Raw genomic sequence first — 72089 nt, 5'->3', positions numbered from 1 at the left:
GTCCAGGCTTCTTCAAGGTGTAGTCATGAGAGTTACCACCTAGTCTCACCAAGGCAGAGATCAGACCACCACTCTACAACAGCAACCATTATGTCTGCGGGCTCGATGGTACGTTTGGGTGTGGTGTTTAGGGAATGGGGGAGTAGTGCATTCGGAGGGGGTAAGGGTCGAGGAGAAGTGAGGATTCCTGATGTTGAGGCGGTTGATGTCTGCTCGGCAATTAGTGATGAGAAGATCCAGATCAGGCAGAGAATCAATGCGCTGTGTCAGAGAAGAGGAGGAGGGCTGGAGACGCGCTGTGTCAGAGAAGAGGAGGAGGGCTGGAGACAGGAGAATGCACTGTCAGTGCTGGGTGGTGAATTGTCGCCGAAAAAGTGGGCTCGGAGACGGAGATGAATGTGAAATAAACTTCACCTTCCCAGCAGCAGCTCATCCCGGAGGTCTGAGAAGCTGTAGCGAATTGTTTACGGAAGTGTTTGCAGAAATACTTCACACACCAGACACATAATATTATATGTTGCGTACAACGAACACGTGGCGTTACATTTTACACTAGGGTAGTGTACTCCGATTAATCCCCATGCGAAATTGAGACATCCATGCTGAGAGTGAAAGACAGAATGGAAAGAAAACCGCCAGTTTGTCAAAACGACCGTGGCAGGACTCGAACCTGCAATCTTCTGATGACTTCTAATCAAGCACCGAAGTCAGACGCCTTATCCATTAGGCCACACGGCCGTGTCCTCTAAGATAGGCCAAGGAACGAAAATGGGAAATGCTGACTGCTGCAAGGAGTTTCCATGTATAGAATGTTTTCCTGACCGAGTTAAAAGTACTGGCACACAGTGATTTCATCCCAGGTGAACATTCAACCTTTGTTGTTAATATCTTCCTAATAATTCCTACTTTGGGCTGTTCATTTAAATTCAATATTCTGTCACGCAGAAAGGAATTCTCCAAGGCACAAGTCACGGTCTTTTGTAGCGGCGTTATATTCTGGGATTGGAATCTGTGAAAATGGTCCACCATATTCAATACATTATTCATAGAGTGAGCTCGAATACTTTTTAGATATATCAGCCGTTCGATTGGTATTCCAGAGCCAGGCAGCCATGTGTATGTGTCGGGTAAGCTTTCGGGTGATCGGATCTGCGGTTGTGCACAGCCGGGCCTGCCGTCATCGTGTCCGTAATGTGGTAGCTTTCAGGTTATTGCATTTGTCGAATACACGGAAAGTCGTTATTCTCGAACCAGATGGCAAATTTCTATAATATCTGTTTACTTGAAATCGAGCAATATGACAAGAATTTAATTTAACATAAATTTATCTCATTGTACAACTTGTAATGGGATCCTGAATTACCCCTATGAACTGTTGTTTTGAAAAGAGAGAGAGAGAGCGTTATTTAACACCGACTTGTTTGTAAAAGAGAGAGTGAGACGAAGACTAACGGTGGGACTGTCACTTTAAGGAACAAGAAAGAACTGCTTAACTGTTGGATTTCTGCTGAAGTGGAGATAGCACCGAGCAGCTCGTATGTTGCTATAGTGACCGAAGGCGGTGTTATTTAATAGACACTTGATCTAATGATTTTCGGCAGGTTGTTGACACTTCCTGCAAGGATTTTTGTCTGCTTACATTTCTTTCACAGAGAGAGGAAGGAGAGATTTTTGAATGGCAGGTGGTACCCAGTACGGTGAGATAAATAGGAGGTCAGATGATAAAGACATCAAGCACATGTTCTGGACAGTGAATGAGCACTGTTGTGCCCGGAGGAAAAGTGGGTTTTAGCGGATCAATTAGACGGATCGATCTGTCGTTTTTGCAGTGGAAAGAGAAAAAGGGTTGACTGGTGGGGTGTTGTCGATGTGTCCACCCTCGCCTGGGGGATAGCTCACCACAGAAAAGCGGTCCCCTTTGTAACAGTCAAAGTCTGTGACTGTTATATATAAAGTCATTGCTAACCTGTTTGATTGTCTACATTTATATTACTGTATTGCGTAGTTACTAATAAATATTATTAGTTTATAGCAATACCGGACTCCAAAGTGTTGGTTCTTTATTCCCGTCACTGGGTTCGTGACAAACTTAAAACACTCACAGGTTCTAGAGTTACAGAGAACGGAATCGATCCTTTTGCCACAGTACGTCCATAGCGTCTAAGGCGCCTACATTAGCTATTCCCATGTTTCCTGTGATTAGCACCAATCTCTCTGAACTCAGCTTTTCACGTCCTTGAATTCTGGTAAGCACGGCGAGCAAAATAAATCGACGTAGAATCTGAACATAAATGTGTGTACCATAAGCAGAGTCTGTAAGTGTTCTGAAGAAATTCAAGACTTCCAGTCACAAGAGTGAGCAGAGCAGACGAGGTGGCCGAGAGGTTAAGGCGATGGACTGCTAATCCATTGTGCTCTGCATGCGTGGGTTCGAATCCCACCCTCGTCGCGAGGTGTTTGTCTGCGAGACCATCTTCGAATTGATCACTTTAAAAGTTCCGAGCCTTCACCTTTTGTCACAGGGACGCCGACAGGTTGGTGTGTTAGTCATGAAAAAACCATATTCACCATTAGTTCGTCACCAAATTTGGCCACAACACCACAAAATATAGGAACTGAATTCGGCTATTCGGCTCATCGATGTTTCTCCGCCAACCCATCATGGCTAATCTCAACCCAATTCTCCTGGCTTCTCCTCGTCACCTTGGTCAACCTTACTAATCGAGAAGCTGTCAACCTCCGCTTTAAATAAACCCCATAAGATGGGCTCCACAGTGAGCAAAAAATCCACAGATCCTTATCTTCCGCTGCAGGAGGTCCTCCTTATCCCTGTTTCAAAGGGACGCTCTTATCTGAGCCCTCTGGCCCCAGACTCTGCCACTTCAGGAAACACTCTCTCCATGTCCTTATATCTCAGCCATTCAATATTCGATAGATGTCACTGAGATCCGAGGCTCGTCCATCTAAATTCAAGCGAGCTCAGGCCCAGAGTTGGAAAACGTTCCTCAAGTGTGACCTTTTCAGTCCCGGGATCATTCTAGATATCAGCCTCCGATGTCAGCACATCCGTTTTAGATAAGGGACCGAAATGTTTACCATACTCCAGAGGCGGTCTCACTAAAACCTTGTAAAGGGTTAGCATTACATTCTTCCTTTTTGTTTTCCAGCTCTCTCGAAATGAATACTGACATTACATTTGTCTTCCTTACTATCGCCTCAAACTGTATGTAAACATGTCGGGAACCGTGCACGAGATCTCTGAACTCCCTTTACACATCTTTTTGTCTAAATTTATCCCCATTTAGATAATAGACTTTCTCCTCTTTGCGTCTACAAAGTACAATTCCATACATTTCCCGACAGTATAATTCATTGCCTATTCTTCTCATCTGTCCAAGTTCTTCTGCAAACTTTCTGCTTCCTCGGGACTACCTATCCTTTAAGCTAGATTTGGATTGTCCTCTAATTTGGCCGCAAAGCCACCAGTTTCATTATCAGGATTCATTGACATATGAGGTGAAAGTTTGCGATCGGAATACAGATTCGTCACCGGCAGGCAAACAGAAAATGTCCCCTTCATTATCAATGTTTTTCTCCACCCAGTCAGTCATTCGTCTCTCCATGGCGGTATATATGCTGCATTATCATTTTTAGCAGGCCCATATACTGCACTTTGTCAACAACGTTCCGAAAATCCAACTAAGCAATATCCAGTGACTTCACTCTGTTTATTCTGCCTGTTATTTCCTCGAGGAATTCCAAGCAATTTGTCAGGATAGATTACCCCCTGAGGAAACAATGCTGACTTTGGCCTATTTTATTGTGTGCCACGAAGTGCAGCGAAACTTCCTCCTTAATAATGGACTGCAACATCGTCGCAAACGCTGTGGTCGGGCTAACAGGCTGATATTCTCTTTTTTGCTTCACTCCCTTCTGAAAGAGAGAATGACGTTTCCAATTTCAAAACTATTCAAAAATACAGTGATTCTTGAAGGATCATTACAACTGCCTCCACAATATTTTGGGACAAGAAGATTGGCGTGAATGTCGGCAAAACCTGCGATGACGATTAGTTTCGCTTTTTGCCTCTCTCAGCGTCTGTCCCTTAATTTATTATCAAAGTGTACAGACTTTAAACAACCTTGAGATTCGTCTCCGTACAGGCAGCTACGAAGCGAAGAAACACAATAAAACTCATTAAAACAAAAGAAGACAGTCAGACATCCAGTGTACAGAGAGAGAAAAATATCGCACAAAAACAAAAGCACGAAAACAGTGTTCAGACAAAAGGTCACAAAGCCAGGCATCTCTGCAGCCGGACAAGAGGTCCACTAGTTGTCGGCCATAGTCTCAGGCCAGCACAGACACAAGCGAATCCCGCAGGGCAGCAAGCTGTGCCGAACAATCCCTTGCCTCCGGCTCCGAAAACAAGCCATTTCTATCTGACCTGTTTCTTAAATCGTCAAAACCCTGTGTCATTCCTCGCTCTCTGTTACTTCGATACGCCCTCGGGCTCGGGTTTCGTCGCTTCGATTCGGCCAGTACCTGACACAGACGTCGTCTGTATTTCCACTCGCAAGCATGACTTAGAGTGTGTTTCGAAGTTTGGTGTTAACTGGAAGGGAGGTGAGAGGGCGGGTGCAATGCGTAGATTTGGACTTGCGTACTGATAGACAGAAAGAGTAAATGAAAAGTCGGCACGTGGAGGTTAATGATGGAAAATGTGAGGGAAGAGGAATCAAGTAGAGTACATTACATGTAAGTGAAATTCAAAGGGAGTGAGATGTTCCTGCATGTGAGATTTAGAATAGTTAGTATGATGGTGCAAACAAGGCAGCAAATGGCGCAATGGTATTTATTACAACAGGGCTGGAGTTCGGAAACACAATTGTGCAGAGTATTAGCACAGCCACACCTCGACCACTATGGACGGCTCTGAATCCCCTATTTAAGAGGGAATACGTTCATGTTGACAGTCCAGAAGATATTACCTCAGATAATTCCTGGGTCAAAGGCGTTGTCCTATCACTAATGGCTGAAGATTATAGAACGAGGATTTGAACCAGACAGAACTCCAGAGGACACAGCAGGGTGGATGTTGACAGGGAGGCAGAGCGATAAATAGCATAGAAATAGGCTCTTCAACCCATCGACTCCATGTAGCCATCAAGGACTATTTAAAACTAAATATGCCCCAGCCCTTTATATTCCCTTTGCATTCCCCTTGCTCTCATCCACATTCTACCGCTCACCTGCATTTAAAGGGACACATAAAATAAACCAAAATCACACATACATGTGAGATGTTGAGGAAACTGGAACATTCAGGTTAAATACCTGTGATCACGGGGATTTGGTGTAATCTCCACTTAGCCAGCACCCAAGGCATATGTTTCCATTTGCAACAGAGCTTTCAACAAGGGGACATAATGGGCTGATTTACCACTGAGGTACATCGCAATTTCTTCCCATAGAAAAGAGTGACTGTCTGGAATTCTCTACCTTAGAGGTTTGCTGAGATTAGATCACTGGCTGTACATAATAAAGAAGGGGATACATTTTTAAAGACTGGGAAATTTAGAACCATGTGGACCTGGAACAGGAGAGAAGTTGTGAGATGGTAAAGATCCATAGATAGCATCGGTTGTCAGGACAGCTTTTTGTTTAGATTATGAGAACACTCTGTCCTCTTTTATTGTCATTTAGAAATGCATACATGCATTAAGATATGATACAATGTTTCTCCGGAGTGATATCACAGAAAACAAGATAAACCAAAGACTAACACTGACAGAACCACATAATTATCACATATAGTTACAGCAGTGCAAAGCAATACCATAATTTGATGAAGAACAAACCATGGGCACGGTAAAAAAAAAGGTCTCAAAGTCCCCGAGTCAATCGACTCCCGAGGTCCCGATAGCAGGCGGCAAAAGGGAGAAACACCCTGCCATAAACCTCCAGGCACCGTTAACTTGCTGATGCCGTGGAAGCTGCCGACCACAGCCGACACTGAGTCCGTCCGTCCGAAAACATCGAGCCTCCGACCAGCCCCTCCGATACAGCCTCCCGAGAGCCATCCTCTGCCGAGCACCTTCGACCTATCCCCAGCCGCTGAAACAAGCAAACCGAGGATTCGGGGCCTTCCGCTCAGGAGATTCTGTAACCACACAGTAGCAGCGGCAGCGAAGCGGGCATTTCAGAAGTTTTCGATATGTTCCTCCGCACTCTCACGTCTGTCTCCATCAAATCAGAATTGTGCACGGTCCCCTACTTGACAGATTATAGATTATCATTCACCAGAGAGGTCGCGCGCGCTGCCATCCCGCCGACATCTTCTCCTCCTTTTTTTGAGGGACTAAATAGAGTTCTTTGAGCCTGATAGAGTTCTTTGAGGAGGTGACCAGGCATATAGATGAGGGTAGTGCAGTGGATGTGATCTACATGGATTTTATTAAGGTATTTGACAAGGGTCCACACGGTAGGCTTATTCAGAAAGTCAGAAGCCATGGGATGCAGGGAAGTTTGGCCAGGTGGATTCAGAATTGGCTTGCCTGCAGAAGGCGGAGGGTCGTGCTGGAGCGAGTACATTCAGATTGGAGGGTTGTGACTAGTGGTGTCCCACAACGATCTGTTCTGGGACCTCTACCTTTCGTGATTTTTATTAACGTCCTGAATGTGGGGATAAAAGGGTGGGTTGGCAAGTTTGCAGACGACACAAATGTTGGTGGTGTTATAGATAGTGTAGAGGATTGTCGAAGATTGCAGAGAGACATTGATAGGATGCAGAAGTGGGCTGAGAAGAGGCAGATGGAGTTCAACACGGAGCAGTATGAGGTGGTACACTTTGGAAGGACAAACTCCAAGGCAGAATACAAAGTAAATGGCAGGATACTTCGTAGTGTGGAGGAGCAGATGGATCTTGGGGTACATGTCCACAGATCCCTGAAAGTTCCCTCACGGGTGGATAGGGTAGTTAAGAAAGCTTACGGGGTGTAATCTTCCATAAGTCGAGAGATAGAGTTTAAGAGTCACGATGTAATGATGCAGCTCTATAAAACTCTAGTTAGGCCACACTTGGAGTACTGTGTCCAGTTCTGATCGCCTCACTATAGGAAGGATGTGGAAGCATTGGAAAGGGTACAGAGGAGATTTACCAGGATGCTGCCTGGTTTAGAGAATATGGATTATGATCAGAGATTATGGGAGCTAGTGCATTACTCTTTGGAGAGAAGGAGGATGAGAGGAGACATGATAAAGGTGTACAACATATTAAGAGGAATAGATAGAGTGGACAGGGCACCATTGCTCAATACAAGAGGACATGGCTTTAAGGTAAGGGGTGGGAGGTTCAAGGGGGACATTAGAGGAAGGTTTTTTACTCAGAGAGTGGTTGTGCGTGGAATGCACTCCCTGAGTCAGTGGTGGAGGCAGATACACTAGTGAAGCTTAAGAGACTACTAGACAGGTATATGGAGGAATTTAATGTGGGTGTTATATGGGAGGCAGGGTTTGAGGGTCGGCACAACATTATGGGCCGAAGGGCTTGTAATGTGCTGTACTATTCTTTGATTCCATGATAGCCGGCAGATGCACCTATTTCATTGTGTTCCTATCTGAGGTGAAAGAGGGATCTCGGGTGGTACCCTCAGAACACGGGGACTTGGAGGGAAGGGTCGGAAGATTTACCTTCAGGATGATAAAGTGAACGGGGCTGGACAGCGATATCCAAAGGGAATTCACGGCTTCCTCAGCCCATTGACCCACTTTCACTTCAGTCTCATTTGTACTGGTTGTTCAAAGCCTAATGAAATGGCTTCTCTGTAATGTTCACTACTGAAGTAACGGTTTCTCTGTAGCAGCAATGTTTGGGTTACGGCTGGAGATGACAGGAATGTGAGATACATGTTAGACAATCAGGATTTTGTTGCCCTGTGTTGTGAATGTGGAAGCAGTTAATTTCGCGGGCTTTTGAGAGAGAGAGAGAGAGAGAGAGAGAGAGAGAGAGAGAGAGAGAGAGAGAGAGAGAGAGAGAGAGGGAGAGAGAGAGAGAGAGAGAGAGAGAAGGAGAGAGAGAGAGTGAGAAGAAGAAGCGAATGGAGAGATTTAGTAGACCGCCGGACGGGGTGGACTCGGAGCGAGGGTCCGAAGCCAGCGACGTTCGGAGGAGGTCGATAGTGAACGATGGGCCTATGAGTGAGGTTCAACTTTGTGCACAGACTGTTCAATAAGATTCGGCCCTTGTTTTTCTTTGATTTCGTTTCTCTATTAACCCTATAGTCAAAGTCAGAATTATAAAGCTCAATCGTTTAATCGCATATTGTGTACTGTTTGTTATTTCGGGGTACTGATTTGTAACAGAGGGCATATCGGGTAGCATCCACCCAAACGAAAATTCTTACGTTTGGCCGGGCCAGGGGTTATCACCCCCTAGATTAAGCCACTAGGCGAAGCGAGAGTTACAAATGTAACCACGCAGTAACAGCCCATTCAAACCAAGCTGACCCAGCCTGTGTTTGTGAACCGCCCCCCTTTCAAGAGATCATCACATTACCTGTTCGCATCTCTCCTTATGCACCTACCCAGCGTCCCTTTGAATGTATTGAGCTGAATTTAAAGGAACACTCTCCCTGTGTAAAGAAGGTCCACGACGGCTTCAGATAACAGCTGCGTACCCAGGCATAGAATGGCAACATTCTCATGTGCAAAATGATGGTGCACAGCATAAACTTCCCGACATCAGCAGAGTGTCCGTGTTGGACACTGGGATGTGCATACGGGAATATAATAGATATAAAGGGAGTGGGGGCATACATACCCAGGTCAAAACCCATCCTATAATGTTGAATCCAGTGTGTGGTGTGCTCCCACTCGTGACCATTTTCACCACTACAACGGCCCCTCACAATACGCCTCTCTCATTCTGACCATCCTCCTCACTACCTGCAGCGTGAGCGTATTGTCACTCTGTTCTTGGAATAAAATGATTGAACTGGACGTAGTGCAGACAGGTTTTGTGAGGATATTACTTGGTCTGGAGGGTCCAAAACGAATGGCACAGGTTTAGACCGAGAGGGCAAAGATTTAGAAGGTGCTGAGTATCTTGAATGAGCTGCCAGTGAAAGTGGTCGCGGCTGCTTCAGTGGGATCAGTTAACAAGCGCTTCGATCCGGGCATGGGTTACGTTTAAGTATTGATGTTAGAATGTCAGGGGCAAAGCTAAAGTCAAATTTGTTTTGTCAAAAAGTCATGTTTGCTGTTGTGTGCTGGGGCAGCAGGCTGAGGGTAGCAGACACCAACAGAATCAACAAACTCATTCGTAAGGCCAGTGATGTTGTGGGGATGGAACTGAACTCTCTGACGGTGTTGTCTGAAAATAGGCTGCTGTCCAAGTTGCATGCCATCTTGGACAATGTCTCCCATCCACTACATAATGTACTGGGTGGGCACAGGAGTACATTCAGCCAGAGACTCATTCCACCGAGATGCAGCACAGAGCGTCATAGGAAGTCATTCCTGCCTGTGGCCATCAAACTTTACAACTCCTCCCTTGGAGGGTCAGACACCCTGAGCCAATAGGCTGGTTCTGAACATATTTCCCGGCATAAGTTACATATTACTATTTAATTACTTATGGTGCAACTGTAACAAAAAACAATTTCCCCCGGAATCAATGAAGTATGACTATGACTATGACTATGACTATTTAGTATTGTAATTAGCACAAGAATATTTATGCACAGTTACCATGTTAAAAGTCGGCATCACGCATGAGGTTTCTGTATCTCCCGCCTCACCTGGGATGATTGTTAGGGGCCATGAATGGTAATGAGGGAGGAGGTGTAGGGGCAGGTGAGGCACTTGTTCCGCTTGCAAGCTTAAGTGCCCGGAGGGAGATCAGTTCGGAGGGGCGAATGGACAAGGATGTCGAGTCGAGAGCGATCCCTGTGATAGCACAAAAGTGGGGGGAAGGGAAGGGAAGATGTGCCTGGTGGTTTGTTCCCGTTCGGGATGCCATGAGTGGGGAGGGATGGAGAGATGATATATGAATGTAAGCACGCCACTAGCATCCACAATTATACCATTTTTTACGGATCACTACACCAGATATAAGTAAGCTTTTCCTACCAAGGATCAGAGGTCGTACACAGCGGTCAAAATATTAGAAACAGAGAAACATAGAAAACCTACAGCACTATACAGGCCCTTTGGCCCACAAAGTTGTGCCGAACATCTCCCTACCTTAGAACTACCCAGGTTTTACCCATAGCCCTCTATTTTTCTAAGCTCCATGTACCTCTCCAGGAGTCTCTTAAAGGACCCTATCGTTTCCACGTCCATCAGCGCCGCCGGCAGCCTATTCCACGCACTCACCACTCTCTCCTTAAAAACTATACCCCTGACATCTCCTCTGTACCTGCTTCCAAGCACCTTAAAACTATGCCCTCTCGTGCTAGCCATTTGCGCCCTGGGGAAAAGCCTCTGACTATACACACGATTAAATCCTCTCATTATCTTGGACACCTCTATCAGGTCATATTATGGGAGAAGTGTTTTATTTATTACGGTACCTGGTGATCAGGGTTGCGAATTCCAGTGTCGGCTCATACATGAGTTACTGCGCATGCTTGTAACCGAGAAGCCGAGGACTATGTCTTATCGCCCGCCGGGTGATCCCCAGCCCGAGAGGTTTAACCGGACCTTGCCAGACATGCTCGGAACCTTGGAGATCAGCAAAAAGAACATATTTCTGTCAACATGTTGGGCATCAGGTCCACTGCTATAACTGTACAAGAAATGAAGCTACCGGGTACTCACCATACTCTCTGATGTTTGGGCGCGAGGCGAGGTTGCCCTTTGACCTCTGTTTAGGGACTGGTGATGGTGACCTGCCATGAACACTTATTTGAAGTGTGTGTCTAACATGAGAAAGGAGCTGACAAAGGCTTATGAATTAGCGGAAGTCGCGGCTGCTAAGCAGAATCAAGAGAAGGCATGATCAGAAAATTAGGTTCTCCCAACTCATGCCTGGAGACCGAATCCCCATAAGGAATTTGGGGCTACCTGGGAGACATAAGTTGGCTAACCGCTAGGGGGCTACGACCGATGTAGTGGGCAGCCAGATGCCATACGGACCAGTTTTCCGGTTGAAACCAGAAGGTGGGAATGGGCCTGTCGAGATACTCCATCGGAACCACCTTCTGCCTCTGGGACAAGAGGTGCACGTTGATCCAAAACTTGACCTGGACCCGGCTCCTAGTGACGTGGTGCGGTGACGTGGAGAGACTGACGGACCAGCAGCAGGAAAGATTCGGCCGGCCCACGCCCCTGGATGGGATACGAATCTGGAGGATGAGGAAATGGGGGTGTGGGAAATGCTGCCACATGGGGAGAGTGTAGTGTCCTGTTCATATTTTTACTGTTGTGTTGTCTGTATTTCATTTTCATTTTCATATTCATAGTCATAGTCATACTTTATTGATCCCGGGGGAAATTGGTTTTCGTTACAGTTGCAAACTGTAGCTTGTGTAGCTTGTTTTCAGCTTGTTTGTGTTACTGCTGAAGAAAAGTGATGATGTGGAATGTGTGGTATCCGGTTCGCCGGAGGTTTTCTTGATGAGGGGCAATAAGGTTGGTCTTCGACTTTTGTTCGGGGGAGACGAAGTGAGAAGATGTTGAGGAGAGCCGATTGAACATACGATCCGCTGGGAGACCCGTTTGTTCGAGGTGGATTCCGAGCGATGTTCGGAAGGTGCTGTGGACTTTCACGCTGAGGAGGGCCCAGCTCGTCAGTGACAGGTAAGTTCAAGATAAACTCCAACCTGGGCATATTTACTGTTTCATTAGGACGGGCCTTTTTCTTTTTGTTTTTCTTTACTAACACTTTAGTTAAGCTAAGTTTCCTAAATATAATTCCCTTAATCGTATGCAGTGACAGTCTGTTATTTGTAACAGGGTAGCAAATTACACAGCACCCACACAAACTGGGGTTTGCGGTGGGAGAGCGGCTCTGTCCCACGTGTTTTGAGGGGTCCGAGGCTGTCCTCCCTGGACTTACTCAGCCAAGGAAACCAGGGTGTTTCACTTGGAACAAAGGTGTTGTCCTATCACGAATGGCTAAAGGTTATAGAATGAGGGGTGATCTATTTAAACCAGACAAAAGCTGAGGATACACAGCAGGGGAGATGTTGAAAGGGAAGCAGAGAAATAAACAGGGTGGAAATAGGTTCTTCAACGAATTAACTCCTTGCCATCCATCAAGGACTATTTTAAACAAAATATGCCCCTGTCATTTATATTCTCCTTGCTTTCCCACTTGCTCTCATCCGCATTCCACCACTCACCTACATTTAAAGGAGCATTAAAATGAACCAAAATCACACACATATATTGGGATGTTGTAGGAAACTGGAACATCCGGGTTAAGCACCTGTCATCACGCGGGTTCCATGTAATCTCCACTGACCCCCACCCAAGGGATATGTTTCCATTTGCAATAGAGCTTTCAGCAATGGACATCATGGGGCTGACTTACAACTGAGGTAGATCGCAATTTCTTCCCGTAGAGAAGAGTGAATGGCTGGAATTCCCCACCTTAGAGGTTTGCTGAGATTAGATCACTGGCTGTACATAATGAGGAAGGGGATACATTTTCAAAGACTGGGGAATTTAGAACAATGAGGCCCTGGAACAGGAGAGAAGCTGTGAGATAGTAAAAATTCATGGATAGTATCGACTGGCAGTACTGGTTTGAGGGGCTGAATAGCCTACGGCTGCAACTATTTTATTGTGTTCCTGTCTAAAGTAAAAGAGGGATCACGGGTCGTAACCTCAGAACACAGGGACTTGGATGGTAGGGTTGGAATATTTACCTTCAGGATGATAAAGTGAACATGGAATTCACGCCTCCCCCAGCCCATCGTCCTGTATAACCTCAGTCCCTTTTGTATTGGTTGTTCAAAGCATTGGGGAAAAGCCTGGACACAATATTTTCATGTTGATTCCCGTCCAAACACAGTAGTTTCCTGATCCGCTGAGTTGCTGCATGCGGCAATTTTATTTTTGTTTGTTATTTTTGTTTTTATTACTTGTTATTTTTGATCCAGTTTTGCGCATCTGCAGACTCTCGTGTCTCTATGGTGCTCAATATTCTTGAGACTTTTCACCAGATGTTGGAAATATAGAAACATGGAAATCCTACATCACGATATAGGCCCTTCGGCCCACCAACTGGTGCCGAACATGTCTTTTCCTTAGAACTACCTCGGCTTACCCATAACTCTCTATTTTGCTAACCTCCCTGTATTCATGCTGTCGCTGTCCTTTCCATCTTTCTCGGTCTGACAGCTTCCTGTACTGAAAACACCACATCAGTAAATACTGCTGGCGCAAGACAAATAATTTCACGGCAGACAGGTCAGTGACAATATCTGATTATGATTGGGAAATGACCTATGGAAACTGTAATAGGCAGCAAGAAGTTCAAATTGCTCGAAGCAAGATCACAGGTGGATCAACTGTGGCAATGGACTGCTTCGTGGGGAAGGAATTTATAATCAGTTTTAATACATGTAACCAAGCAGACCCGGCCTGTGTTTGCGATCTGTACCAGCTCGTTTAACCACCCCCTTTCAAGTGACCGTCACATTATCTATTCCCATCTCTCCTGATGCAATTACCCAGCCACCCTTTGAATTAGTATTGAGCTGAATTTATAGGGACCATCTCCATGTGTAAAGAGGACCCACGACAGCTTCAGATAACAGCTGCGTACCCAGGAATAGAAAGGCAACATTTCCCTGTGGAAAATGACAGTGCACAGGATGAACTCCCCCACATATACAAAATGTCGGAGCTGGACACTGGAATGTGCATACAGGAATATAATAGATATTGAGGGAGCGGAGAGCATACACACCCAGAATCAAACCCCATACCATAATGCTGAGCCCATTGTGCGGAGTGCTCCCACCCGTCACCATTTCCAGCCCTACAACGGCCCCTCACCATCAGACCTCTCTCATTCTGACCATCCTCCTCAGTACCTGGAGCACGAGAGCATTGTCACTCTGGGTGGAAGACGGGACCTCAATTGGACGGAACAGGAAATGCTACAGAGTGAGTAATGCACCGCCAGAGGGCAGCAGAGCACGGTTTAAAGTAATTCTGCGATTTTCCTAAGTGTGGTTTTCCACATCAAATGATCAATGTAAAAGATAGAGTCCTCCAATCGCCAGACAAGAGGTATTGTTTCTTTCCCCCCTCATGATAAACGGTAATTACAGCCGCCTCGTTTTCATTCGGCTTTCCAGTATCATTTTTTTTTCATAAATCGATTGCACTGCCAGATCGAATGCAGTTAGTTCCACGGATAGAAAAACAAAATAAAATACGCTTTGCTGTTGTTTTGGTTCGTTAAAGTTCAACGTACATTTACTATCAACTTAAATATATGCTCCTACAGAGGGCAATGAGATTTGTTTTGTTCAGAACGGGACCGGGCGTGTGGACCGAAAGGAAGTAGTAAGGAAACAGATTGTCACGGGGCCTTGGAATTTCAGCGGAGAAATGAAGGGACAAAGAGAGAGAAGTCCGGGGATGGAGAGAGTGTTGAAAAAGAAAACAAAACACATACGGCTCCGCTGTGTGAAGGTCCGATAATGATTTCTCATGCTGCAACTCACCAGTCTAAATGTGTGTACTGGCGAGAGAGAAGGCATAAGCGGGGGGGTTTACGGTGGAATCGAGGGGATCGGGAGCGAAATTGGGAGTAAAACAACGTGAGCGTCACTAAATGGAGAAATGAGAAACAGCGAAGAGGATGGGGAAAAGGGAGCGGATCCATTCTGACTAGACAAGCCCGGAGTAAAACACCGTGAGCATCACTAAATGGAGAAATAAGAAACAGCGGAGAGGATGGGGAAAAGGGAGCGGATCCATTCTGACTAGACAAGCCCGGAGTAAAACACCGCGACCATCACTAAATGGAGAAATGAGAAACGGCGGAGAGGATGGGGAAAAGGGAGCGGATCCATTCTGACTGGACAAGCCCGGAGTGAAACACCGCGAACATCAACAGGTAGAAGAATGAGACCGAGCGGAGAGAATGAAAATAAAACGGGCGGGCATGAGTGAACCGTCCCCGACCGTTCCCGTGTTCCACAGAGCGTCCATCGGGGTGAATTGATCCTTACATATTACATATCTGACGAAGGATAAATGTCACCTGTACAGGGTAGACCGGAGTGAAATATATCACCACTGAATGCATGCGTATTTCAGAGCGCTCAATTGTTAACCGTGGTTCTACATATCGGCAAGCAGATTGCTCATGGAGGAAAATGGCGAATGAATTTATTCCACTGCAGAAACCAAAGGTCTCTCTATGACTTAACGAATTTTGGTAACAGTTTCAGCGGGTATTTCACCGCGTTCTTCAGCTGCTGTCTGAACTTGCTCTGAGTCACGGCGTAAATACACGTGTTGCTGCAGGAGCTGAGGATCTGCAGCATCGTCGCCGCGGACTCTGCGATGTAAATCGGATCAATGTCCGAATAAACGGTAATGTTTGCAATCCGTCGGTAGATATCAAATACCAGCCGCGTTAACCATAGGAATATAAAACTACCGGTTATACTGAATAGTAAAACGACCGATTTCCTGCGGTTCTCCATCTCCGGGTCCTTGTCTTTCTTTCCGTTGCTGCGGCCCCGGAGCCCCCTCCGGACTTTACTGGCGGAAACAATCCGTCTAACTGTCAGAGCATTGAACAACTAAATCAGAATAAACGGCAGACAAGGCATGAAAATACGATGAATCATCTGAAGTGCGGACCACGAGGGGGACGTATAGAAGCTCAATTTGGTCACACACCCATAGGAAACTCCATTAATTATCATCGAAGGCTCTAATGTAAAGTAGAAAGGGATACTTTCTGAACAGCCCAGCACACTGACTGTCCCGATAACCACAGCCGCCGTTCCTTCGGTGCAATATTTTGTTTTCAGCTTTTCACAACAAATGGCCACAAATCTGTCAAAGGTGAACACGATTGTCAGCCAGACAGAGATCCTGGTGCTGGCTATAAGAAGGCAAGTAAGCACCCTGCAAACGGGAGTTCGATGGAGGAAGGAAGTCTTAAAATATAGGAAAACAGTCCCCTTCAGCAGAGGGTCAGAGATAACGACCAGGAGATCGGCCGCTGCCATTCCCAGCAGGTAGCGAGTGATACACTTGGAGAGACCGCACTTTCCTCGGGACAGGATCACAATCGCCACCAGGTTAACTGCAAGAGAGAGGGAGGGAAACAGAGATATTATTGACTCGTCACGGAAATAGAGCAGCAGTGTGATAGACTCAGATTAGATCTTGTGCTTTTTTTCTGCCTCAAAGGGTGAATACCGGACCAGGGACATATGAAGCGACTGAATGTGTGCATTATCGGCGCGACAGAGAATTTGACGTGAGTTTTGTAAATGGGTTAAAGCTGGGTGAAATGATCAAAACCGCCGAGATGACAGCTGTCTAAATGCCCCCTTGGCCGCAGTCGGGGATGGACATTAAATACCAGCATCACTGGCTCTGAACAGCACAGCAATGAAATGAAATCCATACCGGCAGTTCCCTCTGATCACATTTCTACAATAAATTAGCCATTCGGGCTGTTCTATCACCCAGTCACGCAATTCACAGTCGATTCATACGGACAGAACAGAAGGACGGCTGGTTCCCACAGGTGCAGTGTAGCCCGGTGTCCTCCTGTGCAGACATTTCAATTCACAATTATTCCATGACATCGAGACAGCGGAGAGGATTTCAGTCACAGGAAGCATCTCGGCTCCAATATGGAACGCTGCCTGCTACGAAAGCAATGGGATTAATATTGTCATCGCCTTCCGCCCATGACTGAAATGCGGGGTCTGGACAGGTGTCTGTGGAAACAAATAGAGAGAGAAACACTTCAGAACATCGGAATTAACTCTCAGTTCCTGCCGTTTGCAGGTGTGACAGCGGCTTACCAGGAATTCCAACGGCTGAAATAACCGGGTAGTAAATGTCTTCAATCCGCCAGATTACTGGATATCCCATTTGAGTGAGGCAGTGAACGCTATTACTCTGAATTCCACAGCTCGGCAAGACACTCTGGGCTGACGTACTGCAACAGGTTCTGATTTATACCGGATATCAATCTCCAGTGACAAGGTCCCACCTCTTTACATCACCTGCCGTGTCTCAGGTGTAAATGTTGTGGACATGTAACACGAACACGTCAGTATCATTGGCATTACCACATTCAGATCCCTCTGTGTAATTCGACCAGAATGTGCAATGGGAACAATAAGTGAGCAATGAGGATCTCTATTTACAACATCCCACAGTTGTACTGGCAGAGGTCACGACTGTTCCCACCTTCCCACCTGAAACTTTCACTGTGGTTCTCTTTCCACAAGCATTCCGGAATCGATGTTTCCAGAATTTTCTGCACTTCGCACTGTCACGCCTGTTGTTTCATCTACAAATAGATCCTGTTTTCCCTCAGTGTGCTCTGGATCCGGGGACACATGAAAACCCCTCCCAGTCTCCTCCTGCAGACTTTCATTTCATTTTTACTCAGCAGCTCCACTTTGGCCGCTCAGGCACCAAACCCACCCCATCCTGTCCCACTTTGTGCTCTCAGATATAACGCATACCCGCTGTGTACACAGACACAGACACTATCAAACCTGGAGGACAACGAGGTTTACGTCATTCTGATCAGCTTTTCCATGATGATGTTTATTTCCGATATTTTCAAGTCCAGAGCTCTCCATGGTACCCCCCAGCCCACCGCCCCCATCTCTTAAACCGTCTTCTCTGTTGAATCTACCAGAGGAACAGTTGGATGCTGAAATACAGTGGCGTTCAATTAGCCGTAGGAATATAATGGGCTGATAAGACCATTCAGTGCCCTGTGGGTCACGAGAGCAACTATCAACACGTTTGTCTCTGGTGTAAATACCAGCATGATTTAACAGAATATTTTCTGCCAAGTATAGATTCCACTCGGTACACAGAGGTCTTCATCCGCTGCTTTAACATAACAATACCCGAGTCCGTACATTCCCTACGAGGTGCCCTTGTAGATATAAATGCAGGACCGCCAAGTGAGGTCACATCATCAACTAAGGTCATATTGAAACCATTATAATCACATAGACACACACAGACACATACACTTCTTCTTCGGTAGTCTCTCGAAATCCGATGACGACGTTCACTCCATTAACGGTGAGATCTTTGATGACTATACAGTCCTATCCTGGACCCACAAGCTCTACTGCAGGTGGGACGTGTATATGTGGTAGGGGAGGCAACCATGGCTGCATTTCTCCCGGCTCTCTTCTGCTGTCTTCTGCTTGTTCTTTCCATCTCCAGAATACATGCCCCGTCCCATAACAGGGGTCGCCACGTGTTACGGTCAGCAGCAACATCCTCCAGGTCCTCGGGTCTGATCTTGCACTTCCTTAAAGCATTCTACATCTCATCCTTGTAGCGCTTCTTCGGCCCTCCAGCTGAGCGTCGACCATGATGTAGCTGGCCGTATAACACTCTGCGGGGTAGCCGACATGGGGGCATCCTTATCACGTACCCCAGCCACTGCAGCTGATGCTGGGTGATCATGGCCTCGATTCTCCTGCAGTTGGTCTTTACAAGTATTTCAGTGTGAGGCACCCGCTCACGCTAGGAAATCCCCAGGATGCACTGGAGGCAGCTTATGTGGAAGCGCTCCAAGGACTTGATGTGACGGCTGTAGGTTACCCAAGCTTCACGGCTATAAAGGAGGGTGGTGACACAGACCGCTTGGTATACGGCGACCTTTGTGGAGGGACGAAGGCTCCTGTTCTACGCGGAAGTCTCCCAAAGGCAGCTGACACACACACACACACACACACACACACACACACACAGAGGCAAATAAATGTCAATGCATGCATTAAATTATTTCCCTGTCCGTTCCTTCCTCTTCCCTCACTGAACCCGTTAAACAGGGTATTTTACGGCCGATCGGACCGTCGATAAAGGGACAGAAGGAACAGAAGAGATATTTAAACAGCCACAGTACCATGTTGCAGAAACTAGAGGAAGAAAATGAATCGTGAGTTAGGACAATATAGTGTAGTTGCTCAGCCTGCCGGAGAGCAAAGTATTTATTATGCAGCAAGCTGAAAATGAAGAGAGAGTTTATATGCATTTCACATGAAGTGAAGATCCAGAGAGAGAACGACAGCAGTGTAGAGACAATCAACCAACGGGAGACATTCAGTCCGATAATAGGAGACTGTTGGTTGAAATTTCTACTTGATTGTCGCCGGTAAAATGTTGAAGGGTGGCTCATTTTTCACCCACCTGTCTCTGGGGCAATGTGAGAGTGTCGGGTTCATGTTGTAGACATCAGTCCCTGGTTCAGATTGAGAGTGTGGGCTTCTGTATGTGGCACTCTCTGGTTCAGTCTGAGATCATGTATTTCATTCTCTATATGTCAGTCTCTGCTACAATGTGAGAGGTGTGGGTTTCTGTCTGTATCTGTCAGTCTCTGCTACAGTGTGAGATTTTGGGGGTCATTCTTTATCTGTCAGTCTCTGCCTGTGTCGTCTCGGTCCTGTACCCTTGAACCTCTGATTCAGTGTGACGGAGTCTATTTTCCTCCTTCTTTCCCGCTGTTCCTCAAATTCAGTAAATACTCCTAAAATAGTTTCTTTATTCCCTGAACTATTTTTAGAACAAGAGTCTCCTGCAGTTGGTTTATGTTAAAATTGTGAGAGAGACAGTGCACTGATGAATGATGACGGTTGTATGGAGCAGTACATCCTGTGTAATAGAGTCATATGGTAAACAGTCCATTCGGCCCGGCATCATTCTGCATGCGATTCCTTGCTAAACCACATAGAATCAATCGAACAGAACCTGATCCCTAAATTTCTACGCTTTGGCAAAACAATCTCTGAAACGTTGAAATAAAATAAGGAAAATAAATATTTTAGTTCATTTAATTAAATGCATAACAATTTAGCATAACTAAATTAATAAATTTATCAAAATGAAGCGCACAGAGGCAGCGAGTTTCATGTTCGAGCGGCATTTCTCTCAACAGTTCTGAATTGCGCCCTTCACCGTGTATTCCGCACTCTTTGCTGATTCTGTCACGTATTCCTCAATGTGCACCAGACCATGAATTAACTGAAGTTATTTCCCACTCATAAATAATATAACATTTATTTCGATTTTCTTATGACAGCTTCAGACTGCTCTGCAATATGCCATGCATTTTTCATTGATAAAACTGTGACAGCCTTCTCCTGTGCAGCACAGAAAGAGTTTGTGAGCGGGAATGCGAGGGAGGCTCAAGTTTCACATTTGGGATCATCCAGAGCTGCACACTGCAGCACGCGCTTGACCGAAGAATCCTGAGAGTGTGACGTCACTGATTACGTCACTGCACAGCTGGGAGTGTTCCCCTCGTCAGGGACAGGGTGTGCGGAAGTGTTGCTCCTGTGCTACAGGATGCAGGGTGCTATATTACACCCATCAGTGCAGAAGAACGAGATCAATGGGGGTGAATGGACAGAAGATGATGAATGGACTCATATTACAATGTGAATACAATACCTGGACATGTTGGGATCGTGGGAATACTGGAGTACAGGAACAAGCCCTTTGACTCATTACTTCTGCTCTCAACAGGATACCTAATGAGACTAAACTCTGTTGACTGTACATGATCCATCTCCATTCATTCACTGCATGCTCATGTGCGAAGCCAACAACATCGTAAACAACAATGTATTACCGACTGACACACTTCAAGTCAAGTCTTTTTTATTGTAATTTCAACCATGACTGCTGGTACAGAACATAGTAAAAATAAGACAACGTTTTCCAGGGCCATGGTGCTACATGAAATAATATAAAAACTGCACTGAACTAAGTAAGAAAAAAAACACAAAAACTAGACTAGACTGCAGACCTATCCAGGACTGCATAAAGCGCACAAAACAGTGCAGAAACTACAATAAATAATAATACATAATAAACAAGACACTTGACAGATTATCGGTACAGTTTATAACTCTATTTGGACTCTGCAGTTCCAGTGCTCCGAGAAATAGGTCTGAGAAAATAACTTATTTACTCCGACCACCCAGCAGCAGCTGGATAATTTATAGAATTAGGACTGAAGATGGAAGCAAATTGCTGAGCGATTCCCTGCGCCAGCGCGTTTTCTAAACCGACCTGTCATTTACATATTACAGGGGAAATGCTACAATGATTTCAAAGCATCTTTTCCAATGCAGCCCTGCAACTTAAAACCAGCATTTCAAAGTGTTCAGCAGCAGCTTCTGCTGCTCGTTAAAAGAACCAGCCTTCCAAAATGCCAATTCCAAATTCCCAGTTCAAGCACGCACCAATTTATCCTAATGCCAATTTACCTCTGAATCGTGGTTTTATTGGATCGGGTGTAGATACGATCATATTTCGATCCCTTTGACCCTGAATCCACATGGCCAGTGTGGAATCCGTGTCTTCTTCTGAAATCAATAATAAATGAAACATACAAAACTACACAGACTAAAAACGCAGCGCAGGCAAAGCAAATATCCGCGCTCACACTTGTCTTCTTTCAAAACCATCGCAGGCAATTGGAGAATACAGAATAAACAATTTCCAAAGCTTCCATCTTCGCATGGTATAACCATCCATTTCACTCAGTCTCCATGCTTCAGTGTGTGCAAGGACAGAGGGATAGAACAGCATCAACGACTTTCGAGATTGGCCGGTGCTGCGAGACACTAAAGTTCTAACCCAGACATACAGTCAGACAGCCACAGGAGACCACTGCACAGAAGTAGTGACTTCAGGTCGGTGATGAATTATTTAAACTGCCTACTCCCATCGACTGTACCCGGACCGAGGCCATCCATATCCCAGTACTTTCCCAATCATCTCTTAAACGTTGACATCTAGATCTCCATTACCATTTGCGTTGGCAGCACTGTCTACACTCTGAAGACCCTCTGGGTGAAGAAGTTTCCCATCATGTTTCTCTTAAACATTTCACAATTCACCATTCGGCCATGATCCACAGTTTGTATTCTCACCCATCATCACTGGAGAAATCCTGATTGCATTTACACTCTCTATACGCCTCATAATGTTGTATACTTCTATCAAATCTCCCTCAGTCTTCTACTCGCTCGGGAATAAAGTGCTGACATATGTAATGTTTCCTTTTAATTCAAAACATACAGTCCTGGCAATAGCCGTGTAATTTCTTTTTTCTCTGAATTCTTTCAAACTTAGTCAAATCTGTACTGCAGGTAGTCATCGCACCAGCGATGTAAATTGGGTTGTGCGGTCCGCTACTCCTTATGAAGTCAACAACCAATTCCTTCGTCTTGCTGACGTTGAGGGATAAGTTATTGTCTTCGCACCATGCCACCAGGTTCTTAATTTCCTCTCTGTACTCAAACTCATCATTACCCGAGATACGGCCTACAATTGTTGTGTCATCAGCAAACTTATATATTGAGTTTGATGGAAACTTGGCTACACAATCATGGGTGTACAGTGAGTACAGCAGGGGGATGGGTGCACAGCCTTGTGGGGCACCGGTGCTCAGAGTGATTGTAGAGGAGAGTTTGTCCCCTATTTTTACAGCCTGGGTCCTGTCTGTGAGGAAGTTGAACCAGCTGCAGATCTGAGTGCTAAGGCCCAGGTTACGGAGCTTAGGAATCAGTTTATTTGGAACGATGGTATTAAAGGCAGAGCTGTAGTCAATGAAAAGGAGCCTTACGTATGCATCTTTATTCTCCAGGTATTCTAAGGAGGAATGTAGGGCCAGACAGATGGCATCTGCCATTAACCTGTTGCTCCGGTAGGCGAATTGCAAAGCGTCGAGGTTGACCGGTAGGCTGTGGTTGATATGTGCCATAACCAATCTCTGGAAGTACTTCATAGCAATTGATGTCAGAGCCACAGGTCGATAGTCATTTAGGCATACCACCTAGCTCTTCTTCGGCACTAGGATTATAGTTCCCTTCTTAAAACACGAGGGGATCTTAGACTGTAACAAGGAGCAGTTGAAGATGTCAGCAAACACTCCAGCTAATTCGCCTGCACAGGCCCGGAGAACTCGTCCTGGGACACCATCATATTTAGCGAGATAGTTGATAAGGTTAACCACGGTTGTTTCCTCAGTAGCCATGGGCTTCTGGGAATGGAGCTTCTGGACTCATAATTAGTTTTTGCCCACAGAATGCAGAGAATAATTATGCACAGAGCATCATCTTCCTGGAGGTTGGTGGCCAGTCGTGTTTTGCACAGATCTGTTCTGGGACACTCTTTTTTGTGCTATATACAAATAATTTGAACAAGGAAGTGGAAGGGTGGAATTAGTAAGTTGGCAGCTGATACGGGTATTGGTGGAATTACAGAAGATTATCGTAGGTTACAACAGGACATTGACAGGATGCAGTACGGGGCTAAGAAGTGGTGGATGGAGTTCAACCCGGAAAGATGTGAACTGATCCACTTTGGAAGGACACATTTGAAGGCAGAATACAGGGTTAATGTCAGGATTGCTAGCAGTGTAGTAGAAGAGAGGGATGAATGGGTCCACATCCAAAGATCCCTCAAAGCGTTTTTGCAAGTTGATAGGGTGGTTGAGAAGGCGTATTGTGTGTTGCATTCATTAGTCAGGGGCTTGAGTACAGGAGCCGCAAAGTAGTTTACTAATTCTAAAATCCTGGTAAGATCACACTTGGAATATTGTGTTCAGTTTTGAGCGCCTCATTCTGGAAATGATATGGAAAATTCATCGAGTGTGCAGAGGATGTTAGCTATGATGCTGCCTGGATAAAACATTCTGTATATTCTCTTTGGAGCAAAGGAGCTTCAGAGCTGACTTGATAGATTGGTGCAAGATACGTCTCTGCCGAAGGAAGTATAAGGCGTGACTTCCTTTCACTAGCCTGCACGCCGCCCTAGGGCGAGAGGTAGCAAATGCATTTCCAACCCAGAAATCGGGGTCACGTGAAACCATGGGACCAGGTGGTTAATGGTCGTATAAGCAGCCGATGTCGGTCACGTGCTGTGCTTATTTGACCACTGACACCAGGCAGACACCGCTGAGGAGTATTGATAATGGCTGTAGTCAGCTGTCTTGTAAAGACACTGTCTGGGAGAAGGCAATGGAAAAGCACTTCTGTAGAAAAAGTTGCCGAACAATCATGGCCATTGGAAGATCATGATCACCTATATCATGCGACCCGGCACAGAGCGAACAAAGGAATATTACCTGGGACCTTTTCAGTGCAAATGGTTTAGCTGGGATATCCAGGTGGGTTTCTTAAATTAATATGTATATTGTACAAAAAGAGCAGAAGCTGTACTGGATCTGGCGTTGGGTAATGAACCTGGCCAGCGGACCGTCATTTCAGACCAGACAGTTACCACAACTGCTTAAGTTTGACGATAGCTACAGAGAAGGGCAAAAATGGAGCTTGTGAAAGAGTATTAAAGTGGAGCAGGTTACATTACGAGAGTATCATGCAGGAACTAGAGGGAGATAATTAAGAACAGCTACTATTGGGCAAGTCGACATCCGCCATGTGAAAAGTGCCTAAGTTTTAACTACACAGAGCACAGGGCAGGTATGTTCCAGTCAGAAGGAAGGACAAAGAGAACTGTGGATGTCGAGGGAGGTCATGTTGTAGTCCTGAATAAAAAGGAAAAATAGATGAAGCTTTGGAAGATAGAATCAGACGGGGTCTTGGAGGATTATAAAGAGCCAGAAAATAATTTAGGAGGGGAATTAAGAAAGCCAGGAGGGGCCACGAAAAACCCTTGGTAAGTAGGATTAAAGAGAGCCCCAAGGCATCCTGTACATACATCAGGGGCAAGAGGATAACAAGGTGAGGGTGGGGCCACACAACGATAAAGATCGGGGGGGGGGAAGCATGTGCCTCGATGCGAAGGATGCGGGGGCAGTCCATAACGAGTACTTTGCATCAATGTTTAGCAAGGAGAAAGACGTGGAAGGTGTGGAGATCAGGTACAGGAGTATTAATATGCTCAGGCATTTTGAAGTGTAGGAGGAGGTAGTGCCGGGTATCTTAAATAGGAATAAGCTGGATAAGTACCTCGTGCCTGATGAGATATACCCCAGGTAATTGAGAGAATGGAGAAGAGATTGCTGGGGCTTTGACCAATAACTTTGTGTCCCCCATAGGCACAGGCGAGGTCCTGGAGGACTGGTGAGAAGCTCACGTTGCTCCATTGTTCAAGAAGGAAACCAGTGATAATCCTAGAAACCAGAATCCGGCGAGTCTCACGTCAGCAGTACAGAAGGTACTGAGGAGAATGCTGAGAGACAGGATTTATTAGCATTTGGAAAATCATAGCCTAATTAGGGAGAGCCAGCATAGTGGGGTAAATTGTGCCTTAGTACAGTGATTGATTTTGTTAATAACGTGACGAGGATGATTGATGGAGGCAGAGCTGTGGTTGTCATTTCAACACGTTTCAGAAAGGCATTTCACAATGTCCCGCATGTGAGTCTCATCCAGAAGATTAGGATCAATGGTGAATTGTCTGTTTGAATAGTTCGGGCCGCCGAGAATGAATGCTTGGCATGATGGTGGAAGTGGATACAATGGGACTATGTGGAGACACTTAGATAGGCACATGAATCTGAGGGAAACAGACGGATAAGGATGTTTTGAATGCATAATGGTTTTATATATAGATAGCCGTATAATTACTAATCTAATTGTTTTCCAGGGAGCTGTGATCATTGTGGGCCGCAGGGCCTGACCCTGTGCTATACTAATCTATCTTCTGCGTCAATGTTCTATAATATTGTTTCACCTACAATCTTTCAATGCGATTTTCGGATCAGAGTGTTGTTTTACCATACCGAGTTCCAGAACTTCTTTCAGCATTTTTTTCAACTCTGCCAACCCATTCCTCATTTCCACAAAGGATTTCCACATCACCCCCTGGGACTAGGAGTCTTTCCCCATCTCCAGGCTGAGGTAGAGAAGGGAATCCTCTGTCATAGTTCCCTTTTCTGTGAGTTCTGTGATTTCCTGTAAACAATGAAACTGTTGAGTGACAGATTGGGTGAAAGAGAATGGAGAAGATAATATCTGCTTAATGATAGGACGTCCCAGTGATTTTCTGCACAGGACTGGTCACTAGGCATCCTCCTCACCCATTCTGTACATTGCTGGGTTCAGTCATTAACAGTAAAGTACTGTCTGTGAAAATTACAAATCAGAATATTATTAGAGCCATAGAGCCCAGCAGCACTGAAACAGCGGGGAGAACGAAGACGGGGCAAAGAAGGGAGGCAGGCAGGGGAGTGGTGGTCGAGTGAGGAGAGGCAAACAGAGGGGCCTATTTATACTTTCCATCAAAAAAAAAGTAATTGTTTGAACTTACTTGGTGCAAACTTATTAACCAACCCTATATATTCTCAACGTCCGATCTCCACTCTACTCGCAACATCTCCCGTCCGACCAGTCACCCCATACCTATACTTCCACCTATATCCGCTACCCACACACACAATGACATTTCCCCTACGCCCCAAACTGCAACCCCGCTTGGGGAAACACAATTAACTGATCCCACTGACCGGGTTCGGATGCAAAGCTAAAAATGGGGCTGCGGGACCGGAGAGCCCGGAACCTCCAGCAGACCCATGGCCCGGCCCTTTCCCGATGTAATCGACCCCCGATTTACCAAACCTTGGATCAGTCGCTACTCACCGCCATCCGAAAACGAGAAACACCGGCGAGAGCTGCGTTCAGCACCGCACCTGCGTTTCGCAGGAGTTTCGCCGCAGCGGCAGCGCCACCGGTGGTCGGAGGTCTGAACATCGCCGTCGGTGACCGAAATTCCACGCAGCGCCAGCAGTGGCCGGAGGCTGAAGCTACAACAAAGAGGTAAATCACAAACACCGCAATGCTGCAGATGCTGGATACCCAAAGCAACAGACACAAATTGCTGGCGGATCTTAGCGGGTCAGGCAGAATCTATCGAAGTTGAAGTTTTGGTTTGAGACTCTTCTTCAGAACTGAGAAGGAAGGGGGAAATATCCGAATAAAAACGGGGCGGGTGAGGAAAGGGCCAGCTGGAAGGTGATAGGTTAAGCCAGGACGGTGGGAAAGCTATATAGAGCTGGAGAAAAAAACAATCTAATACCTTCTGAAATGTCTGCTTTGCTACCGCTGCTACTGTGTGGTAACCGGAATTTCCGGACCTGAAGGCCTCGAAATCCTCGGCTTTGCGTGTTTCAGCGGCCGGGAAGAGGTCGAAGGCGCTCGGCAGAGGATGGCGCTCGGGAGGCTGCGCGGAACCTCGGGGTTTTCGGACGGATGGACTCAGGGTCGGCTGTGTTCGGCTGCTTCCAAGGTATCAGCAAGTTCATGGTGCCTGGAAATTTATGGCAGGGAGTTTCTCCCTTTTGCCGCCGCTATCGGGGACTCGGGAGTCGACCGACTCGGGGACTTTGAGATTTTTTCTTTTACTGTGCCTATGGACTGCTCTTCATCAAATTATGGTATTACTTTACAGTGCTCTAACTATATGGTATAGTTATGTGCTTTTGTCAGTGTTAGTCTTTGGTCTGTCTTGTGTTCTGTGATATCACGCCGGAGAAACATTGTATCATTTCTTACTGCATGTATGCATTTCTAAATGACAGTAAAAGAGGACTCAGTGTTTTCATACTCTAATAGGAGAGGAGAGTGGCGAATAGGAGAAAGGAATAGAGGAGTGGACCCAGAGAGAAGTGATAAGTAGGTGAGAGGAAGTCAAAGCTCAGAGAGGAGCTTCTGTCACCCACGCACTGCTGTGCTCGAACTTGGTCGATTTAACGGCTGAGCTACTAATCACGTGACCACCCCTCTCTCTCTCTCCCCCCCCCTCCCCCCCCCTCCACACACACACACACACACACACACACACACACACACACACACACACACACACACATACACACTCCGCTCTCAACAGAGGATTCCGGAGCTGGGCTATCCTATTGGTGCGAAGTGATGTCAACCACTGGTTCCAGCCAATAGAGGACGGAGATCATCCCAGAGAGTGGTAGCCCCAACTCGGGGCCGAACTCCCCGTCAGAACGGAGCAAACCTCAAAGTAAATGTCCCGTTTTTAAAAATTATTTCCATTTCCATCCGTGGGAAGTTGTTGGCGTTTGTGAAGCTTCTCCTGCGGCCGGGGTCTGATCTATCGCTGACAGGTAGGAGGAAACCGCTTGGCCCATCGGCTTTATTTCAGCTCCCCGGAGGAGGGAGGGATCCGGGCAGAAGACGCGGGTGGGAGGTTTACTGAAAGGATACCGGTGGTGTGAGAGGGAGCAGACAGGATGTTTGTACCGGTGGGCTCAAGAGGGGTTTATCTGTGGAAATGTCTGACCCCACGGTGGAGGCGAGCGGAGGGATTCACGACATTGGAGGGGGGGGGGGCGGGGGCAAACACCGGCAGACTGTTGACCTGCAAGTTGGGCCAATGGTCCGGGCAAAGTGACAATTATTTGGAGATAGGAGTAGTATTGGGGCGGGGGTGGCGGGGGTGGGGGGGTGGGAGCAAGGATGGAATGGCCCGGGGTCTTATTGAATGACAGGACGGGCTGGAGGGGCCGAGTAGCCTGCTCCTGTTCCTGCTATCTGTGTGTTTAAAGAGATGGAATAAACAGATCCTTCTTGGGTCTGCAAAATGGCCAGTGTGTGTTGTAGGGATCGGTGCTTGGAGCCCAGTTTTTCCCAAACTCTAAGAATAGATGAGGTGAGAATAGAATAGAATATATTTGGCTGAGGGACAAAATCCAACATTTCTCAGTCTCTTGTAGACACGGAATGTATATTTATATATTAATAAAGACATGAATGTATATTAATAAGAACATAAACAAAAGAACATTATATTAATAAGAACATAAAAACATATCTACATTGTTAATGATATTTATTAGTCTGTTATTGATACAACATATACATCTATATATTGACAATTGCATAAAATCTGTATTTAATGACATAAAACACATTTCAATATTGTTAATGACAGAGTTGTATAATTTATCATCCGTGAGTTATCTGAATGTACTTGCCTGTGATGCTGCTACAAGTCAGTGTTTCTCTGTACCTGTGCCTTCCCGTACTTGTGCGCTTCGTAATAAATTCAACTGGACCTCAAAAAACTCATTATCATCTCGGAACCTCGGTAGTTCAAATGTGAAGAGGCAGTACACTGTTAAATACAAGAACCTGAGCGTTGTTGATGAGCAGAGGGATCTTGGAGTCCAAGTTCACCGCTCCCTGAAAGAGAGTACACAGACTGACAGGGTGATTAAGAAGGCAAATGGTATGCTGACCTTTATAGTCGAGGCGATGAGTTCAAATGTCAGGAAGTTATGTTAAATGTCGAGTTAGGCCACATCTGCAGTATTTCATACAGTTCGAATAGGAAGAATGTCGAGGCTTTGGATGCGAGTGCAGACGAGCTTTATCAGGAAATTTCATGAATTACAGAGCATGCATAATTTCTAAGGGCATATGCCAAAGTTTACATTTGTTTGTCATAGCTTTTTCCCTTTAGGATCATTTATATCATAGTATGTACTATTAATTCAGTAACTGTCTATTTCTGTAGGACATTCAGTGATTGTCCTTGGTGTGTTCTCCCACCAAATTCTATCTGCTCATTCCGTACCATATTATTCATATTGTGCCTGTATCTTATCAATAATTATATACCAACAATTTTATCCTACTGTCTCCTTATTGTGAAGTATTTTACCTCACTGAGTTATTTTCCGCTATCAGTGTTTGTTACCTGGAACTAGCAGAGGATTTATTGAATGCAACATGACGTAGGTTAGAGACAACCATTACAATTTCAGTTTCAACGTTATAAAATGGCCGCTGTGTTAATTTTATATCAAGACACTTTACAGGACAATGTCAGGGCAGCCGTCTGTCACCTGAAGTTTAATTCAAGTTGGATAATACAACAAGAAAATGATCCGAAAGACAAGAGTAAATCAATAAGATAATGATTTCTAAACAAAAGTTTGTTTTTTGGAATGGCCGAGTCAAAGGCCTAATGTTAATCCCACAGGAATGTTGTGGAATGGCCTGAAGCAGCACTTCAGGCAAGGAATCCCACCGACATCCCAGAGCTGAAGCACTTCTGGAAGAAGGAATGGCCTAAAATTCTTCCAAGCTGATGTGCAGGAAGATCAACAGTTACCGGAACATCTGGTTGAAGTTATTGGTGTACAAGGGTGGGGTGGGGGGGGGGTTCATACCAATTATTGAAAGCCAAGGTTCACAGACTTTTTTGAACAAGTACATGTAATATTGAATCATGTTATTCTTGTCATAAGGAGACTCGCAGCATTTAAAATTGACTTATTTGTTTACATTTTTGGAGGGCCGTTTTCTGCATTGCCAGGGTAACAGCCCATGTGACCGGCAGGGAGTGGTAAACATTTTTATCGTTGTCTGGTCACCGTTGCTCAGTGAGAGTTAATGGCTTCAGCAGCAGATGTAACAGATTGATAGAGGGGTGGGGAGGTTGTTGTGAACATTGACTGTGTGTCCTGAATTATTCCTGTGTTGGAATGAAGAGAAAACTAATGATGATCCCTTTCCCCATCTGGTTCCATCTGCTAATTCCCCGCGCATCTTGTTCAACCTCTGTCCAGCCTGTAACCCACCACCTCAATGATATACATTAACCACCTTTTTCTATCTCTGTCCAGTCTGTATCCCATCACCTCAATGATATATATCAACCAGTTTGTTCAACCCTTGTCCAGTCTGTATCCCATCACCTAAACGATATATATCAACAATCCTGTCCAACCTCTGTCCAGCTTGTATCCCACCAGCTCAATGATATATATCAAACATCTGGTCAGTTTCCGGCCAATCTGTATCGCATCAATAATTACAATTTTAGTTTCAACATTACAAAATGGCCAAATGTTAATCTTGACAGCATTTAAAGTGAGTCTGTTATTTCTGTTTTTTTGTCATTTTTGGACAGCCAATTTCTCTGTTGCCAGGGTCACAGCCCATGTGACTTGCAGGGAGTGGTTCTCATTTTTTATCGCTCTCTGGTCACGGTCCCTCAGTGAGAGAAAGCGGCCTCGGGAGCAGATGTAGCAGATTGATAGTGGGGTGGGGAGGAAGTTGTGAACATTCACTGAATCGACTGTATTAACCCTGCTTTGGAATGAAGAGAAAACTAATGAATGTGGGCATTACATTGTGCAACTTTGTTCAGACCGTCACAAATGTCTTGTAATCAGTCAATAGTTGTGCATCACTTAAAGTGAAAAGAGAAAATGCTGGAAAAGTTCAGCAGATCGGGCAGCATCTTGGACAGTCCCAGTACTGATACTGGGTCTACCACAGTTTCTGTTTCCACAAATCTAATCTGATGAAACGAGTTTCCAGCACTATTATTTCAATTGTATATTAAAAGCATCTTATTCTTGTTAGCCTACAGGATATGTGATGGCCAATTGTGCTGGGCAAGACCTCATTTAACAATAAGATAATGACAAATCGAGTTCAGTTTAGCTGCAGGAGACAATGTGAAGCGTATCCCCGGTATCTAGTGACTTACGCCCAGGTTTTCCAGCCCGATCATTGGTCCAGTCATATGATCATCAGGTTCCCGTTCTGCCTTAGGTTGATGGAGTGTTAGTTTTTGAACTCTGATTGGCCGAAACACTGCATCGTATTACCGGTAGCAAGGAGTCCTGGGAGAGTTCTTGTTTACGCTGTAATCCTTTGAAACTCCGGGCATATGGAGCTCTCAGTATTGGGGATGTGGCCAAGGTCAGTACTTATACAGATGGGACACGATGTTCCTCCTTCCAATTTATTCAGAAGTCTCGGGCTTCTGGACATTGGTTGTGGGTATATCCTTGAATACCTCACTTGCTGTGAGATGTGGGGATGATGTGCGAGGCTTCTAGCGTCGGAAGTGACAGGTTCAGCTGTGCCACACTGTGAGGTTGCATCATGGGATATCATAGTTCTAGATCCAAGTAAAATGAACCCGGGGATCAGTCTGCCCAAGTTTATAAGGTGTTGGCCGGGTATTTCTGGTCTGGGGGTTCAGTGATCAAACCGTGTTTGGAAATTTTCCCTCACTGTCACCTGTCTGTCAGACAGTGGAAATCTAACAAAAACACAAGATGCTGGAGAACTGCAGTAAAAACTGAAAATGTTTGAAGTCATTCTGACAGAAGGTATGAATCTGAATCGTCACATTTGTTTCTCTCCCCACAGTTGTTCCTTATCTGCTGGGTGTTTCGGGTAATTCCAGTTTATTTTTGTATTACATTCACCGTGGAATGTTTTATATTTACTGAAATGAACCTGGTTTAACTTGGAAATGGAAATGGCTCGTTTTGTGATAACCATAGCTTTTCCCACTAAATTATCCTGGTACCAATCTGCCTGTTATTCCTGGGAGAATGTTCAGTGAAGTTGTTGCTAACAAGGTTTGCAAGAATAATCTCTGGAATGATCGGCTTTATGTATGAGGAGCATTTGATGGGTCTGGACGTGTTCAATGGAGTTCAGACGGGGTGAGGGTGGGGGGTGGTGAAGTAAACCTAATGAATGCTGAAAAGCCTGGACACAGTGGACATGGAGAGTCTGCAATCTGAGTGCACTGTCACAGAGTATAGACACTTACATTTAAAATTGAGGTGAGAAAAGTCCCTCCAGCCGAAGGATGGCTGCTGCGTGGAAATTGTAGCCGCAGAGGGTAGTGGAGGCTGCTCATGGCGTATATTTATGGCAGATTTAAATATGTCCGTGATTGCTCAGTAGCTTCAGGGTTACAGGATGAAGGCAGGAATATGGAAACACACATCAAAGTTGCTGGTGAACGCAGCAGGCCAGGCAGCATCTCTAGGAAGAGGTACAGTCGACGTTTCAGGCCGAGACCCTTCGTCATGACTAACTGAAAGAAGAGCTAGTAAAAGATTTGAAAGTGGGAGCGGAAAGGGAGATCCGAAATGGTAGGAGAAGACAGGAGGGAGAGGTATGGAGGGATGGAGGGGGAGGAAGGGAGCCAAGAGCTGGACAGTTGATTGGCAAAAAATCAACAAATCAACAAAAAATTCCCCTCCCCCTCCCCTTCCCCCTCCATCCCTCCATCCCTCCCCCTCCTGTCTTCTCCTATCATTTCGGATCTCCTCCTCCCCCTCCCACTTTCAAATCTCTCACTAGTTCTTCCTTCAGTTAGTCCGGACGAAGGGTCTCGGCCTGAAACGTCGACTGCACCTCTTCCTAGAGATGCTGCCTGGCCTGCTGCGTTCACCAGCAACTTTGATGAGTGTTGCCTGAATTTCCAGCATCTGCAGAATTCCTCGTGTTTGCAGGAATATGGTGTTGGAATAAAAATCATGTTTGAATGGTGGAGCAGACTTGATGGACTGAATCATCTAAATCTCCCCCTACATCTTGCGTCTTACCATAGCTGAACGATGACTCCTTCGTATCCCGTATCAGGCTTCGCAAAGTGTGAGGGACAATATCAGATTTATTCATTCAGATCGGTATATTTGTCTTCAACATTTAAACTTCCTTAACCGGAAATATTTCGTTCTCCTTTGTATTGTTAATGTGCTTTATTACCTGTCTGGTTAAAGTTAGACCTGCGGTGAGAGATTTATTGGAAGAAAAATCGACAACTGAAAGTAAACCACGACTGAAAACGAGGCAACAACGACAAGTGAACCAGCCCTAGGACTGAGAGCACCAACCGGAGAGAACCCTTCTGACTCAGAGTTTCCATTGATTCAGTCAGGAGAAAGTTTGGTGAGTCTCATTTCGTCAAGTACTGGTCCTTTAGACATTGTCTACCTGCAGAAATGAAGGCAGGAAACTGTTGGAGAGAGACCGAATGTGCCCAGAATTACAAGTTATGTCTCTGTCGGACCCAGTTGCAGTTACTCCAGGTCTGGTAATGTGTTCTCAGTATCCCAGCTCTTTAAAACCACTGACATTCTCTCAGTGTGTGCTCATTTCAAGGTCTTGCATGTTCTGAAGTAGCTTTTGGTCATTTCTGAGTGAGGAGAGGGAAACAGAGGGGTTTGTTTACACTTACTATCTTTCAAAACAAAAAGTAATTGCTTAAACTTACTTTCTGCAAGCTTTCTACCGATATCCGGATCATTCACAACCAAATTATTGATATACATGACAAGTAACCATGCGGAACATGACTAAGCACGGGACTGGAGTCCAAGAAACAGACTCTCACCATCACCCTCTGCTTCCTGCCATCCAGCTGTTCCCAGACTCTGGGGCTCTGTGACAAACACAATGTTAGCAGCAAGACCAGACAGTGATTAATATGACGAAAGACTTGTTGCTTCCTGAAAGGACACGCGAAATGTCAGATCCAATGGACGAGATCCTCCCTTGTTTACAACTAAATTTGTCGTGGAACCCATCCTGTCGGGTCACGCTGCGTCCCATAACCCACACTACTCCAACCTCCCTCCACCCCGCCAGTAGCCCCACAACTTTCCCACCATTTACCCCACACCCGTACACGTAAACAGATCCACGTCACCGACATCCACTCTCACAGCCTGGGAAACCACAACTAACTGATCCGACATTCCCGGCCCAGACTGTCCAGCTGTCCGGCTCGGTCCCGGCCCTTTCCCACTACAACCGCCCCTCGATTTACACAAACCCGAGATCAGACCCTTCCTCATCGCCGCCCAGCCAGGAGAACCGCCAGCAACAGCTGGGGTCGGCCCTGTGCTGTGACTCGCAGGAGGTCCCCGCAGCGCCACTCACTTTTACAGGAAGGGGTACCTACACTGTCGGGGCATTTAGATTGCCCGGAGACAAGGACTGCAGGACGAGAGGTCTTCTGTTAACTGATACGAACCTGTCTTTACCCTGCTGGCAATTCTGGTTCACATTAGTAAAACCGCTGTTTATGAAAATACTGAACAAGACACTGCACTGACTGAACCACCCCAGAAAGTGCTCCTCTGAAAGGTTTGGGGTTTTGTGACCCAACCTGAAACAAGCAACCCACTGCCCACGCTATGGACAATATGGCAGAACAGGACTACTAGCCGGGGACTTTAAATCCCACATCATTGGATTCAGTGATGAAACCCGTTAAGTTTCCTTCATTAGCCTCTAAACTCATTAAAAACGTCCAATAAACTGCTTTTGAATACAAGCTCTCACCCGCATGTGACGTCACTCTGGCGCCCCACAGAAATCCATAAGATATTGGAGCCGCAATAGGCCGTTTGGTCCATCGCATCTGTTCTTCCATGTTATCATGGCTGTTCCAATTTTCCTGAGACATAGTCTCCTTCCTTCTGCCCGTATCCCTTCATCAAGCAAGAACGTGGCGACCTCTGCCTTTGATATCCTTGGCCTTCACAGCCGCCTGTGGCAAAGGATTCCACAGATTCACCACTCTCTGGCTAAATGGATACCCCCTTATCTCCTTTCTAAAAGAACCCCCCACTATCCCCTTTAATCTGAGGTTGCGTCGTCTGGTCTGGGACTCTCCCAATACAGGAAACATTCTCTCCACATCCACCCGATGAAGGCCATTCACCATTCGTTAGGATTCAATGAAATCATCCTTCATTCCTCTGAATTCAGGTGAATACAGGTCCAGAGCTATCAAATGCTCTTCATATCACAGGCCATTGAATCCTGTACTCATTTTCATGAACCCTGTTTGAACCTTCTCCAGTGTCAGCACTTCTATTCTGAGATAAGGGGTCCAGAACCTAATCACAATAATCCAAATGCTTTATAAGGTCTCAACATTGCATCCTTGCCATTCTATCCTGGTCTTCTTGAACTGAAGGCGAACATTGCATTTGCCTTCCTCGCCACAGACTCAACCCACAAATTAATCTTTAGGGAATCATGCACAAGGAATCCCAAGTCCATTTGCACCTCAGTTTTTTTTTGTATTTTCTCTCCATTTCAAAAATAGTCAACCCTATCATTTCTTCTAGCAAAGTTTAATCATACACTTCCCGATACAATACCCCAGCTGCCATTTTTTGCCCATTTTCTTGATCGGTTCTGTGGCCTCTTTCTGTGACACCCCCGAGGTCCTTCTTTAGCCTCTCTACTTCCCCAAAACTACCTGCCCTTCCACTTATCTTTGCATCGCCTGCAAACTTTGCAACAAAGCCATCAATTCCATCGTCCAAATCATTGGGATATACCATAAAACGAATCGGTCCCAACATAGACCGCGGTGGAACTCCACTAGCAACCGGGAGCCAGGCAGTAAAGGCTGCCTCTACTCCCATTTGTTTCCTCTTGCCAATCAGCCACTGCCTTATCCATGTTTCAATCTTTTTTCCTGTAACACTATGGGCTCAGAGCTTGTTAAGCAGCCTCATGTGTGGCACTTTGTCAAAGGCCTGGAAATCTTCTACTTTGTCTACCCTGCTTATTATTTCTGCAAAGCATTCCAACAAATTTATCAGGCAAGATTTTCCCTTGTGGAAACAATGCTGACTCCGGCCCATTTTATCTTGCGCCTCCAAGTCCCCCGAACTCACATCCTTAACAATCGACTCCAAAATCCTCCCAACCACTGTCAGTCGCACTGGCCTGTAATTTCCTTTTTTCTGCCTCTCTCACTTTTTAAAGAGTGGAGTTTCAGTTGCAATATTCCAGACTTCCAGAACCATTCCTGAATTTACTGATTCTTGAAGGATCATTACTAATGCCTCCACGATCTCTCCGGCCACCTCTTTCAGAACAGTGGGTGTAAACCATCTTGTCCAGGTGGCTTATTTGCCTTCAGATCTTCAGTTTCCAAAGAACCTTTTTTCCTTTCTTTTTTCATCCCAAGGTGCTTAAGGAAGTAGCCCAAGAAATAGTGGATTCATTAGTGATAATTTTTCAAAACTCTTTAGATTCTGGACTAGGTCCTGAGGTTCGGAGGGTGGCTAATGTCACCCCACTTTTTAAAAAAGGAGGGAGAGAGAAACCGGGGAATTATAGACCGGTTAGCCTAACGTCGGTGGTGGGGAAACTGCTGGAGTCAGTTATCAAGGATGTGATAACAGCACATTTGGAAAGCGGTGAAATGATCGGACAAAGTCAGCATGGATTTGTGAAAGGAAAATCATGTCTGACGAATCTCATAGAATTTTATGAGGATGTAACTAGTAGAGTGGATAGGGGAGAACCAGTGGATGTGGTATATTCGGATTTTCAAAAGGCTTTTGACAAGGTCCCACACAGGAGATTAGTGTGCAAACTTAAAGCACACTGTATTGGGGGTAAAGTATTGATGTGGATAGAGAATTGGCTGGCAGACAGGAAGCAAAGCGTGGGAATAAACGAGACCTTTTTCAGAATTGCAGGCAGTGACTAGTGGGGTACCGCAAGGCTCAGTGCTGGGACCCCAATTGTTTGCAATATATATTAATGACTTAGACGAGGGAATTAAATGCAGCATCTCCAAGTTTGCGGATGACACGAAACTGGGCGGCAGTGTTAGCTGTGAGGAGGATGCTAAGAGGAGGATGACTTGGATAGTTTAGGTGAGTGGGCAAATTAATGGCAGATAAAATTTTATGTGGATAAATGTGAGGTTATCTACCTTGGTGGCAAAAGCAGGAAAACAGATTATTATCTGAATGGTGGCAGATTAGGAAAAGGGGAGGTGCAACGAGACCTGGGTGTCCTCATACACCAGTCATTGAAAGTGGGCATGCAGGTACAGCAGGCGGTGAAAAAGGTGAATGGTATGCTGGCATTTATAGCGAGAGGATTCGAATACAGGAGCATGGAGGTACTACTGCAGTTGTACAAGGCCTAGGTGAGATCAAACCTGGAGTATTGTGTGAAGTTTTGGTCCCCTAATCTGAGGAAAGACATCCTTGCCATAGAGGGAGTACAAAGAAGGTTCAGCAGATTGATTCCTGGGACGGCAGGACTTTCGTATGATGAAAGATTGGATCGACTAGGATTATACTCGTTAGAATTTAGAAGATTGAGGGGGAATCTTATTGAAATATATAAAATCCTAAAGGGATTGGACAGACTAGATGCAGGAAGACTGTTCCCGATGTTGTGGAAGTCCAGAACGAGGGGTCACAGTTTGAGGATAAAGGGGAAGCCTTTTAGGACCGAGATCAGGAAAAACTTCTTCACACAGAGAGTGGTGAATCTGTGGAATTCTCCGCCATTGGAAACAGTTGAGGCCAGTTCATTGGCTAGATTTAAAAGGGAGTTACATATGGCCCTTGTGGCTAAAGGGGTCAGGGGGTATGGAGGGAAGGCTGGTACAGGGTTCTGAGTTGGATGATCAGCCATGATCATACTGAATGGCGGTGCAAGTTCGAAGGGCCGAATGGCCTATTCCTGCACCTATTTTCTATGTTTCTATATTTTATCGATTTCTATATAGAAGAATGCAGATTTCAGGAGAATACATATTATAAAACAAAAGGCAAAATATAATAATAACAGATACAGTGTATTGAATCACATTAACGAACTCCTTACTCTATCTTCATATGGATTAGATTAATTTGTATATAAGAATATAAACAATTTTATTATGGAAAAAAAAGATGGACACACACTACCAAAGTTGAAGCTGTTTGGGGAAAAAAGAAAAAAAAATAAATTTATCAGATAATAAAATATACTGTTAAACAATTTTTGTACTTTAACAAGAAGTCAATGATTATGAAAATAATTTAAAAATGGCCCCCACAGATTTTGAAAATCTTGGTTAGATTCAGAAATTGAACAATGAAACTTTTCTAAGTTTAGGCCGTAACATCCCGTAACCGCTGAGCATGATCAGGTGGAGCAGCATCCTTCCATTTAGACAAAAGTGCTCTTCTAGCCATAAGAGAGATAAAAGCTAGAACGTGTAGATCAGATGTCTTCAAAATGATATCTTTCCTTCCAACAATACCAAATAGGGCAATCAAAGGATTAGGCTTAACATTTACTTTAAAGAGTACAGAAAAAGTTTGGAATACTTCCTTCCAATATTTTCCAAGACCTGGCCACGTCCAAAACATATGAATACGTGAAGCTTCTACATTGTTACATTATCACATTAGGGAGATATATTCTTATAAAAAAGAGATAATTTCTCCTTTGTCATATAAGCCCTATGAACCACTTTAAATTGTAGAAGGGAATGACGAGCACGTAGCGACGAAGTATTAACCAATTTAAAAATCTCGTTCCAAGTTTCTTCAGAGATTGAGTTCTGTAAGTCTTGTTCCCAAAGATTTTTAATCTTCTCTAAGGAATCATTTCTCATTCCCAACAATATATCATAAATATTGGATATTCAACCATTACAGAATGGTTTCATATTAAAAATTTCATCTAATATGTTCTTATCAGGTCTATTAGGAAAAGCATACAATTGAGATATAATTAAATGTATATAATTGAGGTATAATTATAATTGGGCATGTGGCCAAGTGGTTAAGTCATTGGACTAGCGACCTGAAGGTTGTGAGTTCGAGCCCCAGCCGAGTCAACGTGTTGTGTCCTTGAGCAAGGCACTTAAATTGACTAAATTAGAAAATTGACTAAAACAAGATAGTAAAGAAAGCACAGAAGGTAATGAAGTTTCGATATTAGAAATGTAAAGCAATAAATCATCCGCATAAAGTGAAACTTTATGGATAATACCCTTCTGTAAAATACCAGTGATATCTTTAGATTCTCGAAATGCAATAGCTAAAGGTTCTAAAACCAGGTCAAAGAGCAACGGACACAAAGTGCGACCTTGTCTGGTTCCACGTTGAAGTTTAAATGGTTTAGAATTCTGAGAATTAGTAAGAACCAGAGCAAAAGGGGATAAATACAGTACTTTAACCAATCGAATAAAGTTGGAGCCAAAATTATTTTTTTCTAAAATGTTCAATAAATAATACCATTCAAACCAATCAAAAGACTTCTCAGCGTCTAAGGATATCAAACACACCAATATCTCCTCAGAAAGAGAATAAATAGCATTTAATAATCGGACAAATATTAAAATGAGAATATCGATTTTTAATAAAACAGTCTAATCATCAGAGCTGATAGATGGTAAGATATTTTCCATCCTACGGGCCAGATCTTTAGATAAAATTTTAGCATCAACATTAAGGAAAGAAATTGGTCTATATGAGGAACATTCAGTTGGATTCTTATTCTTTTTAAGGATTAGCGAAATAGAAGCTTCTTAAAAGGATTGCGGTAACCTACCTGACTTAAAAGAATCTGAAAAAAAAAAACTGAGCTAAATGGGGTATGAGCAATGAAGAAAAAGCATTTTAAAATTCTCCAGAAAATCCGTCAGGACTTGGAGAGCTTTCCCTGAATGCAGTGAACGTACAGCCTTGGCTATTTCTTCGTGAGAAATACTTTGACGGAACTGTTTTCGGTCATCCACAGAAAGCGTAGTGATATTTATTTGGTCTGAAAAGTTATATATTAGAGTATTATTTTTTAAGAAGATCAAAGCTATAAAGTTTAGAAAAATATTCTCTAAAATTATCATTTATTTCTCAATGATCAGTTGTCCTAGTACCGTTAGCTTTATAAATTTCTTTAATCTGTCCTTTAGCACTAGAATTTTTAATTTGATTAGCCAATAATTTACCTGTTTTATCTCCATGGATATAAAATTGACTTTTGTCCTTTTGGAGTTTGAGTTTCAATAGGGTATGTTAATAGAAAATCATATTTAGCTTTAGTTTCAACCAGTCTTTTATATACAAGGTTAAAGTATATTCTTCATCTAATTGTTTCATCTGATTGACTAATTTAATTCTCTCTTTATTAGCTTTTTTCTCAACACTTGCAGTATAAGAAATGATTTGTCCTCTAATTTATTCTTTAAAGGCATCCCTATGACAAGGCTAGAAATCTCCTCCACCGTATTCTCTTCAAAAAAAGAGTGATTTGCCTCTCCAAGAACTTTAAGAAATCCTTGTCAGATAACAGAGTTAAATTAAAACTCCAGAATCTATTTGTCTGAGGAAAACCAGGAAGGTTTACGAATAGAAGCACAGGAGCATGGTCAGAGATAGCAATCTCTTTATATTCACAAGATAGAAAGAATGGATTCATCTGGTTATCAATAAAAAAGTAGTCAATTTTGGAATATGTATGATGAACATGAGAAAAAAACGAGTATTTTCTATCTGTTGGATATAAGAAACGTCATATATCAACAATTCCACATTTAGCTAAAAATGAATGGATAAACAAAGCTGATTTATTAAGTGTCGCTGGTTTAGAGGAGGACCGATCTAAAACTGGGTCTAACCAGCAATTAAAGTCTCGTGCCATCACCAATGAATACACAATCAGATCAGACAAGAACGAAAATAATCGCTCAAATAATCCTGTATCATCTATATTTGGGGCATAAACATTGGCAAATAGCAACAATTTATTCTCTAATTTCCATGAAACTATAACAAATCATCCATTAGTTTCAGAAACAACCTTGTGCTGAACATAAGGAACTGCATTTTCTATAAAAATGGAGACACCTCTAACTTTGGCCTGGAAACTTGAGGGAAAGTGCAATCCTCTCCATTGGCTAAACAGGCGTGAATTATCAGAATTACATACGTGTGCTTCTTGTAAGAAAATAATTGGGACCTTATTTTTTTTAATATAGGCAAAAATCGTGTTTATTTTCAAAGGATGATTTAATCCTTTCACGTTAAGACTGAGTAATTTAGCATATTAATCCATTTGATTATTATTTAAAAATGAAATTAAAAGGATAATCATTAAGAAGATGAATAAAACTAAACAATGACCTATGAGATAAGAAAACCAAAGAAAAGTGTTGGCTAAAAATCCCAAACAGCTTCCAAGAAGAAAACCCCAAACACCATCACCCCTCCCAAAGAGAGAAAGTCGACCAAAGGAAATCGACGCCTACAATTAATGACGACCCCCCCCAAAAAAAAATCCTGCTGGCTTAGGTCCAAATAAATTACAAGGTTAGAATACTCCAACCTAGTCATAACAGCAGATAGTAAAGAGACAGTTAATTCTGGTATCAAGAAAAAAACACTCTAGAGAAGTATAATATACAATAATATAGACACACAGAATATTGACTCATTGAAATCTTAATCTTAAAGTAAAACCTTAAGAGGTTCTGAAAGAAAATTGACTGCAAGTTTTACCAGAGGCAAAACACGCAATTATTCATGTAAGGTTTTGTTAAACAGCTCTAACATGATACTTTAAACTTAACAGACAAAGTAATAGAACAATAAAGTCTTATTCTCAAAATAAATCATTAAAAAGTCCAAAAGGAAAGAGTTAAGTACAAAGTTTAGTAGCGTTGAAATAAGCAGTTATTCATGTAGCAAATAATAAACAGTCACTTTACTGACTCTCTCCTGAGCCAGGAGATTGGAACGGAACCATTTTTGCGATCCATCTTGCAGTGTAATTCTGAGCTTCGCCGGGTACCATAGAGAAGGTTTAAAATCTTTTTTGTGGAATTCTGACATGACGTTTCTGAACTTAGCCCATTCCTTCATAATATCTGCTCAGAAATCTTCAACGATTCTATTTTTTTTCCATTAAAATCAATCATACCTTTCCGACGAGATTCACGAATTATACGGTCCTTTTTTTGAAACTCATGAAGAGCGATTCACACTGATAGAGGTTTGCTTGTAAACATTCTGTTTCCAGGTATTCTATGTGCTCGGTCGAACATTGGTGTCGATTTTAAAATATCAGGAAATAGCTGAACCAGAAGGTTTGCAAAAAAATCCGTAGGACGATCGCCTTCAGTTAGCTCTTCAACGTTTTCCTTCTACTTCTGTTTTCTAAATCAATAATCTCCTGTCTTAGTTCGTCGTTAACCTTGGATTGTTTTTCATAACGTTTTTGCTGGTCATCCGTTTTCTTATTCAGAATCGACAGGATTTCTTCATTCTCTTTTATTCATTTATCCTGCTCAGTTAAGTTTTCTTGAGTAGAAACCAGTTTTGTGCTTAATTGCTTAATTTCAAAGCCAAGTTGTTGAAACTCTTTGGAGGATTCTTTTCTGAATCGCTGCAATTCCTCGGACGCTTCCTTTCTGTGCTTTTGCATTAATTCAACAATAGAATCCAAAGATGTAGAATAATCTTCTTCTTTTTCACCTCTAGCAGTTCTCGAAGTCATAGCGTCGGATCAGGTTGAAAGTAAACTGGAAGCGGCTGAAAAAAGCTGTTATTCCATCCACCGCCAACAGGAAGTCGCGAGAACCTTCTGTCTTGTTGTGGTCCATTCTGTGCAGGGCCCACCTTCTCTGGAACCAAAAATCTTATACCCTCTGCTTCCCTCCCCCCCTCCACATTTCTGATGTCATGCATGGGTTTGCTACCCCGGGGTCTGACGTCACGTGTGTGGTTGCTTACGTCTGCGGGTTTGATTCTCGTGGTTGTGCAGTTTAATATTTCTTCCGTTCAGACAAGGGAGTGAGATCCAGATCCGTCACGTCCTCTCATTGTGGGAGGGCATTTTTTATTCATTGACTCCATTCCACTGTTACAAATTGCCGAAGTGCAGCAAATGTTTCGAGGTTTATAACCCTATTATTGCAAGGAGGAAGTCTTTTCCGTTTTTCCGGGCTTCTCAAACATTTGGACACTTCAGTGAAATCTCCCTCCAGAAGTTCCAGATGAGAAGCTCAGTCTGTCCAATATTTCTACACAATTAAAGTGGGGAATCGTTTATAATTGTCATGTACCGAGGTTCAGTGAAAATCTTGTCTTGCAAACCATCCTCTCAGATCAACACATTACAACAGTAGAGTATGGCAAATCATTAACAGATTGCAACAAGGCATTGTGGTTACAGAGAAAATCCATTGCAGGTAGACATACGGTGCAAGGTCACAACGAGTTACATTGTGAAGTCAAGATAGCTTAATAACATTGATCGTATGTCGCTAAAGTGACGTTAGGCACAAGAGTGTCTGGACATATGAGACTGACATTGATTGTATGTCCATAAAGTTACTTCAGGCACAGGAGTGTCTGGACGATTGGAGACTGACATTGATTTTCTATCCATAAAGCGACGTTAGGCACAGGAGGACCTGGACATATGTTGACTGACAGGGAATGTTATATTAGGGGTGAGGGTGCGGGGGGTTGGGTTGCTGAGTGTGGAGCTGTTGATCAGGTTTACTGCTTAAGGAAAATAACTGTTTTGAGGCTGATTGTCCTGGCGTGGAGGTTATGCAGCCTCTTCCTCGATGGGCTGATGTGAGTGGGGACAAACAGTCCCTGACCAGGGTGTGTGGGACCCTTAATAACATTATGGCACTTTGCTAGCATCTTTCTGCATATATTGCTTGATGGCAGATAGGCCTTGCTCGGGTGTTTGGATTTGAAATCATGTGTGAGCAGAGTGTACAGCAATGGACGCAGGACAAGGCTGAGGGTCACACAGGTTGACGATGATGGGAAGGGAGGACAAGTTGTGCACCCGGACTGTCTGTCGTCTATTGGTTAGGAAGTCCACCACCCAGTTGTACAGTGGTGTGTTTAGACAGAGCCGTGGAATTCCTTACCAAGGTTTGAGGGACGTTAGTGTTGAATGTCGAAATGAAATCCAGAAACAGCATTTTGAACTAATTGTCATTTTTTAGGCGTGCCAGGCCAAGGAGAATGACAGATGCAATGTCATCTGCCATTTAGAGATTCAGTCGGTAAGCATATTGGTGAGTGCCCAGTGAGCAAGGGTTGGAGTTTTTGATGTGTACCGTAATCAGCCGTTCAAAGCACTTAATGCTGATGGGCGACAGCTCCACTGGGCAGATGTCGCTTTGTTCCGAATATGTAGAGTTCTTTGGTACAGGGATGATGGTGGTTGATTTAAAGCACATGGGAACAGCAGCCTGGTTGAGTGAAGTGTTGACGATGGCTGTGAAGACATCAATGCGCCTATGTACACTCTCTCTGCAAGCTCAGCCTGGATGCTTTCTGGCCAGAGTTCTTATTGCCTTTGCTGTTACATACATTGGATGCTCAGCTCTGAGAGGAGTAGCTTTCCTGGCTGGCTTGTGTTGCATGCTTCGAAGCATTGTTTGGAGCGCCCAGGAGGGGGATGTCATTGGTACAGTCAAGCCTTACGTCGTCTGAAAACCCTTGACGCCCAGCCACATACACCAGAGTTCGTGTCTCAGGGGTAGTGAGTCCGAACTGAAGCGCACAAATACAATAGAGCAGAAAAATCAAAGTGACCTGAAAGGTAATCTCAATACACAGTGGAAGTGAGTACCTGGAATGAGCTGATCAGTGTTTGCATCATTGGTTACCTAACTTGGGTTCAGTTTTCTCACCGTGTTTGGAAATTGCCACTCCCTGTTTCCGTCTGTGAGCAGCTGGAAATTAAAGAAACACTCAATATGCTGGAGACGTGAAATCATAAAATGTTCAAAGCCGTTTCGACACAGGGTGTTGAACCCGCAAAATCATCTTTCCACACATGATCTTTATCTGTTGAGTGTTCATTTCATTTGCAGCTTTTTGGTACATTGCCTTGCAGGGAGTTAAGTCTCTTGGGAAGTAGAGTTGTGTGGAACTGGGAAATTTGGTTGAAAACTATCAGATGGAATCTCTGTTTACAATACCCAATGTGAAATGTGGGAAGATGTGCAAGACTCTTATTGTGGGCTGTGACACTGTGAGCTTGGATCCTGGGATACCACTGATTCTTTTAAACAGATAAAATGAATCTGTGGATCAAGTTGCCCGGGTTTATGAGGTGATCAGTTAGTATTTCTGTTTTGTGTTCAGATGTTTGGTTCTCTTGTTCCTTTGAAAGCAAAGCCAAGAATGAATTCCCATTCTATCCCTCACAGGGTGAGGCTGTGATTAAATGTGCTGTTTTGTGTTTGCACCAGTAGAAATGGACCCGGGGGCTCAGTGTTCAATCCATGTTTGGAAATTCCTCCTCACTCTCACCTGTCTATCAACCAGTGGGAGTCAAACAGAAACCCAAGATGCTGGTGATAGAACAGAACATGGAACAGTACATCACAGGAACAGGTCCTTCGACTGCAATGTTGTGCCAAGCCAGATGAAAAGTAAATCAAATCCTCCCCCCACCGAAAACTAATGTCTCCTACCTACACAACGTCCTTATCATCTCAATCTTCTTCACACCCATTTTCCTATCAAAACGTGTCTAAAAAGAGTCCGATGTATTGACTTCCACCACCATAACAGGCAGCTCATTCCAGGCATTCACCACTCCCTGGGTAAAACAACTTATCCTCACCTTTCCTTTGCATCTACTCCCTCACACCTTCATTGCATGTTCTCTGGTATTAGACATGTCTAACCACTCCCTGACTACTCTGTCAATGTCTTTCATATTCTTATAAACCTCTAACAGATCTCCCCCTTAGTCTCCGCCGCTCCAAGAAAAACAACCCAAGATTTCCCGTAAAATCTGGATAATATTTGAATCCATTCTGACGAAAGGTTAGGAAACCGAATGGTTAACTTTGTTCCTTTCCCCATGGCAGTTCCTTACTTGCTGAGCGTTTCTAGTGATTCCAGTTTCTCTTTACAACATTCACCCCGGAACACTTTATATCTCCTCTGAATGGAGCAGTGCACAAGTGCTCATTTTCTGATAGTAGAACAGTAAAGTAATCACAGCTTTTCACTGTAAATTATCCTGCTGCCAGTTGACCTTTTAATCCCGGACATGTGTTCGGTACAATTGTTGAACACAAGGTTCACAAAATAATCTGAGCAATGATAAGCTTTACGCATGTGAAGCATTTGATGGACCTGGGCCTGTGTTCTGTGGAGTTCAGAGGGATGGTGGTTGGGGGAGAGGGTGGGAGGGGTAATTATTTAGACCAACCGAATAACAACAGGCCTGGATGCAGTGTGAATGGAGACGATGTCTCGATTAGACAGAGTCTGGGATCTGAGAGTGCAGCCTCAGAATAAAGAAGCATCACTTTAAAACTGAAACGAGAGCAATTACTTTAGTCAAATGTTAGTTGATCTGTGGAATTTGATGCCACAGAGGGTGGTGGAGGCTACCGCTGGGTATATTTATGTTCTGGTTTGCTAAATAGGCTGAGTGTTATTGCAGGGAAGCAAGAATACGGTGTTGGGGGAAAAAAATCCTCCATGATTGATTATGACCGAATCACCTAACTCTAATCCTGTGTATTATGACTTCTACCTTATAACATGACTGAACGATGACTTCTTTGCATCCTATCATAAAAAAGAGAAAATCTGCAGATTTTGGAATCCAAGCAACACACACAAAATGCTAGAGGAACTCAGCAGGCCAGGCAGCATCTATGGAAGAGAGTAGAGTCGACATACAGATGCTGCCTGGCCTGCTGAGTTCCTCCAGCATTTTGTGTGTGTTCTTTTGTATCCCATGTCAGGCTTGGTAAAGTGTGAGGGACAGTTACACATTTCTTCACTTGGATCATTACATATGCGTACAAGATTTAAATTTCAATGAGTTTTTTTTTGTTCTCCTTTGTATTGTTAACGTGCTTCATTATCTTTTATGTTAAAGTTAGACCTGTGGTGAGAGATTTATTGGAAGAAAAGCCCATAACTGGAAGAGAGCCACGACCGAAGACAAGGGAACAGCAACAAGTGAACCAGCCCGAGGACTGGGAGCATCAACTGGAGAGAACCCTTATGACTCAGAGTTTCCATTGATTCAGTCAGGAGAAAGTTTGGTGAGTCTCATTTACTCAAGCGATAGTCCTTGATACATTACATTTCTATACCAAGGAAGGTAGGAAATAGCTGGAGTTAGACTAAATAAGCTAGAAATACCGGTTATGCCTCTATCAGACCCAGTTGCAATCACTCCAGATCTACTAATGTGCTGTCAGCATCAGCTGTGTGAAGCCGCACACATTACTTCATCATGTTTGCTCATTTCAAGCATCACTTCTGATGTTTCCTTTGCTTGGCTGTGTTAGGTCACAATGATCTCAAAATGAGTTGAGAATTTCCTCCCTTTAGAAGACGCGGCAGTTGTTTACTGCTTTAGTGACTGCAGAGATGTGGAATTACCATGAATTACATAGGCATGTTATTGATTCCTCTGGCTATTTCAAGCTGCAATGATATACTTGCCCTCGAGTATATTGTCGTGCAAGCCTCCGCTAAGAGCAAACCCTCTTATAGACAATTGAGAATATGTGCATGAGTAGGCCATTCGGCCCTTTGAGCCAGCACTGCCATTCACTGTGATCATGGCTGATCATCCACAATCAGTATCCAGTTCCTGCCTTATCCCCATAACCTTTGATTACGTTATCTTTAAGAGATCTATCCATCTCTTTCTTGAAAACATCCAGAGACTTGGCCTCCACAGCCTTCTGGGGCAGAGCATTCTACATATCCACCATTCTCTGGGTGAAAAAGTTTTTCCTCAACTCCTGTCTAAATGGCCTACTCCCTATTCTTAATCTGTGGCCTCTGGTTCTGGACTCACCCATCAGCGGGAACATGCTTCCTGCCTCCAGCGTGTCCAATCTCTTAATAATCTTATATGTTTCTGTCGGAACCCAACTCATCCTTCTAAGTTCCAGTGTATACAAGCCCAGTCGCTCCATTTTTTCAACATATGAACGTCCCGCCGTCCCGGGAATTAACCTTGTGAACCTACGCTGCACTCCCTCAATAGCAAGAATGTCCTGTCTCAGATTTGGAGCCAAATATTCCAACACCACATTGCGTTCAGTCCTAACGAGCAAACGCCAACCAATAATTTACATTTATATACCCTGTCGTCATCATGTACCTTTCTACTAATAAATTGTCAGAACCTACGAATCTGTGATGAAGCAGAATTAGGTTTTACAATGTTCCCATTTGACCCTGTGCCAACGGCACGGGTTATATCTGTACTTGAGATGAACAAATGTTCCTGCAGCCAGGACTGCTGGAGCTGCGGGGTCGGTTTAAACTCAGTCGTTGCGGGATGGGAACCGGAGTGTTTGGTCAGATGATAGAATATTTGATATAAAGGTAGATGCAATGTTCAGAAAGACTGTGGAAGGATCGGCTGTGGACAGGGCGTCATGTGGTCAGTTGGAAATGTGTTTAATTCAATGCAATAAGTATAAAGAATAAGAGTAACTTAGAACGTGGTTCAGTACATGGGTGGTACATGTTATCACCATTACACAGACCTGACTGTTACAAGGGCAGGATTGGTGTTTAATGCTCCAGGTGTATCATAATACATATGGGGGGGGGGTGAAAGGGGGAGAATTGTCTTTACTAATTCGGGTGGTATCACAGCTACATAAACAAAGGACATCAATGTAGGTGAAAGTCAGAAACGGGAAGGGGGCTATCATTCTGGGAGTATTCTATAGGCCTCCCCCAAAGCCACAGGGATAATGAGAACAGATAACTTGGCAGCATTGGGAAAGGTGCAAAAGCAACAAGGTTGTTATCACTGTTGACCTCAACTTTCCTGATGTTGATCCCACCTCCTTGCTCCAAAATGTGTCAATGAGGCAGAATGTGTTGTGTGTCCAGGAAGGATTATTGACACAGTATGTGGATGGGCTAACTGGAGGAGTTGCCATACTGTATCTAGTATGAGGCAATGATGCTGGTCAGGTGACAGATGTCACAATGGGTGGCCCTTTTGAGACAGTGACCACAACACCCCAACTTTTATCATGGTCATGGACAAGGATAGTAGCAGACGATACAAGGCAGTATTTGATTGGAGGATGGATTGTTACAATGGTACTCGGAGCAACTTGGGGTGTAAATTGGGAAAACATTTTCAAAGGGAACTGCACAATAGAACTGTGAAGGTTGTTTCGGAACACCTGTATGCGGTTTGGGGTAGATTTGTTTCACACACAGTGGAAGAATGTTTATATATAACTAACCGTGGTTCACAAGAGATGAGAACATTTAAGCAAGAGGAAAAAGGAAACCTTATTTAGGTTTAGGAAACAACATTCAAGCAAGGCTCTAGGAAATTATAAGGTAGCCTGGAAGGAGCTTAAGAAGTGACTTAGAGGTCGAAGGGAACTTGAGAAGTCCTTGGGAAGTAGGATGAAGGAAATCCCAAGGCGTTCTACATGTGGGTGAAGAAGAGGAGGGTGAATAGAATAGGGGTAAGACTAGGTATAATCAGGAGCAAAGATAGAAACGTGCCTAGAGGATGTGCTATTAGGTGAGGTGCTTATTGAATTCTTTGCTTCAGAGTTACCAATGAGATGGACAGTGATTGTGACGATCGCGTGGACGCATGACAATGTTAAGAAAGAGTTGCTGTTGAATCTACCAATAAACACCACGTTACTAGAGGAAGTGAGGTGGGTGGTTACGGGGCATTGACAATGATCATTGTATTCTCTCTGGCCACAGAGGCTGTCAAATGTTGTTCCGTAATTTAATAAACTAAATGGGTTTAATCCCGTGGATTCTACATCAGGAGTGGGCTAACCCTTGGAACAGATACTTGGGGACAGCATTTGGAGAAGCATAATCTTATTATGGGTTGCCATTTTGCCTTTTTGATGGTGAGTGGAGAAAATGGAAGGGGAGGTGCCGGATATAATTTTCCACAATATGGACCAGTCACACACAGAATATCTACCAACACTTGGTTCAACAGAGACTGATCAGGAGTCACCATATGGAAAGTTGTGTTCAATAATACAATAATAATAATAAAAGTTGTGTTTCTGAAGATGATTGTCAATGAGGGTGGGGGAGTGGATGTTGTACATTGAACTCCAGTGAAGACTTTGGCAAGATGCCTCATGACAGCTTGGTCTGGAAGATAAGGTCCCATGCGGTACAGAGAGAGAAAGTTAGATGGATTTAAAAATTGACTTGAAGGTAGCAAGCAAAGAGTGGTGATTGAAGGTTTCTCCTCAGAATGGAAGCAGGTAACTAGTGGTGCACCGCAAGGCTGCAAGATGGGACATTTAATATTCGTAATTTGATAGCAATGATTTGAATGTAGGTGCACAAGACTTGGACCAGTAAGTTCGCGGATGGCACAAAATTAGTAGATGGTACGTACGGTGAAGCATATCGTAGCTTATAGAGGATCTAAAAGGGCAGAGGAGTGGTAAACAGATAGTAAAACCAACACGAGCAGCAACGGTTCCATGCAGAGGCTGGTGATGATGTGGATGGGACCTGCCAGAGGAAGTGGATGAGGCAGGCGCAATTATATAATTCTAGTAGCAGTTGGGATGTGAAGATGCAATGAAGAGGCCAGGAGGGAAATGGGCCCAACACAGGAAATTGGGACCAACTCTGTGGGCACTGTGGTCAGCATTGTCTCATTGGGCTAAAGGGTCTGTGTCTGTGCTTTATTGCTTTGTAACTTTGTCAGTAGGATTCGCCAAATAACAGTGGACAGACATACAGACGTGGTGTGGTAGTTAATGCTAACAGGGAATGTTTGGTCCGTAAGCGAACTGATGCTCTGATACAGAGAATGGCGATACTGTCACATTTCCAAAGTAATCCTACTCTCTCTGACTCACTGTCTGCTTGTTGTGTAATTCAGTGCATCACCAGCAGGTGGAGCTGTCCTGCATCGCGACCAGAGTGTAAACAGACGACGACAATCACAATCGTCAGTCAGAATCAGAATGGCTACAGGTACGTTCACTGGGATCTTTATAATTAAACTTCTGTCCTGTTGGTGCACAATAGTTCAGATGAAGAAACTTACACAGGCGCTAACAGAACAGAGAAAAGTTTCATCAAGTCATAGATATAGTCACAGTCGTACTTTATAGATTTCGGGGGAAATTGTTTTTCGTTACAGTTGTACCATAAATAATAAATAGTAATAGAACCATAAATAGTTAAATAGTAATATGTAAATTATGAAATAAGTCCAGGACCAGCCTACTGGCTCAGGGTGTCTGACCCTCTAAGGGAGGAGTTGTAAAGTTTGATGGCCACAGGCAGGAATGACTTCCTATGACGCTCTGTGCTGCATCTCAGTGGAATGAGTCTCTGGCTGAATGTACTCCTGTGCCCACCCAGTACATTATGTAGTGGATGGGAGACATTAACCAAGATGGCATGCAACTTAGACAGCATCCTCTTTTCAGACGCCACCGTGAGAGAGTCCAGTTCCATCCCCACAACATCACTGACCTTACGAATGATTTTGTTGATTCTGTTGGTGTCTGCTACCCTCAGCCTGCTGCCCCAGCACACAACAGCAAACATGGTAGCACTGGCCACCACAGACTCGTAGAACATCCTCAGCATCGTCCGGAAGATGTTAAAGGACCTCAGTCTCCTCAAGAAATAGAGACGGCTCTGTCCCTTCTTGTAGACAGCCTCAGTGTTCTTTGACCAGTCCAGTTTATTGTCAATTCAATCCCCAGGTATTTGTAATCCTCCACCATGTCCACACCTACCCGCTGGATGGAAACAGGGGTCACCGGTGCCTTAGCTCTCCTCAGATCTACCACCAGCTCCTTAGTGTCATTGATCGAACTGGCAAAGCAGCTTTGTGTAATCGATCAGTCCAACAGTTCCAGCGCAGGGACCTGACACCAGTAATGGTCGACTGACTCCGCTCACCAGGTAAAGATTCACCTGAGTGAAAGGAGCCGGAGACCCTGAATCAGGTTGTTGTGAGCGAAAGACAGCCTGGAATGTGACAGCGGTGTTGTCTGTTACACAAAGATCCAGGTTCAGGGTTTGTTGCACACAGGGCAAAGACACCTGCAACTTTCATTTATAAAATTCGGAGACAGATGATTGGAGCATTTCCGGGATTTTAGAGATTGTGTGATAACGCGGCATTTCAGGTTTTGGAAGGATAGCTATCAACATCCGCCTTGTTTTCTTGACTGCTGTGCGAAGGTGATGAGGTTCAGGTGTGTTTCTGAAATCTGCTTTCTGTAGCCGAGCTGAGAACATTGCCAGCGTTGGGAATAGCTGAGGATCAGGAGACAGATAATTGTAAATTGTCTGCTTCAGTGTTTTAATACCTCAATGAATGTCTGTGTTGTGGACATTCAAGGAGCTTCAATACTGATCTGGCACTGGAAATACAAAAGAGCAGAAGAGAAACATAGAATCAAGGAAGGCTATCGGGACAATGTAATGGCATTGGTGAGTAGGATTAAAGTGAACGCCGTGGAGTTTCAAGAGGGGAACTAGAGCGAGTAACACGCAAAATGATGGAGGAACTCAGTAGGTCAGGCAGCATCTATGGAGGAAAATGATTCTCTCTGAATCAGAAAACGTTCTCAGCCGATTCAATCTTTTGTAATTGAAATTTTCAATCTGCAATCTCTCCAGTACTAATACATCCTTCCTGTAGTATTGTTACCAGGACCGCACACGTTATTCCAACTGGCCCAACCAACGGTTTATAAACCTGTCAGAAGATCTCTCTGCGTCTGTATTCTGTGCTAATGACTATAGGCTAACTGTGACTCCACACATTGTCTACCTGTAATATTTAGAGTATTAAAAGTTTAAAGTTCACTGAATTTATCATCAAAGTGCATGTATGTCACCATATATAACACTGAGATTCATGTCCTTGCGTGCAAGCCAGACAATTGAATATGGAACCGGCGAGGTGGAAGGAATCAGTGGGTTAATATTAGAGTGCTATTCAGTTTGAAGGCTTGTGCCCAGAGGTGTGAATGCGTGCTATGGCCACTGTTTACTCTTTATATTAAAGGTTTGGTAGATAAAATAATTGTCGTTCATTAGTTTGCAGATGGAATCAAAATTGTTGGAAAATGGGGTTATGTATATTTACATGGAGACGAGGCGAACGTGGAAAGTGCTCCAAGGAATGGGATCACCTTGTAAAGTTAAACAGGACAGGAGTTGCATGGTAAATTGTAGGGACCTGAAAAGTATTGCAGAACAGGGGGGTGACCAAGGGTACAGATGCACGATTACCTGGAGATGTTCATACACGTAGGTAGGGCACAGGATGGATATCATTGTGATGGAAAGATTCCTCACGGGACTGGACTGTGCGTGTGTCAAGGCAATGGTCAGTCTGTGATCTAGGGTACAGCACACTGTATGTCAAAGCGTACGGAGAGGATGTTGCCCAGGGAATTCCACTGTTTGTAATCCGGTGACTGATCTGTGTGTTACCCTGGGGACAGGACAATGTGTGACTCAAGGCAATGTTCAGTCTGTGACGCAGGGGACCAGACAGTGTGAGATTAGAGGTAATGGTCAATTTGTGACCCAGGGGACCGGACAGTTTGACACAGCGGACAGATAATATGTGATCCAGGGGATTGAGCAGTGTGTAATCAGGAGGCTGATCTGTGTGTGACACAGGTGACTGGACAGTTTGTGAACCCGGGAGAGTTTTGCTTGTGGAAAAGAATCCTAGTGATATTTCCCGGTATCACCTGACGCTGTTCCATTAAGATCCCCTGGACATCAGTGTGTTCAGTTACTGCGCAGCCAGTGACCAGTATCACTGTGTCTATCCTGTTCATTTTCTGGGAGTGGATGTGTCTTGTCACCGGCTTATCGGGATGGACACCTGGCAGGCAGTGTGGTTCACATTCACCTGTACAGTCCCACTCCAAATCTGGCCAGCCAGAGTCTTGGCTCCATTGTTTGATGGCTCTGGGTCTGTACTCGGTCGAATTTAGAAAGACGAGGGCGGGCCGTGGGGGGTTCTCATTCAACCCTTTTGAATTTTGAAAGGCCTAGAGAGAATAGACGTGGAAAGGATTCAAAATTCAAAGATTCAAACAACTTTATTGTCATTCTAACCGTGCATCAGCTCTGCAGGGCAGAATGAGACAGCGTTTCCCAGGAGCAGAGCAATCATAACATAACAAACACAACACTAAATAATAAACATAGCAATAAATAGTCAAACACAACAGCCACATGTCAGTTAAAATCAAGTTATAAGTGTCCAGTGCAAGTTAAAAGTGTCCAAAGCAGAGTCAGGTGGAGCAGCTATTTAGCAGTCTGACTGCCTGTGGGAGGACGCTGTTTAGAAGCCTTGTGCTTTTAGTTTTGATGCTCCTGTAACGTTTGCCTGATGGCAGAAGAACAAAAGTTCATGGAGAGGGTGTGAGGGGTCTTCAATGATGTACCGTGTCTTCTGGAGGCATCGACTCTGAAAGAGGTCTTGGACAGAAGGTAGGGAGACCCCAATAACCTTCTCTGCTCCCCTAACCATCCTCTGTAAGGCTTTTTTGTCGACAGCACTGCAGCTGGAGTACCAGGTTGTGATGCTAAAGGTCAGCACACTCTCAACCACGCCTCTGTAGAATGTAGTTAAGATGTTAGTGGGGAGTGATGCTTGTTTAAGCTTCCTCAGAAAGTGCAATCTCTGCTGGGCCCGTTTCACAATCCCAGTGGTGTTCCTGGCCCAGGTGAGACTGTCCGAGATCTGCACCCCAAGGAACTCGACGTTTTCCACTCTCTCCGCAGTGGAGCCGCTGATGCTGAAGGGTGTGTGCTCAGGCTGAGACCGTCTGAAATCGACGATCATCTCCTTGGTTTTGGTGACATTAAGCATCAAGTTGTTATCACTGCACCAGCTCTAGGCGTTTGACCTCCTCCCTGTACGTTGTTTCATCATTTTTGCTGATGAGACCCACCACTGTGGTATCATCAGCAAATTTAATGATCAGGTTCTCCTTGAATCTGGCTGTACAGTCATGTGTTAGCAGCGTAAACAGCAATGGGCTAAGCACACAGCCTTGTGGGGATCCAGTGCTCAGCGTGATGGAGTCAGAGATGTTCCTGCCAACACGGACTGACTGTGGTCTCTCTGTCAAGAAATCCAGAATCCAGCGACACATGGCAGTGTTAAGGCCAAGCAGCGACAGTTTCTCCACTAGTCTCTGCGGGATGATGGTATTGAACGCTGAACTGAAATCAATCTACAGCATTCTGACATAAGTGCCTTTGTTGTCCAAGTGAGAGAGGACTGTGAGAGAGATGCTTCCCATGGTGGGAAAGTCTGGAATAAGAGGACACTGCCTCAGGATAGAGGGGCATCTTTTTGAAACAGAGACGCGGAGAAATTTATTTTGCTGGAGGGTGGTGAATTTGTAGAACTTATTGCCACATGCAGCTGTGGAGGCCAGGTCATCGGGTGTACTTAAGGCAGTGATTGATCGGTTCTTGATTGGACACGGCATCAAAGGTTAGGGGAAGAAAGCCGGGAAATGGGGTTGAGGAGGGGGAAAAAGACCAGCCATGATTGAATTGTGGAGCAGAATCGATGTCCTAATTCTGTTCCTATGTCTCATCATCTTATTGTCGTCACCCATTGTGAATTCTTGGTCTGCTCGGTTCTATATCACTCTAGTATAAACTGCAATTCATCATTTATTTTAGGTGGGTTTTGGTTATGGAAAGTATTCGGGAGATTTTTACCAGGCCGCTCATCGAGGGAAGATGATCGGGACACGGGAAACCATGCACCAAAGCAGGGTCAGATTGAGAGCAATGTCCCAGTGGAATGCGGTCCGGCCGCAGAGGAGGGAGAGCAAAGTCCGCCCAGACACAGTGACGTCAGAGACACTGATCAGGACCCTGGAACCAGCATAAGTGAGGCGACTGTCTGTCAACCCAGAGACAGTGACGTCAGAGACACTGATCAGGACCCTGGAACTGGTACAAGTGAGGCGACTGTCTGTCAGCTCGGAAGCTCATTAAACACGGAATTGTCAAGTCCACAGCAAGGAACGGGTGAGTGAAATATGAGGATATGTGTTCGCAAAATGCGGGAAGGAGGAGGGAAAATGTGAGGTGTGTTTGGAGGAGAGGGGAAATGTGTGGGTGTGGTACATGTGGCCACAACTATTTGTCATCTCAGCCCTGAGTAAAAGCCTCTGGCTCTCCACATTATCAATGCCTCTCAACATCATATACACCTCTATCAGGTCACCTCTCATCCTCGGTGGCTCCAAGCAGAAATGGCCAAGCTCAGTCAACCAATTCTTATAAGACACGTTCTCCAATTCAGGTAACAGCTTGTAAATCTGCTCTGCACTCTCTCTACAATATTCACATCCTTCCTGTAGTGAGGGGACCAGAACTTAACACAGTACTCCATGTGGGGTCTAATTAACGTCTAATATAGCTTTAACATTGTCTCGCGGCTCTTGATCTCAATCCCACAGCTGATGAAGGCCGTCACACGAAAGTCTTCGTAACAACACTTTTAACCTGTGTAGCAGCTTGGAGTGTCCTACAGACACAGGCTCCAAATGTTCTCTGAACCTCCACACCGCCAAGTGTCCGACCATTAATATTAGATTATATCTTCGAATTTCTGAAGTGAACCATTTCACATTTATGTGGGTTGAACTTCATCTGCCAGTTCTCATCCCAGTTCTGCATACAACTGAGATCCCGCTGGAACCTCCGACAACATTCCAGACTATCGGCAGCATCTCTAACTTTTGTGTCATCAGCAAACTTACTAACCGACCCTTATACTTCCACATCCAGGTTATTTATATCAATCACAAAGAGGAGGGTTCCCAGAAAGGATCCTTGTGGAACACCACTGGTCATCATCTTCCATACAGCACACGAACCATCTACAACCACCATTTGCATTTGCATTCATTGGACAAGCCAATATAGATCCCAATTCCTCATTACTTTGTGAATGAGCCTTGCATAGGGAACCTTATTAAATGCCTCAGTGAAACCCGTATACACTACATCCAATGCTCTACCTTCATCAATGTGTTTTGTTACATCCTCAATTAGGTTCGTAAGGCATGACTTTCACTTGACAATGCCCTGCTGATGATCCCTAATCCAATTATGTCTCTCCCAATGCCCAACAATTCTACCTCTCAGGATCTTCTCAATCAACTTGCCCAGCACTGAAGGAAGACTCACTGGTCTACAATTTTCTGGGTTATCTCTACTCCCTTTCTTGAACAAGGGAACAAGATTTGCAACCTTCCAATTCTCCTGTTCCTGTTGATGATGCAAAGACCATCGCGAGAGGCTCAGCAATCTCTACCCTCACTTGCAACAGTCGGCTGTGGTATAGCTCGTCCGCTCCCGGCGACTTATCTAACTTTATAACTTTCAAAAGCTCCAGCACATCCTCTTTTTGTTGATGTCGATACACACAAGCGTTTCAGTCCGCTGTAAGTCATTCTCAAAAAGTCAAGTTCCATTTCACTAGTGGATACTGAAGCAAAGTATTCATTAACTAAGCCACTTCCTCCTCCGGCTCCATGCACATGTTTCCAGTATCGCACCTCATTGGTCCTATTCTCACACGGCTCATCCTATTGCTCTTCACATACTTGTAGAATGCCTTGGGGGTTTCCTTAGTCCTGCTCGACAAAGCCTTCTCATGGCCCCTTCTAGCTCTCCTATTTTCATCTTTGAGTTCCTTCCGGGAACCCTCGTAATTTCCCAGAGCTCTGACAGTAACTAGTGTCTTGAACTTTTCGTAAGCTTCTTCTTAACTATATTTTCTACGTCCTTTCTGCATCATAGTACTTTTAACCTAACATTCTTTCCCTGCTTCAATGGAACGTACTTATGCAGAACACCATGCATATTCCCTGAACATGTGTCACAATTCTGCCGTGCATTTCCCTGAAAACATCTGCTCCCAGTTCATGATTTGAAATCTTTAATCCAAGATCCTGCCTAGTAGTTTCATATTTCTACCTACCCCAATTAAAAGTTTTCCCAAATTGTCTGATCCTATCCCTCTCCAACGCTATGGTAAAGGAGAAAGAGTTGTGATCATGACCTCCAAAATGCTCTCCCACAGAGAGATCTGACACTTGTATTTGTCCCCCAATACCAGATAATGAACAACCCACACATTGCGTCTGAAAACCTTCTTGAAGACTCCGTCCAAACTCCATAAAGTTGAAACTTGAACTGTGTTTCCACCAACGGTTGTAATTTGCATAGGGTTGTTAAGTTGCTGAGCCACGAGGATCTAACAGTTGGGCGTCCACTGAAGTTCCAGTCACAGAATAGTAATAATAGCATCACTTTAATTAGAAAAGCAGGTAACATCCCAACCGGTCTGTTCAACCGCAGAGCAGCATATGAACACCGCTGTGTTTACATCTGCACTCCCTCGTGCAAACACTGCTACAGAGTTAGAGATGGTGAGATTGGGGGACAAATTCCTCAGCTCAGTCCACAGAAGCTGAAATTCCTGTCTTCCGGTGTTGTGTGATGGACACTGTGGAGGGTGAGAGATGGGAATTAGGACAGGGAAACTGAGGGTTGAGGGATCACGGCAAGGAAAGTGCAAAGGACTGAAAATATCTATAAATAATATTGCAATTACTTAAATTGTGACCATCTGGATGGAAAGCTCACTGCATCCATAAGCCCATCATGTCTGTAAATATGGAGCCCGGGGCAATGCATGGGCTCAGAGATTGTGAGGCTTCATCATCGCAGACTGAGTTGGATCACTCAACGCCACCTTTAACAGAGGAGAGAGTGTCAGAAAGACAAATATCACAAAACTTATTAACATTGCATCAGCCCATTTTTTACCTGAGTATTCGAAGCTCTTAACAGAAATATAAGGAATCTCGGCCAGAATCCTGGTTCAGTCTCTTTCATTTACAAGAACAAATCCCAAAGACAATAATTTAAATCTGGGACCAGAGATAGACAAATCAGGAAGTTTACAAACTACTCACTTCTCTGTCACCCCTGTTAATGATGTTCCAGTCCACATCCGGTCAATGAAACCCCTCAGTTTTCCTGCACCATGGGTTTGGTAAATCGCTACAAGCTTGTTCTTCACTAATCCTCATGTTGTTTGCCGAGGGAACAGACATGACAGTGAATTTCCCACAACCATTTCTGAATATCAAACAGATACACTCCCTGATTATTGAAGAACATCATTTCTACCCTGTCACATTCTCTAAAGTAAATATCTCCACAATCAATGCTCCCTTCTTAACCACCCGACCTGTAATTAGCATGGTTTTGAAACTTGTATTTAAAGTCACAGACCAGTAGCATCTCCCCTTTCTCCCCTTTCCACAGACATTGTCTGACCTGTACTCACATCTACACCCCGTCCTTCTACAGCTGTGCTGCAGAGGGCAGGTCAATATGCTGCATAACTGTGGCCGACTGGAAGGCTCTACAACGGGGAGTCAAAACTGCCCAACGCATCACCGGCACCCCCAGACTACCTTCCATCAGGGACATATATACAGAAAGGCTCCAGAAAAGGGCCAGCAGCATCAGGAAGGATCCCACCTATCCTGCCTGTGGGCTGTTTGCCCCTCTCCCATGAGGGAGGAAGTGACGTAGCATCCACAGCAGGATCACCAGACTCAAAATCAGTTACTTTCCTCAAGCAGGAAGACTGATCAACACCTCCAATGACTAAACAACCCCTCCACAACTAACAACCCCCACCCCACCACCAGCACGGTTTAAAAATGTTCAGTCTGAACCACATGAAGTCAGAGTGACTCCTGTATCGTATATATTTATATTTATTGTGTTATCCATTGCGTAATTTGTCTGAGTTTTTTGTGCTACCGCAGATCCGGAATAACAATTATTCCCTTCTCCTTTACACTTGTCCATCGTCAATCTTGAATCGGTTGAGTATTTACAACGCAAACTCTTTAAGAGACACGAGACTGCAGATCTGCCAACTCAAATCACTTTCTGGAGGAACTCAGTGAGCTGAGCAGCATCTGTGATGATGGAGGGAGGGAACTACTGCCTGCGTTTTGTGTCAAAATGCTGACTGTCTCAATCTCCTGAACAAGACACTGACATTTTCTCCCCTAACCACCCAGCCACAGTGCATGTGCTGATCAACAAATATACTTTGTGTTTTGAATCAGTGATAGTGGGAGGGGGAGCTGTGATTATCCGAACTGTTCCTTTGACAGAATGCCTACCATCCTTTTCTACATCTCCATACACCACATCAACACTGGGGATTAAAAGTTTCTTCCACAGCAATAACAGCTGTGACAGTAGTGGGAGTTTGTCCAGTACGGGACAGTCAGGGTCAGTAAACTACCAGGGAAATACTTACCTTCACAGCCCAACTATTGTGCAAATGTGATGATCTGGTGTTTATCTCGACCAGGCCTCTCTGTCCAGTTAGGGGTCTGTTAATCGAATTTACTGTACTAACATCCATTGATAAATCCAATTAATGCAATAGCTTTGAGCTAACTCTTGTGTGCTTAAATACTGAGTTCTGAGTTGAGGCATCTAACAGTTTGTCCACTGTCTGTTCCCATGGAAGATGTTCAACAGAAACACAAGGAGATTCTGCGGGCACAAACTGAAACACTAAGAGTGAACACGATCCTGATGAGGGAGAAGGTGAAGGTTTTCCAGCTGGTTGATCGATACGCTGAGCTCACGGTCATTTCTACTGATCGAGATCGGACACTGGTGGAACATGAGCTGCTGGCAAGAGGCAGAGACCACGAGGAGTGGAGAGAAAAACAACTCTGTGGAGAGCTGGAAAAAATCCGGACGGATCAGCTGATCCAGAGCAGCTTTTCCCAGAGTAATTCCAAAGCAGGGAGTTCAGCTGCAGTGGCCGGAGTCGCGGGAATTGGGAAAACAACAATGGTACAAAAGATTGTCCATGACTGGGCCACAGGGAAAATATACCAACAATTCCAGTTTGTCTTTAGTTTCAAATTCCGAGACTTAAACTCCATTAACTGCAGAAAAAAACTGAGTGAACTGATTCTGGATGAGTATCCTTACTTTGGGAATTTCCTGACAGAGGTCTGGAAGAACCCAGAGGGATTGCTGTTTATATTCGACGGTTTAGATGAATTCAAACACAGAATCGATTTTGCTGATAGTCAGAGAGATACGGAAACCAAGCACCAGTGCCCAGATCCGGAGTCGTGGTGTGAAGTGTCTGACATTGTGTACAGTTTAATCCAGGGCAAGCTGCTCCCAGGGTGCTCAGTGCTGGTGACCACCCGTCCCACTGCGTTACATTTATTGGAAAAGGCAGAGATCAGTGTCCGGGCTGAAATCCTGGGATTTGTTGGGAAGGAACGGAAGGAATATTTCATCAGACATTTTGAAGATCAGACGGTGGCAGCAGCTGTTTTCAAACACGTGAAGGAGAACGAGATCCTGTACACCATGAGCTACAACCCCTCCTACTGCTGGATCCTCGCTCTGGCACTGGGCCCCTTCTTCACACAAAGAGTCAGGGACCCGCAGCGAGTTCCCAAGACCATCACCGAACTATATTCCTACTATATTTACAACATCCTGAAAAACCACGGCCGTGAGATTGAGAACCCCCGTGATGTGTTACTCAGGGTTGGTCAGATGGCCTTCAGAGGACTGTCCGAGAGGAAGATTGTATTTATAGATGGAGATTTGATCAAGTACAATTTGCAGGCTTCCCAGTTCCTGTCCGGGTTCCTGATGGAGCTTTTGGAGAGGGAGGATTCTGCCCGGACCGTGGTGTACACATTCCCACACCTCACCATCCAAGAGTTTGTAGCTGCACTCGCTCAGTTCCTGAATCCACATCCCGGGGATATCCTGAAATTCCTCACTGAAGCCCACAACACAACAGATGGGCGATTTGAGATATTTCTCCATTTTGTTGCTGGTCTCTCCTCTCCAATAACAACTCGGGGCCTGGAGGAGTTTCTGGGTCCATTTCCTCATCAAACAACCTGCCAGGTGATTGACTGGGTGAAGGAGAAGGTTAAACGCCAGAGTGGAAACACGAGTGAGGCTGGTAAAAGGAGCCTCCTGAAGACATTGCACTATCTGTTTGAGCCTCAGAATTGTGGACTGGCTCAGGCCACACTGGGGTCTCTGGAAATACTTTCATTCTGTAAAGTGACACTGACCCCAATCGACTGCGCGGTCCTGTCTCATGTCATCGGACTCTGTGATACAATAAAACACCTCAACCTGCAGAGATGCCATATCCAGTGTGAAGGAATCCAGCGGCTGGGACCCGGGCTGCACAAGTGCCAGGAGTTGAGGTAACTTGATTTATCTCTCACTCTGAACTGTGAAACTGTCCAGTTGTGTTGTTTCAATGTACAGGAATTTGGGTAAAACTGTAGTGAATCAGACTTTGAAGAATTGTGACGAATCACCCACCCCTCCTGTACAAACTATGACTGCATCATCTCGTCTTGCAGGATCATCGTTTCCCCTCGGACCCTCCGGTGGTACCCTCTCATCCTCATTCCCCTTCCTTTCTTGGGGATCTCTTCCCCATCCCCATTCCTCCTGTGGGCAATCTAATTACCATCCCCATTCTTTTCTTGGGTTTCTCTCTTCATCGCCCTTCTCTGTTACTGTTCCCCATCCCCATTCTTCCTGGTGCATCTCTCTTCCTCTTCCTCTTCCTCCTTTTTCTTTCACCATCTCCCATCGACATTTCCCCATTTACAAATCTTCCTCACTGTGGGACATTCCCCCATCCTTCATCCCTGCCCCTCTCAGCCCTCTCACATCAGTAACACTTTTCTGACCATCGGGGAATGATACAGAATTACGTGGAGTTTACAGGGTCACACCGACAGACTAAATTACTGACATTCGGTGAATACCCTGGAGCTGGGCAGTGAGGGACATTGACAATGATGGGAACTCCGATCAGTGACTTACTGAAGGGTTTAATGTTTCCTGAAATATCCGAGTGAGAGAAATTCCCTTTTGTTCATCAATCTGTTTGTTTGTGTTTAGCCTCGGACGGAATGAACTGGGAGATTCAGGAGTGAAACTGGTGTCTGCGGCTCTGAGGAACCCGGAGTGTAAAATACAGAAACTGTGGTAAGTACCAGACTGTGGGAGATTGTGTTTACAGTCGCTGGGTGTCTGACCCTAAACATTAATGTGATCAGTAATTGTGTTACTGATAAACACTGGGGACTTGTACCGTCTCCTGTCTCTCTGTGTCCTTCACACTCACTCTCTCTCATCTCCAGGCTGTGGGGTGTCGGTCTCACAGATTCTGGTGCCGAGGATCTCGTCTCCGCTCTCAGTGCAAACCCATCACTGACGGTGCTGAGCCTGGGATTAAACTCGCTGACAGACCGATCTGTCCCCGCTCTCCGCCGCCTCATACTCACCCTCCCGAGTCTGGAGCGGATCGGGTGAGTGTTTGTGTTAATGTTAATGCTCAATGTGATAAAATATCAGCGGATCCGCGGGTTTTCTGGTGATATTTGTCTGTGAGTGTTGTTGAAACATTAACCCCAGTCCCCTGTTACTGACACTGTTGTGTGATCTGTTTATTTCATCTTTACTCTTCCATCTGTTTCAGGCTGGTGGGGAATCGGTTCAGTGAGACCGGGGAGAAGGAACTGAGATCTCTGCGGGGAGTCAGACCCGGGCTGAGAGTGACCGTGTGAACATCCCCGCCCGCGGGATGGGGACATTTTGGCCGATTCCCCGCCCTCCCCTTTAACTCCCGCCTTTTAATGGCCGCGCGCCAGGTTTAATTCCCAACGGTTTTAACGGAACTGGGTCCCGTAGTGACGGGTTTCCGCCTCCTGTTCGCTAGCGCTGCTTCCACCGGATGTCCGCTTTAGACACCCCCCGCCCCCACACTCACACACACACGTAAGACCCCTGAGAATTACACAGACACTATGAGCGTGGTGGCCGGGGCTCGTCTGGGACACCCGTTTCCCGGGTGGGATTATCCCGGGAGAGAATCCTTTTTCTCCCTTTGCTGAGGACGGTGCATTCGGCATTCTGGCCGATATAATGATGTTAAATTGACAAATCCCTCGGCAGTGACCCTGGATCTGCAGCGATCTCGGACACGGCCCTGAAGTGTGATTTTATAATCATCGGTTCCCCAATGCAGAGTGACGGTGAGAAACGGGACTGATTATTCAACCGGTCACCCGTTATCGCCGGTCAGTTAATTGTGTGTGACTGTGAGTGAATCGGGAACAGCTTATTTATTCCCGCACGTCAGCACCTCACACATTGTTTAATTTACATTTGTCATGATGAAATCAATAAACTGCTGTAACTTCCTGTCTTGGTGTCGGACTTGAGTCTCACTAGAGGAGAAACAGTGACCTGGGGTTCCTGCTGCCCCCCGCACCCGGTGAACTGCATAATGGGTCTGAGCTTCTCACGCTGGTACTGCTGCGTCTCAGCTCCAGGCTGAGGGATGTCAGACTGGTGGTGTCTGGTCCCCAGGATCTCTTCACTCCCCATCCCCATCCAGGCTGACCACCGCATCCTCTCACGCCAGATACTCGCACTATCCTGATCCCCACCTTCCTGCGCGCTTTTCTTGCTCTCGCAGACAAAAACGACAAAAGAGATTGGAAGCTGATATACTGTATAATATCTGACCCGTGTCCACCGAGGTCGCGAACAAGAGAAGGGAACAGAAGCAATCAACACGGGCTGAAGCTCCCTCTGCACAGACCCGGCAGACAATCCCGGGGCCAGACACAGAGTCAAGCTTCCTCCGCACAGTCCCAGCACACACTCCCGGGATCAGACACTGAGTGAAGCCCCCTCCGCACCGACCTATCTCACACGCCCGGGTTCAAAAACAGAGTGAAGCTCCATCTACACCGTCCCATCAGAAACTCCCAGTGTCAGACTGTGTGTGAATTTCCCTCCACACCATTGCATCACACACTCCCATGGTCAGATACTGAGTAAAGCTCTCTCTGCATCATCGCAATGCACACCACCGGGGTCAGACACAGATAGAAATCTCTCCAGTGTTAGACATTGCGAGAATCTCCCTCCAGGCTGACCCATCCCAAAATTCCTGTGTCAGACCACAGAGTGAGGTTCCCTCCACAATGTCATATCATGTACTCACAGGGTCAGACACTAAGTGAAGTTCCCTCCACATTGTCCCATCACACACTCCCAGCATCAGACACTGGGGGTTCCCCAGTGGAAGTCCCTTTATGAGTCCCCTTGCACCTTGGGGATCTGGGGTGGAGGCTGCTGCATAAAGCGGTGGACTGTAATACGTGCTTTAGATTGTACACGGATCTCCCAGCCGCATGTCACTTCTGCAGGCTAGAGGAGACCGTGTACCACATGTACATGTAACGTGTGAGACCGCAGCCCCTTGTTTGCCTATATCCGTGGTCGCTCCGGGAACGTTGGGCTCCACGGTGTATAATGCCATCATTGACAGAGATAGAAACATTTCAGTTTAGTGTCCTTTGTCTATTTGTAGAGTAGTAATTGTGGTTGTCACTGGTTTGTATATATTGTAGCACTGATTTTGTAATAAAGCTATTTTGTAAAAGAAAGGGGGTCAGAAACAGCGCGAAGCTCCGTCCCAACAGTTCCATCACAAACTCCCGAGGTCACACACAGGGAGAATCTCCCCCCTGCAGCAACCAGTCTTTCACAACAGTGGAACGACACATAGAAACTTTGAAAACCTACAGCACGATACAGGCCCTTCGGCTCAGAGAGTTGTACCAAACATGTCCCTACCTTAGAAATTACTAGGCTTGCCCATAGGCCTCTATTTCTCTAAGCTCCATAGGCCTCTATTTCTCTAAGCTCCATGTACCTGTCCAGGAGTCTCTTAAAATACCCCATCGTATCGGCCTCCACCACACTCTGAGTAAAAAACTTACCCCTGGCATCCCCTCTGTACCCACTCCCCAGCACCCTAATCCTGTGTCCTCTTGTGGCAAACATTTCAGCCCTGGGAAAAAGCCTCTGACTATCCACACGATCAATGCCTCTCATCATCTTATACACCTCTGTCAGATCATCTCTCATCCTCCGTCGCTCCAAGGGAAAAAGGCCGAGTTCACTCAACCTATCCTCGTAAGGCGTGCTCCCCAAACCAGGCAACATCCTTGTAAATCTCCTCTGCACCCTTTCTATGGTTTCCACATCCTTCCTGTAGTGAGGTGACTAGAACTGAGCACAGTACTCCAACTGAGGTCTGACCATGGTCCTATATAGCTGCAACATTACGTCTCGGCTCCTAAATTCAATTCCATGACTGATGAAGGCCAATACACCGAATGTCTTCTTAACCACAGAGTCAACCTGCGCAGCTGCTTTGACTGTGCTATGGACAAGGACCCCAACACCCTCTGATCCTCCACACTGTCAAGAGTCTTACCATTAATACTACCTGTAAAAGTACGACGAAGAAATAGGAAAAAAAAGGCTAAGAAGGTTAATGAGTACGGATAACTGAATTATACTCTTTATTTGTTGTTTAATCTCCCCGAGGGGAGGTGCACCATTACCAGAGGCACTGCAATACCGGGTCGATGCGCGGAGTGGACGGAACAAGCCCCTATTCCATCTCCCTCTTCTAAAAATCAATTTAATATATAGTCCCCAGATAAGGGACATATCAGATATTAAACTAATAAGAACAGATTTTTTCCCGAAAAATATACTTTATTCAGAAATATTACAAAATAAAATTATTTGCAAAAAAAGCATTCGTTGACTCTGAGTCCTTATACAATAAATAGGGTTATTTACAATAAATCATGTGTTGACTCTCACAGTCCTTATTCAAAATAAAGATGTTTACAATAAATCATTCGTTGACTCTCAAACCTTAGTCAACAATAAAACCTACTTCCAATAAAACCAAGCAATGACTGTCATTCCTTTACCGAAGTTTCTTTACGGTCTATACCTTTCCACATTTCCAGCCACTCCTGTGGGACCATGTTCATTCACCTACCCACGCCGCTGAAGAGGGGTATACTCCTCCCCACCCGACCCCTCTTACTCCCACGGGTGGAGAAACCTATAGCGTGGTCCTTCCCCACCGGGCCCTTGCGGTGGCTGCACCGAGTTTCAGTGCGTCCCTCAGCACGTACTCCTGCAGCCGAGAGTGTGCCAGTCGGCAGCATTCTCCCACGGACATCTCCATGTGCTGGTAGATCATTAAGTTTCCGGCTGACCAAAGAGCGTCTTTCACCGAGTCGATGATCTGCCAGCAGCACCGGATGTTGGTCTCCGTGTGCGTCCCCGGGAACAGCCCGTAAATCAGGGACTCCTCGGTTACGCAACTGCTGGGCATGAATCTCGACACCGTCCTTTCAATTCTCCTCCGCACCTTCTCCGCAAACCCACAGTGTGCAAAGAGGTGAGTCACGGACTCCGCCTCGCTGCAGTCCTCCCGTGGGCAGCGGGGTGTGGAGACGACGTTCCGGGCGTACAGGAGGGCTCTGACTGGGAGGGCCCCTCTCATCGCCAGCCAGGCAAGGTCCTGGTGACTGTTGGTGAGGTCTGGCGATGAGGCATTTTGCCAGATGAACTGGACGGTCTGCTCAAGGAACCACCCCACTGTGTCCATCTCGTCCTTCTCCTGCAGTGCCTGTAGGACATTACGTGCCGACCACTGCCTGATGGCCTTGTGGTCAAAGGCATTGACCTAGAAGAACTTTTCTACGAAGAACAGGTATGGCGGCAACGACCAGCTGACGGGGGTGTTGTGCGGGAGTGGGGCCAGACCCATTACTCGCAACCAGGGCGACAGGCAGAACCTGGGCACATAGTGGTACTTGGTACCCACATACCAGGGTTCTGCACACAAATTAATGCAGACACACACGAAGCTGGCCATCAGGGTGAGGGCGACATTAGGGACGTTCTTGCCCCCATTGTTCAGCGACTTGTGCATGACGGCCCGTGTGACTCGCTCCATCCTCGTTCCCCAGACGAATCTGAAGACGGCTCGGGTGATTTTCGAGCTGCAGCAGCGGGGGACGGGCCACACCTGCGCCAGGTTTTGCAGCCCTGAGGGCACCTCATACCTGATGACCAGGTTCTTGCCCGTTATCGACAGGAAGCGCCCTCCCCACAGACCCAGTTTCTGTTTCACCTTGGCAGTCCGCTCCTGCCAGTCCTTCCTGCACCATGGTGTTGATGTGGAGTTCGGGGGTGTCACAGTGAAAGGGCCGGACGGCCGAACTCTCTCCGTTATCCTTCCAGGTGAGGCGACACTTCACCTGTGGATCTTCCGGGGTCGCCCGTTGTGTCCGCTGCTCCCGATGCGGCCGCCTCGACACTGGTGACACCAGACCCTCCGCAGTTGTGCGGGGTCGGGTTGTGTTTTGGGGGGGGGGTCCGATGTTATTGTTCCCTTTTGTGCGGGAGGGGTGGGTTTTGGGGGTTGATGATCGCAATGCCGTTCTTTTTGATGTAGGGGTGGGCTGGGAGTTTGATTTTTCTCTCTGAACGACTTTCATGTTCTTTCTTTGTTTCGTGGCTCTCTGGAGAAGAAAAGAAATATCAGTTATATGTGGATACCTGCTTTGACAATAAATTAACCTTTGAACTATCCGCTTCGAGTGGGACTTCCCGGTGTCCAAACATTTTCATTCGGATTCCCATTCCCGTTCCGACGTGTCAACCTATCGCCTCCTCTTGTGCCAAGATGAAGCCACTCTCAGGGTCCAGGATCAGCACCTTCTGTTCCGTCTGGGATTCCCACCCCCCCCCCACCCCGCCCACAACCTGATGGCATGAATATCGATCTCTCCTTCCGAAGAACAAATTCCCCCTCTCTATCATTCCGCCACCCCGCCACTTCCTCTCTTCCCTACTCTGACCTTTCACGTCCTCTCATCTACTGATCACTTCTCCCTGGGTCCACTGTTCCATCCCTTTCTCCTATTTTACGCTCTCCTCTCCTGTTAGATTCCATTTTCTTCTGCTCTTGAGCTTTCCCACCTAGCTGGCTTCAACTATCACCTTCCAGCACGGCATTTCCTCACCCGCCCCTATCTTATTCAGATATACCTCTCCCCGCCCTCCCCCCCCCCCCCAATCCAGCTCAGTTCTGAAGAAGCGTCTTATCCGGAAACGGCTACTGTTGACTCTTTTCCATGGATGCTGCCTGAACTGTTGAGCTCCTCATGCATTTTGTTTGTGTGACTCTGGATTTCCAGTATCTGCAGACTTTGTCGTGTTTGTGATTTACCTCACCGTTGTACCTCCCACCTCCGGCCACTGGTGGCGCTACGTGGACATTCGGCCACCGGTGGCGATGTGCAGACCTCCAACCACAGCTGGTGCTACACCGCTCCTTCTGCTAACCGCTAGCGCAGTGCCGTCAGCAGCTGTCGCCTGTGGTTCTCCTATTCGGTCGGCGAGGAAGGGCCCGATCTCGGGGGCAGGTTGCACTGGGATAAGGTCAGGATCGAGCTCTGACAGATGGCTAGATGCTCCGAACTGTCCGGTCCCGCAGCCCCGGGTTTAGTTTGTGCCCGACCCCAGGCCGTGGGACATGATAGCACTGGTTCTCCAGGGAGGTTTGGGGTGAAGGGGCCTGTCTGTGCGTGTGGGTAGAAGTTATGGGTGGACGTTTACGTTTGGGGTGAGTGGTTAGAAAGATGGGACCGTAGACGAGAGGGCGAGGTATGTCGGGAATAGCGGGGAGATTGGACGTGCCGTGACCCTGTGAAGGTAGGTCCCGGGACAAATTAAGCTGTAAATTAGGGAGGATCGGGTGCATCGGGTCCATCAGCTCAGTTCTTGAGTCCTTTCAGGAAGCAACAATTCTCTCTTAACATGAGTTACTGCGAAATTTTGTTAACACTGTGTTTGTTGCAGAGCCGCAGAATCTGGGAACAGCTGCCACCGTGATGGTTTGCGAGTGCATGTAGAGAAGGGGTCAGAGAACGACACGGGTTTGTACATCCTCCTGTAAGATATAAATGTCCTTACAGTGGAGTCGGATCAGGAGGCATATCTGGAGTTTGCAAAGGGAAAGAGTAAAAGGAAGGGGCCAAGGAGGAGGGTTTTAACCAGTGAAGGGGTGGGGGATACAGGAGTTGTCTGGTAGATCATTTTAATTGTTTCTTTTAATATAATCTCACAGATGGTGACTGAGGAAGAAGCTTGTTGAGGGAGGACACCAGGAGATGAGCAGTTCAGACACGGTATCAGGAGAGTGAAAGTGATGTGATTTCCTGTGTCATGGACATAGGCTGTCGGCTCGTGAGGAGTTTGTGTGGAGATGCAGCTTCCCTGGAGGTGGAGGAAAGAGGACACACCGGCAGGTGGAACCAGCTGTGGGAAGACATGCTTTGTCAGGTCGGACGACGATCTGAACGTACCATAACCTTCAGACTGAATCAGAAAACCATTCTGAGGGTATTTAAAATGTCAGAAGCAGGGGAGATGTCATCATTTGTGCAGAGGGCAGGGGTTGTGTCTCCATCAGACCCTCAGTGAGATGGTTCAACTTATAATGTGCAGGGATGAAAGCACAGTGTTTGGGGACGGACTTAATCACTGATTCTGACACAGTGAGAGGGTTAGTTTTGCGATAAGGAGGCAACATTAATGGAAGAAGACACAGAAACTTCATCAATTGCCAGTTATTTAGTAGAAGTGACCAATCTGTATGTTACCTTGACAGTACGGATATTCACAAGTGGTGACAAAGGGGTGCAGTCTGGTTTATTTCAGGTTGGAGAGGGGTGTGGAGTTTTGAAATCAATGTCTTGTGGTTCCACCATCGTTAATTTAGCATGTCCGGAGTGGTGGATCACACAGCACGGAAACGGGCCTTTGGCCGGCCATACCTGCTCTGACCATCCACTCACTGTCTACACTGGTCCCATTTATCAGCACTTGGTTCACAGCCGACTGTATCTCGGCAGTTTCAGTGCTCATTCACTTCATAAATGTTGAGAAGGGACCTGCCTCCATCACCACCTCGGGCAGCGTGTTCCAGATTTCAATGACCCTCTGAGTAAATAACTTCTTCCCCACATCCCTCTGAACCTCTTATTCCCAAATATATGCCCTCTGACCTATGACACCTCTCTCCCAAGGTTGTGCCCTATATGGGCATCAGTGAGGCCGTTGATAAGGTTTAGCATGGTAAGCTGCTGTGGAAAGTTCCATCGCATGGTACTCGGAGAGCTGGCGAACTGGATGCACAGTTATCTTGAAGGTAGGAAGGACAGACTGATGGTGGGAAGCTGTTTATTGGACT

The 72089-nt window shown here is 45.3% G+C and overlaps 1 protein-coding gene, 1 long non-coding RNA gene, 2 other non-coding genes and 1 pseudogene across 12 annotated transcripts; 2 read left to right on the top strand and 3 right to left on the bottom strand.

The window, feature by feature from the left end:
• Positions 1 to 649: 649 nt before the first annotated feature.
• On the bottom strand, positions 650 to 738 carry trnar-ucg (transfer RNA arginine (anticodon UCG)). Its single transcript is given in 2 exon segments — positions 650 to 685; positions 702 to 738. It is a non-coding gene; the product is annotated as a tRNA-Arg (tRNA).
• A 1629-nt stretch (positions 739 to 2367) lies between these two features.
• On the top strand, positions 2368 to 2449 carry trnas-gcu (transfer RNA serine (anticodon GCU)). The gene has a single exon. It is a non-coding gene; the product is annotated as a tRNA-Ser (tRNA).
• Positions 2450 to 25537: 23088 nt separating this feature from the next.
• On the bottom strand, positions 25538 to 29987 carry LOC140208169 (uncharacterized). Its single transcript, XR_011888676.1, has 3 exons — positions 29177 to 29987; positions 26814 to 26977; positions 25538 to 26129 (listed from the first exon to the last, which is right to left on the bottom strand). It is a non-coding gene; the product is annotated as an uncharacterized lncRNA (long non-coding RNA).
• LOC140208168 (NACHT, LRR and PYD domains-containing protein 3-like) lies at positions 28040 to 67507 on the top strand. 9 transcript variants are annotated; one of them, XM_072276654.1, is made up of 9 exons: positions 28040 to 28306; positions 33749 to 33917; positions 47680 to 47844; positions 51675 to 51769; positions 56486 to 56839; positions 61392 to 63126; positions 63839 to 63925; positions 64081 to 64248; positions 64419 to 67507. In XM_072276654.1, exons 4-9 carry the CDS (start codon positions 51760 to 51762, stop codon positions 64504 to 64506), a joined length of 2442 nt encoding a protein of 813 aa, XP_072132755.1. In that variant the 5' UTR covers positions 28040 to 28306; positions 33749 to 33917; positions 47680 to 47844; positions 51675 to 51759; the 3' UTR covers positions 64507 to 67507. The 9 variants fall into 9 exon arrangements, with proteins under 9 accessions (XP_072132755.1, XP_072132748.1, XP_072132757.1 ...); XM_072276647.1 differs by having other exon boundaries at positions 47676 to 47844; XM_072276650.1 differs by lacking the exon at positions 28040 to 28306 and adding an exon at positions 30233 to 30313 and having other exon boundaries at positions 47676 to 47844.
• LOC140208733 (U2 spliceosomal RNA) lies at positions 67349 to 67519 on the bottom strand (annotated as a pseudogene).
• Positions 67520 to 72089: the final 4570 nt, after the last annotated feature.

Source organism: Mobula birostris, chromosome 13 (assembly GCF_030028105.1).
Source record: "Mobula birostris isolate sMobBir1 chromosome 13, sMobBir1.hap1, whole genome shotgun sequence".
Lineage (NCBI taxonomy): Eukaryota > Metazoa > Chordata > Chondrichthyes > Myliobatiformes > Myliobatidae > Mobula > Mobula birostris.
This window is presented reverse-complemented; position numbering and strand designations above follow the sequence as displayed.

Coding starts and splice junctions, on each gene's coding strand:
- LOC140208168 (XM_072276656.1), top strand. Junction 56,840..61,391: donor AAGTCCACAGCAAGGAACGG/GTGAGTGAAATA, acceptor TTCCCATGGAAG/ATGTTCAACAGAAACACAAG. Junction 63,127..63,838: donor CACAAGTGCCAGGAGTTGAG/GTAACTTGATTT, acceptor GTTTGTGTTTAG/CCTCGGACGGAATGAACTGG.